The sequence below is a fragment of the Camellia sinensis genome, chromosome 7 (assembly GCF_055761805.1).
Source record: "Camellia sinensis isolate YWXY chromosome 7, ASM5576180v1, whole genome shotgun sequence".
Lineage (NCBI taxonomy): Eukaryota > Viridiplantae > Streptophyta > Magnoliopsida > Ericales > Theaceae > Camellia > Camellia sinensis.
In genome coordinates this window covers 71,591,156-71,658,465 of record NC_138967.1, presented here as the reverse complement: position 1 = coordinate 71,658,465, position 67,310 = coordinate 71,591,156, and the positions used below count along the sequence as shown (strand labels likewise).

The 67,310-nt window shown below is 40.2% G+C and overlaps 1 protein-coding gene across 1 annotated transcript; it reads right to left on the bottom strand.

The window, feature by feature from the left end:
* Positions 1–27,690: 27,690 nt before the first annotated feature.
* Positions 27,691–29,674, bottom strand: LOC114285640 (uncharacterized). The gene is made up of 2 exons (XM_082878199.1): positions 28,731–29,674; positions 27,691–28,649 (listed from the first exon to the last, which is right to left on the bottom strand). The coding sequence occupies exons 1-2, from the start codon at positions 29,208–29,210 to the stop codon at positions 27,804–27,806; spliced, it is 1,326 nt and encodes a 441-aa protein (XP_082734325.1). The 5' UTR covers positions 29,211–29,674; the 3' UTR covers positions 27,691–27,803.
* Positions 29,675–67,310: the final 37,636 nt, after the last annotated feature.

Here is a 67,310-nt window from a genome sequence, read left to right as displayed (position 1 = left end):
AGATAACCATGGTTGTGTTTGAGAGGAAATATCATGAATGTAATAAATATTAGGGTAAATTACACAGACCTCCTCTCTAGTTTTGTATATAATTATAGAAATCTCTGCTAAGGTTTAAAAAATTACACTAATCTCTATCACCCTTTTTTTTTTTGGGGGGGGGGGGGAATAAATCTACAACACTGCTACAGACCCCCACTGGGGGTCGACCCCCAGTGACGTGGCGCAACGCCATTCGCCAGTTTTTTTTTTCTTTCTTTCTCTCCTACCAATCACCCACAGCCACGTGGGCTGGGGGTCACTGAGGGTCGCCCCGTACTGGGGGTCCCCCGCATTTTCCATAAATCTAACCTCTGTTACTTGTGAAAATAATATACATTTTAATCCACCGTTAGGCATCTATTGGCAATTCTGTCAAACAATGCTAATGTCACCTTGCTTAGCCTCCGTTTGGAAAGTGAGTTGGCTTTTTGGCTTTTTGATCTTTTTGACTTTTTTTGACTATTTTAGCCTGGGTTAAAAAGTTTAGTTTGGGAAGTACTTTTTGATTTTTGGCTTTTCTGACTTTTTTTGTGAGAGAATAGAGTAATGATTATGGGTTTGATGTGATGTTTTGTTTGTTATGGCTAAAATAGTCGATTTTATCTTTTGTGGCTATTTTAGCCACAAACCAACTTGCCAAACAACACTCGTAAATACCAAAAATGCCCCATCTATTTTCTATACACAAAAACCAAATATGTATGAATCTATGTGTATTTCAATTATATCACTCACATTCTAGGATGATGAACACTTAATGGAAAACTATATTCATACAAAACATATCACAATAATAAAATGTAATAATATTATTTTTATAAATAAAATTTACCTTTATGGTTGTTTAGTTTTAAAGTGAAATGTCCATATTAAAAGGAGACCCATCCTCTCTCCCCCATGGTGTAGAAAAGGAGATCCATCTCCCTTGGTTTTGGTACAGAATTTTTGCTCTCATATAGTCATGTATTCTTCCTGTATGAGAGAGTGTTGTCATTGTCGATTTGCCAAAACTAACAGAAGGTGCTTCTGCATTAGTCGGTCTAAACTGCGTATCTTAGGAGACAAAAGTCGACATACCTCCAACACTCACGGTGAGATAACTAATCTATTTTCAAGAGACTGTGGTATCACACAAGTTTCGGTTTGCACTTCTTTACCATTTTATTGTATTGTGTATTTCTGTTCAATATTATTGTAAGTTCCAACATATTTTCTTAGTCTGTAATTTAATTTGATTAGTCGTAAATCTATTTATTTTAGTTAATTAAATTAATTTGTATAACAAATTTAAAACAGATTATATATATTTCCCATGAAAGTGGCCAAATAAATTTATACGATAGATTAAATGTATTTTACTCTCGCGGGGTTTTTTCGTAGAAGTTGTACACTCTTTTGCTTTCTTGAATTCGATTGCTCTTTGTACACTGTGTCCGAGGCATGCTTAGAACAATATCTTACAAAATAATAATAATTATGTGCCCAATTTTATTTTATTTTTTTTTGTTCCATATTAGTCTTGATTAGAATAGTAATCAAATATTTATATGAGCATGTTACTATTATAAGAATTCCTGTATTGTGTAATTTAATTATGCATACTGCTGTGTTGTTTTCTATGTGTTTCAATAATGCATTCCATGAGATTTATTTTATTAAAAACTAAAGCCAACAACATTTGCTGCTACCATGTTCTGGAAAGGCCACTGTTTTATCATATAAAACCAAGGCTTGTATTCTAATTTTGTCTCCTAATAGTGCTTCCTGTGTAGTTTAATTTTGTGAGTCTAGGTTTTTATTTCTTACCATAATTTGTATGGTTCTTTATTTTATAATTTCATAACATAATTTACATGTTCAAAAATTTCTAGATTTTAATTTTTATTACATGCTTATTGTTTCTACAGTTATGTGTATGATCTTATTTACATGCTATTGCTACAAACATTCACATGTGTATTACATGATTATTGTGTTTATATAAATTCATATGTAACTCTTGCATATTAATTTAATTTAAGGTTTTGGAGTTATTAATTTTTTGTAACTTGTCTATATTTATTTGCATATTTATTGTGTAATAATTTTATATATATGACTCATGGGTATTAATTTTTAATTCAATGCTTCGAGTTATAGGTTTATTTTGTAACTCTTGCCTATTCATATTTTAATTTAATTGTGAAGTTATAAATTTTAATTGTGTCTCTATTAATTTACATGTTCATTGTGAATTAAATTTATATATAACTCTTGACTATTAACTTTTAATTTAATTCCTAGAGTTATAGATTCATTTTTGTAACTCATCTAGTATTTTAATTGATTAGTTAATTTTATTATTAAATAGTTTGCTAGGAGGTTTCTTGTAATTTATTATATTTACAATTTCTTTAGATTGTTTGGTGTGTATTTTCTTGTGTTTTTCTGCTAACTCTCTTTACAAGAATACCTGTATGCAAGGGAATGGGGAAAAAAAAATATAGAAGTCGAAATGAATAGGATTTGGGATTGCAATAAAAATTTGGACTACTAACATTTTTGATTGAACAAAAATACCTAAGCGAGGAAAAGTGTTTAGAAAATAATAATCCTATTTGGATTGGTCTATATTGGTTTATATTTTTGAAGCAAGTTTGTTTGCTTGTATTGCTAGAAGCATTTTATTCGGTTATCATTGTTGTTAGCAATTTTATTTTAATTGCTTGTAAATTTGGAACTTGGTTTGTTTTAACCTAATTTATCCCTTGGAAAACTTAATTCTAAAAATTGTTTCTCATGCACTAAGAGTCAACATGCTCTTGAACGTTTTGTCAAAAGGTTAACTGAGTTTTAAGTGGGACCGATATGACCCCTCTAGCCTTCCTGGGAACATTCTTGACCATGTTCGATTCTAGGTTAAGTGGTTAAGTGGTTAAGTGGTGAGACTAGTTTTGAATTAAATTTCCAACTGTGGTATTTTCTAGTGTTAAGTTTAATTTTTGGAAACACAGAAAGTGAAATTCTGTTGTACTTTTCAAAAATGACAACTATCACCGATGCTGTTAATGTTGGTGGGGATCAGATCCTGGGGCAACTGGCACCCCTATTGCTGTGACCTCTATGGTCAACCCGATTGCTCTGACCTCTGTGGTCAACCCTGTTGTTGCTCCTACTGTTCCTGGAGGCTCACTCAACCATCACGAGCACCCGAAGAAGTTCGCGGAAGTAAATTTCAAGAGGTGGCAGCAGAAGATGCTATTCTACCTAACTACTCTAAACCTTGCGAGGTTTTTGAGTGAAGAACCACCAGTCGTGGAAGAGAATGAGCAAGACAAACAGAAGCTCATGGCTCTAGATATTTGGAAGCAGTCAGACTTCCTCTATCGGAACTACATTCTGAATGACTTGGTAGATTCACTTTTCAACATGTTTTATGCTAAGAAGTCAGCAAAGGAGCTGTAAGATGCTTTGAACACGAAGTACAATATCGAGGATGCTAGGGCAAAGAAATTTGTCATTGGTCGATTTCTGGACTTTAAGATGGTGGACTCAAAAACCGTCATCAGTTAAGTCCAAGAGTTCCAAATAATTCTACACGAGATTCATACAGAGGGAATGTTCCTAAGTGAATCATTCTAGGCAGCAGCGCTGATTGAGAAGCTGCCTAACGGCTGGAAAGACTTCAAGAATTACTCAAAGCATTAACGAAAGGAGATGACAGTCAAAGAGCTCTTTGTCAGGCTCCGGATTGAGGAAAACAACAGGAGGAAATGAGGCAATACCTCCATTATGAAAGCAAATGTGGTTGAGCATTGCCAGTCCTCGGGAGTAAAGAAAAGCCACCGACAAGCAAAAGCTCAAAGCTGGAGGCAAGAGATAGTGTCTCCAAAAAACCGGTATACAAGTCGCAGGAACTTACTTTTAGGTTCAATGGAAAGTGCTTCAACTATGGAAGCGATGGGCATCGGGCGGTTAATTGCCGCAAGAAGAAGAAGCCTTACAACAAATACCCTCCACAAAACAAGAGCCACGCACAAATGGATGAAATGGAGGATCAATCACAAGATGTAGACGACATGCATTTGGCAACTGTCGTCTCCAAAGTGAACATGGTGGGGTCCAACCCGAAGGAATGGTGGGTGGACACTAGGGCCACTCGCCACATCTATGCAGAGAAAAAGATATTCACAATCTTCGAACCAGTTTCAAACGGTGAGAAGTTGTTCATGGGGAATTTTGCCACCTCAATTGTTGAGAGTAAAGGCAAGGTGGTCCTAAAGATGACTTCAGGAAAAGAGCTGACTCTGAACGATGTCCTATTTGTGCAGGACATTCGTAAGAACCTTGTCTCTGGGTCGCTCTTAAACAAGCACGATCTCCGCATGATATTTGAGTCTGATAAGGTCATGTTGACCAAGAGCGGAGTCTATGTCGGGAAGGGATATATGTCAAGTGATATGTTCAAGCTAAATGTAATGATTATTATCCCAAAACTTAATGAGAAAGCTCATTCTTCTGCTTATATGCTTGAGTCCCTAAATTTATGGCATAGTAGACTGGGTCATGTAAATTTTGACTCTTTGCCTAGATTAGTCAAGTTAGATCACATACCATCTTTTAAAATTAATCCAAATCACAAGTGCGAAACTTGTGTAGAAGCAAGATTGACAAGGACTTCTTTTTATTCTGTTGAAAGAAGTAGCAAGCCTTTGGATTTAGTGCATAGTGGTGTGTGTGACTTGAAAGTCGTACAATCACGTGGTGGCAACAAATACTTCATCACTTTTGTTGATGATTGTATTAAATACTGTTATGTGTATTTGCTTAAAAGTAAAGATGAGGCAATTGAAAATTTTATTCTTTTCAAGAATGAAGTTGAAAATCAGTTAAGCCGAAAGATCAAGGCAATAAGAAGTGATCATGGTTGTGAGTATGAATCCCCGTTTGCTAAGATTTGTGCTTAATTTGGGATTATTCACCAAACCACAATGTCTTAGTCCCCTCAGTCAAATGGTGTTGCTGTGCGGAAGCATAGAACATTAAAAGAAATGATGAATGCAATATTAATAAGTTTTGGGTTGCCACAGAACTTGTGCAAGGAAGCAATTCCCTCCGCAAATTACATTCTAAATAGAATCCCTCGGAAGAAAGTAGACAAGACTCCATATGAATTATGGCAAGGCCGCAAGCCTTTTTATAATTTCCTACAAATGTAGGGATGTCTTGCAAAAATGGCAATACATACACCAAACAGGTTAGGATAGGTCCGAAAATCGTAGATTGTATATTCATTAGTTATACACAGAATAGTAGTGAATATAGGTTTCTTGTGCACAAGTCTGATATTTCAGATATCCACAAGAATACCATAATGGAGTCAGGGAATACGTCTTTTGAAGACGTATTTCCTTGTTGAACCCGAGGAGAGAATCAAGGTTCTAAGAAAGAACTTGAAGATGATCTGGTAGATGATCAAGATGAGAAAGTAGATGAGCCAAGAAAGAACAAGAGGGCTAGGACTGCCAAGTCTTTTGACCCGAACTTCTTGACTTATATGTTAGAGGGAGAACCTCGAACTTTTCATAAAGCTGTGACTTCACCTGGAAAGAAGCAATTACGAGTAAAATTGACTCCATCTTACAGAACCACACTTGGGAGTTAGTTGATCTACCTCCAGGCAATAAGGCCTTGGGGAGTAAGTGGATCTTTAGAAGAAAGATGAAAGGTAATGGGTCAATTGATAAATATAAAGCTAGGCTAATTATCAAATGATACAAGCAGCGAGAAGGCCTGAATTACTTTGATACGTATTCACTTGTGACAATGATAACATCCATCCTCGTGGTGATTGCAATAGTAGCGTTACGTGGTCTGGAGATACATCAGATGGATGTAAAGATAGTTTTCTTAAATAGAGATTTTGATGAAGAAATCTACATGGAACAACCCAAGGGGTTTTCAGCTCCAGGGCAAAATAAGAAAGTCTGTAAGCTTGTCAAGTCATTATATGGTTTGAAGTAGCTCTTAAGCAATGGCATGAGAAATTTGACACCGCTATGTTGTCAAATGGATTTAGAATCAATGAGTGTAACAAGTGCGTATATATTAAAGACATTAACACAGGTTACGTTATTTTGTGTCTATATGTAGATGACATACTCATTGTTGGTAGTAATGATGAAATAATTAGAACTACCAAGAGATTGTTAAACTCTAAGTTTGACATGAAAGATATGGGCCTTGCAGATGTCATTCGGGGTATTAAGATTACCAAAACATCTAGTGGTATTGTACTTTCTCAGTCTCACTATGTTGAGAAAATATTTAAGAAATTTGATAAATCAGATACAAGTGTATCTAGGACACCAATAGACGTGAGTCTACATTTGACGAAGAATAATGGTGAGAGTGTTTCTCAGCTAGAATATTATCAGATCATTAGAAGTTTGCTGTATCTGATGAGTTGTACAAGGCCAGATATAGCCTACTCTGTTAATAGGCTTAATAAATACACGAGCAATCCGAATGCCACTCATTGGAGGGGCATTATGCCGATGTTAGGTTGTCTACGCTACACCCGGGATTATGGACTACATCATACTAGATACCTAGCGGTACTAGAAGGGTATAGTGACGCTAATTGGATATCTGATATAAAGGACTAAAAATCCACTAGTGGTTATGTTTTTACCCTCGGAGGGGCAGCCGTGTCTTGGAAATCTTCCAAACAAACGTGTATATCGAAATCAACGATAGAATCTGAGTTTATTGCTTTGGATAAAGCAACAGAAGAAGCTAAATGGCTTCACCAGTTCGTTAAGGATATTCCATGTTGGCTGAGGCCTGTGCCTGCTATTTGTATTCATTGTAATAGCCAATCGGCGATTGGACGGGCATAGAGCTATATGTCTAATGGAAAGTCTAGACATATCCGTCGTAGACATAATTTCATATGACAACTACTCTCTGATAGAGTTGTCTCTCTAGACTATGTAAAGTCTAAGGACAACATTACAGATCCACTAACCAAAGGGTTAACTGGAGAGTTAGTAGAAACGTCGTTAAAAGGAATGAGGTTAAAGCCTTTAGTGATGTTACCAGAACGGAAAGCCGAACCTAGTTAACTGGAGATCCTAAGATCTAGGTTTAAAGGGACAACCTAATTTTGTGTAATGGGTGAGTTAATGAAGAGGTAAATCCTATTGCCCATTTCTTTGTACAGTGATATCCTGTGAGGATGAAAGGTTAAGCTAATGATTTTAATGACCTAAGTGATACAAATAATCAACCATGGTATAATGAGATACCTTATATAGGTCACCTATGTGAGTGCCAAATGGGCTGTTTCTTTAAGAATTAATAAAGTTGAATTCTTTAAAATCACCCACTAAACCAGCCTAGTGTTCCAGGGCCATACTGGACACACCAATGAGAACAAGAACAATGGTTAGACTAACTCTTGTGTGAGGTTTATTGTCTCGGTTTACACAAACTGCAGAATAGTTCAAGGCATTGCGTTCACTGGTCAGCCAGTAAATCTAATAGGCTTTCACTACGAACGGTTCAAGGCCAATAGCTACCTTTTCTGATGCAGGGTTAGTGTGTGTGCTCTCTCTCGAAGTCTTTGTTATAAACGTTGTCCGTTTTCTTATTCAGTCAATTTTTATTAATGTGGGGGATTGTTGGAAAAAATGGTTTTATAGTAACTTTAATGTGAAATTAAAGTAAGTCTCAACCATTAGTTAAAGTGGGATTAAATCGGTTTAGATTCTTTGTAACAAGGTCTTACACCACAAAACGAATGAGTGAGAAATTGTCTCATAAAGATGACCTCATGAATGAGGTATTGAGAATTATGCATAACTATCAATCACACATTAATTGTAGAGGAAAACTTTGATGGTATTTAAACCTCAAGATTTTGATAAAGGCATAAGCCTTGTGGGGCATCCAAATTTTTCAAAGGAAGGGAGTTATGGATACTTCAAGGATGGGCTTGGGTCAAAACTATGGTCCAAGTTGGTTATGAAAAAATTGCCACACGCGCGAATGCGAAGGCCCCCCGCCCACCCTCCTAGACCAAGCCCAAGTCCGAGGCTGTGGTCCATGATCCATGGGTCGTGGATCTTGGATCTTGGGCTTGAGGCTTGCTAGAATGGGTTAGGTTTGGGCTAGGCCGGATTGGTGGTCCACCAACCTAATCTTTTTGGGTAAAGTCTGCTGCAAATATACACACTTGTGTATACAAAATATATATCTCAGATATTATTGTCCCATCAGTTTTGGTCCATTACTCCAGCAGTTTTTGCAAAAGTAATGGGCATTGGTTGCTAGCCTTCATGGGCATTCGTTACTAGCCTTCATTGTTGGAGGCTCATTCTCTCTCCTCTGCGGTGTATAAAAAGAGACCCATCTCCCTTGGTTTTGGTATAGAATTTTTTTTTTCATATAGTCAAGTCAGTCCCATCCTATAATATATTTTTCTTGTGTAAGAGAGTGCTGCCATTGTCGGTTAGCCAAGGCTAACAGAAGGTGTTTCTGCGTTAGCCAGTCTAAACGGTCATATCCTGGAAGACAGAAGTCGACGTACCTCCAGCACCCACGATGAGGCGACTAATCTGTTTTAAAGAGACTGTGGTATCACGCAGGTTTCGGTTTGCTCTTCTTTGCCATTTTATTGTATTGTGTATTTCTGTTCAATATTATTGCAAGTTCTAACATATTTTCTTAGTCTGTAATTTAATGTGATTAATCATGAATCTATTTATTTTAGTTAATTACATTAATTTGTACAACAAATATGAAATAAATATGTGGGAGAGATGAAAAAGGTTGAGGGGTACTAGTGAAGAAAAGTTGATTTGAGTATAAGGGCATTTTAGTATTTTTATTATCATTTTTAACACTATTTGGAGAAAGTTAACAAAAGGGGAGAATTTTAACAATTATTTCAAAAGTAAGGAAGGTTTTTGCAATTACATTAAACCTCAAGGAGGTAAGTGTAATTTACCCTAAATATTATATTTCTACTAATTATTGATGTTGTGATGTGGTGTGTTGTGTTGTGTTACAGTGATCAAGTAATAAATTGCTACTCATTTATAAAGAATGTTGTGTGTTCAAGCCCTTTTGGAGCTTGGACATCGTAATGAAGAATGTTGGGTTGTTTGAACCGATAACGATTCAATTGTAAGTTTTATTGGTTTAGCAAAAATAAGTTGGTTTCCAGCCTAGTCTGAGTTTGTGGGCCTATTCAAATCGGAAATTAAACTGGTCAATGGGTCAACTATTTGAATTAGTAGGTATGGTATGATTATTAAAACATTGCTTGAACACACCATATCAAAACCACCATTAATCAACCACCTACTAGATCACAACCATTCATCTTCAACACTACTATCAATTTCATCACATGCAATCAAAACAAATAGCTTGTCCCCTCTTTCCCCCTCCCCTCTTTTTTCCATCATCACATGTTCCTCCCTAAATGCTCATCTCTTTCACTATCATTCACCATCTACCATCACATGTTCATCTTTTTTCTCTGTCCTCCTCTCTCGCTTCCGCTTCCTCTTCCTCTCTATTTTCCCTTCCAATAACAACTCCCCAAATTGAATTGACTTCAGGAGACAAGTTTATATCTAGTCAACTATGTCAATCTTCTAGTGTCATCTTCACTTCTTTTGAAGGCTACCTCTTGGTTAGTGCCACAATTCCCCAATTTCCTCTGCCATTGACTTCAATCTCTATAAATGCCCTTTACTTTAATTGATGAATCTGATTTTATTATTATTATATATTTTTTATTGAATTTGAGTATGCAATTTTTTTTATTGTTCAATAGTAATTAGGGCAAATTGATTGATGGCGGCTTGGGGTGGAATTGATGGCTTTGTTTTGACTTTGGGTGATGTTGCAATAGTGACTTTGGTAAGGGGAAAGAGGTTGGACATAACAGGACAGGAGTGCGGTAAGCTAGGTGTGATGGGATATTAGTAGGTAGGGGCTAGGGTTGGGTAAGCGTTAGGGTTTTCATTTATTTTTTAAACAACAATGATAGAGAGCTTTAATTAGGGAACGCTAATTAGAGCTCTAATGATGTGGTAGCCCAACAAAAAAAAAAAAAAACAAAGACACACACACATCACATTATAAATGAGACCCACTTGTTTAGAGCTCCCTTAGAACTCAAGAATTAAAGCTCTAAAACATTTTTTTTTTAAATATATTTGCTTACCAGTTTTGCAAATTTTTAATTTTATGTTATTTCATACCCTAAGTACATATATCTATTTTATTAGATTAATCTATGAATTTTGTGAAGGTAAAACGGTAATTTTGGTAATTTGTGATATAAGGGTAATTTGACCTTTAAGGGTAAAATACTAATTTTGTACTTAATAATTTAGCTTAATTCAAACTTATATCAAATAAATTGTAGTTTAAATTATAATTATTTAAAATATGGCAATTATTATTTAATTACTTTTACTGTATTTATATAAAAATTAGGATAAATTACACTTGTGACCCCCGTAGTTTGATTCAAATTTAATTTTGATATTTATTGTTTCAAATTAAATAATTTGATCCTTCCGTTAAAATTAGAGATTAATTAGAAATTTGTTAATTATATAGATAGAAAAAAATGATGTCATCATATCTTTTACATATCTTTTACACTAAGATATATATATTTTACATTGTTTATCTTCTTCTTTTTTTAGGTGGATAACGTTGTTTATTTTTATATCTTTACACTATTTACATTAGTTGTATTTCTTTTAATGACCTTGCTAAAAACAAAATCGATGCAAGTATTCTTAAACTTTAGGGTTTGTTGTAACTTCAAACCTAAAAGCAAGTTAATGTAATAAATAAACCAATTTAATTGAAATTCGAATATTTTTTCATCTGTAGTTGACTTTGTCAAAATTGTCGTCTTTGCCAAATCATTAAATCAGACGATTATTGCTCCGTAGCTCGAAAGGAGTGGCTCGAAAATGGCCCAAAAATCATTATTTTCTCTCTCCTTCCTATCTCTTTGCTCTGCTGTCATTTCCTCTCCTCTCTTGTACCGTCTATAAGCGAAAAACACTCTCTCTGTTCCATCATCCCTCTTATTCCCCACATATGTGTTCCCTCATTCCTCTCATTCCCCACATCTCTGTCATCCCTCTCATCTCTGTGAAACCTTCTAATCGCTCACTAATAGAGGAGAACGATGGACTGAGAACGACAGACTGATTTGGAGAGCTGTCAATGGGTTTCTCTGGTTCCTAATTAGCTGAATGAGGTATGAGGGGGTTAGAAGCCTTGATCATACTATGTTCATGGTTCCAAATTTATTTAGCCTGCAGCTGAAACAAACAGGATGCCATATATGAACTATATCCACAAAAATGATAAAAACAACTTTCCTATGCTACTAAATACTAATTGGGTAGTAAAGTGTGTTCAATCCAACTATCTAAAAAACAACATCTCTCTCTCTCTCTCTCTCTCTCTCTCTCTCTCTTAACAATTATTCATTCCAAGAATAAATACGAAGGCTATAACCCAAACACTCTACCTAAAAGTGCTTCATCATTATTCAGTTTCCATATTGGCAATTCTTCAAACACCTACCATGTAAGCTCAGATTTGGGTTTTATTTTCTAATCCATACATACATATATACATGGGTATGCGTATATATATATATATATATTGTCAGTGTTTGTGTGTGAATTTGTGTTTGTATGTGTGTTATAGATATTCGCCTGTTGGCAAGGGGATTCTTGCTGCAAGTTTAACATAATATGATTGACTTAGCCACTGCAAACAATTACATAAGAATATGGCAGCTGCGAACGCTTGTTTGATCTTCATGCCAGAGTGAGCGAGCTAGTGCAGCAGGCAGCTATATGCTTCAAACCAACTCTGACTGGTGTGCATCGCTTCTTTTTTTATCAATAATTTTCTAACTCGTGCAACTTGAAGTATGTAGTAGTAACTTTTGAATAAAACTTGTTAGATCTGATTCAAACCAACTCCTCTCTCTACTCTCTAAACACTTTAGTCGGCTCTAATGGGTCTCCTCTCTCTCTCTCTACTCTGTTCTTTGCCTTTCTTTTTTATTTCAAATGAAATGTGTGGGTGAAAACAAAGATGGCTCTACAAAGAAAAGAAATGAGGGTGTACAGAGAATTCGGGCAATTTGAGCCTCTGTGATTTTCGAGCTACGAATCGCAACTGGTCATTTTTCTTACCATTTCTTTTACCTATCATTATGACTACATTCTATAATTTTTTATCATTAAATTATACATGAACATATTCTTATTGAGTGATGATATATAAACATAAATTTCATATAAAATTTTCAAATAAAATGATATAGTTTAATGGTAACCTTTCACTTGAAAATAAAACACCCATAAACATGATCTATATTTTTTAGGTGTATCTAAAAAATAAAAAAATAAAAAAATGCTTAAAATATTTTTAAAATTCAGTAAAAAAAAAAAACACATGAAAAATTAAAAAATAAACTCAATTTTTTGTGTGAGCTAAACTAAAAAAGATGGCTGTTATTTTTCTTGAAATGACATGAATAAAATATCGGTATTATTTTATTATTTTACATGTGTAAAGACTAAGGGGAAAATATGTCATTTAATTTGATAGGGTGATAAGTATAATTTTTTAAATATGAAAAGAGAATTTGTATTAAACATAAATTTTAAGGCTGTTAGTGTAATTTACCCATAATATATTTGAATAGGCCCTCAATTGTAATGTCTGATTTCAGTTGCAATTCGTAGCTCGAAAGTCATAGAGGCTCAAATGGCCCGAATTCTCTGTACACCCTTATTTCTTTTCTTTGTACAACCATCTCTGTTTTCACCCATACATTTCATTTGAAATAAAAAAGAAAAAAAAAGAACAGAGTAGAGTAGAGAGAGAAAGGAGACCCATTAGAGCCGATTGAAGTGTTCAGAGAGTAGAGAGAGGAGTTGGTTTGAAGCAGATCTAACAAGTTTTATTCAAAAGTTACTGCTATATACTTCATGTTGCACGAGTTAGAAAATTATTGATAAAAAAAGAAGCGATGCATACCAGTCAGAGTTGGTTTGAAGCATATAACTGCTTGCTGCACTAGCTCGCTCACTCTGGCATAAAGATCAAGCAAGCGTTCTCAGCTGCCATATTCTTGTGTAATTGTTTGCAGTGGCTAAGTCAATCCTATTATATTAAACTTGCAGCAAGAATCTCCTTGCCAACAGGCGAATATCTATAGCACACATACAAACACAAATTCGCACACAAACACCGACGACATATATATACGCATACCCATGTATATATATGTATGTATGTATTAGAAAATAAAACCCAAATCTGAGCTTACATGGTAGGTGTTTGAAGAATTGCCAATATGGAAATTGAGTAATGATGAAGCACTTTTAGGTAGAGTGTTTGGGTTATAGCCTTTGTATATATTCTTGGAATGAATAATTGTGTATATATATATATATATATAGAGAGAGAGAGAGAGAGAGAGATACGTTGTTTTTTAGATAGTTGGATTGAACACACTTTACTACCCAATTAGTATTTAGTAGCATAGGAAAGTTGTTTTTATCATTTTTGTGGATATAGTTCATATATGGCATCCTGTTTGTTTCAGCTGCAGGCTAAGTTTGGCATCCTTTGAAAAAGTCACTATCCTATTTAAGTTACATCATCTTATTTAAGTCACATCGCCTCTCTACCGCATCACTTCAAACCCAACTCATATTTCATAAAAAGTCAAATTTGGAACCATGAACATAATATGATCAAGGCTTCTAACACCTCACACCTCATTTAGCTAATTAGGAACCAGAGAAACCCATTGATAGCTCTCCAAATCATTCTATCGTTCTCAGTCCATCGTTCTCCTCTATCAGCGAGCGATCGGAAGGCTTCACAGAGGTGAGAGGGATGACAGAGATGTGGGGAATAAGAGGAATAAGGGAACACATATGTGGGGAATGAGAGGGATGACAGAACAGAGAGTGTTTTTCGCTTATAGACAGTACAAGAGAGGAGAGGAAACGATAGTAGAACAAAGAGATAGGAATGAGAGAGAAAATAATGCTTTTCGGGCCATTTTCGAGCCACTCCTTTCGAGCTACGAAGCAATAATCGAAAAATGACAAGATGGCCATTTAAAAAAATGGTGAATTACACTAACGGTCCCTGTAGTTTGGGCCTTGTGTTATTTTGATCCCTGACTTTTTAATTGTGACACATTTGACTCTGAATTTTGAATCTTATTCCAAATAAGAATAATTGAAGATATCATTGCTTAATTTCAAGGACAAAGTCGTTAATTTGATAAAATAAAACTAATTTGACAAAAAATAAATGTCAATTTTTTTTAAAAAAAATTTTAAAAACTATTTCTACCCACTAAAGATATAATTATGTAAAATTGATAAATTTTTTAATCATTTATTTTTTAATTTTTTTTACCAAATTAATTTTTATTATGTGTTTGGATGATAATTAGGTAATGGATAGTTGTTTTTATTTTCATTAAATTAATTTCTATTTTTTCAAAAGTCAACTATAGCAACAACTTTCATATCATTATTAAATCAATCCCTTAAATCAAAAAATCTAAAACCAAAAACATTTCATATATTAAACATATCAATCACACATTAAAAGTCTCACAACCACCCATTACATGATCATTATTCAAATACATAATAAAAATTAATTTGGTAAAAAAAATAATATCTACAAGATTTTATCTTTGGTGGGTAAATATTTTTTAAAATATTTTTTTAACATTTATTTTTATCAAATTAATCTATACTTTATTAAATTGACGACTTTACCCTTAAAAGTGAGCAATGATATCTTCAATTGTCTTTATTTGAAACAAGATTTAAAATTTAAGATCAAATGTGTCACAATTAAAAAGTCAGGAACCAAAGTGACACTAGCCTCAAACTATAGAGACTATGAGTGTAATTCGCACTTTAAAAAATTTTAGGACATAACATCAACAATCCAAAGGATAAGTTGTAATGAGATTACAAACCTCAGGAAGAGAAACGTAATTTTTCAAATATGAAATGAAAATCTGTATTAAACAGAAACCGCAGAAGATGTCAATGTAATTTACCCATATATTATTATTACAGCATTGGGCCCATATGCTATTAAGCAGAAATCCAAGATTGAACTCAATTTTTTAGAAATATCAATTCATAAACTTGGCAGCCATATTAATGACATTTTTCCATTTCTATATACATATAATATTATTAAGATCCTTACATAACTCCCATTCCCATTCATATACTACTTACTACATTTTTTCCAAAATCAGAATACGTACAATACTCAATACTCATATACCCAAGTCAACTAGAAACCCAGGTTGATTTTCAACTACAACTACACTATCAGATCTTATGATTAAAAATAATTTGATTATTTTTTTCCTACCCGAGATTCAATCCATGCGCATTCTTGCCGGACAATTGTCATAAAAATTAGCTTCTGCACTGCATACTCTTGTCTAAAAATCCTCTGCACGAAAAATAGATCCTGCTTTTGGAGAAGTGGAGAGCCAGCTTCATTGCTCAACCAATGGCGATGAGTCACGCGAATTTTGGTGAAGTGGTCTTGATGGGGGCCCAGATATCTGCACCATTGCTGCTAGCAACTCCGGTAGTACATGAAATTGGCACGAGACATAAGCCTTTGCTTCGAAGGGTGTGTGGTCCAGCTTCCTTGAAAATGAAAATACAAAAACCCACGCACAATTCAGTCATAAAACTCGGCCAATTACTCTAAAAGACCGTTCACACTAGTATAATTCCAGGTTTCTTTCTATTTATTTGTTATTATTATTATTTAAAATGGAAATGTGATGATTAAAATCAAAGCAATCTGACCAGTGAATGCTCACCTGCATCTTAGGTGTGGGGGTGCTCGGGAGGTATGGAGCACTCAACACCTGAAAACCAAGCAATTGGTTCAAAATCCAAATTGTCACCAAAGTATTCAGATATAAGAAAATGAATACATATAGTTGCACATCACTCATCTTATCATAAAGTTCAATTTAGAAAAGAAAATCCGAACTTTGAATTCTAGCTATGCTCTGGTCACATCCTAAAAGTTCAAATGCATCAACAACAATAACAATCTATACTTGAGATTCCTGGTACATGCAGCCCACCAGAAGCTAAACACGAACTCAAATAGGTGAAGAAATTGCCACTCATGGGATTGGATTTATCACAAAATAAATAAGTAAATAGCATATTCCAAATTATAAACCAAAGATGATCTATCGGTAGTGGACAGTTCTAAGCCAAGTTTTCAACCCAAAAACAAAAAAATCTACAGATTATGTACTTGCTTTAAACATTTATGGAAAAAAAAGTTGGTTTTCGAAGAAAAAACTGAAGCATAGTTTGCACATTTTTCAAAACAATCTGCTAATGCTTCACAACAATCAAATCGTAGCCACTCATAATATAACACAGAAAATTAGCAGTTTAGAACTTCATAGTATCTTAACCAATGACAGGGATACACTATTGGCTAGACAGGCCGTACACAAAAAGAAAAAGCATTCATCATACAAAAGAAGACTGACTTATAACTGAACAAATTTTTGCCCCCCAAAAAAATTTTATTTTCAACATTTAGATCTGAAATGCACCTGTTGCAAGCGAGAGACTAAAGATGACCAATATCCAAAAGTCCCCTTCCAGGCAACTACGTATATTGTACTAGTAATTAGTTGGATAATTTCAAACTAGAGTACTTTGCACGCCCAAAATTTCAGTAATTTGCACTCTCAAAATTCATCTTCTTGGGTTTCCTCTGGATGCGAGAATAGCCATTCCATAGCCAGCTCCACGCTATTTGATCCAACCTGACCCAAAGCTTCTTCTGCTCTGGACCTAGAAAACCCCATCTCGACAATTGTCGCAATAGTTGATTCATTTGGAGGAGGACCAGCTGTACGGGGCCCACTGTTGCTAGAAATGTTTTTAACTTCAACCCCAGAATAAATGTGCTGGATTATAGAAACAACCGTGGCAATAAAATCATAGCTGCAATCAGTAAACTGAAGATGAGTCCAAACAGGTAGGACTGTTTTAAGAACCATGGACTGGAGAATCTTTACAAATGTCTCAGCATCCCGCGGAAATGGAGTATCCCCATTTATTAGAGGTTCCACATAAGTACAATCCTAAACTGACGTGAGCAGCCAATCAATGTCAAATGGATTAAATCAGCAAAGAGAATGCGTTCGGCATAGCCAACAGCCCAATCAGGCAGTTGGCAAGAAAGTATTATCAATATCAACCATCAAGTAACACCACCAATCTATATGCAAAATGTTCAACTACTTCCACCATGCATAGAGCTCAATGAGTAAGTGTCTCATTAACCAGTGTCTAGTTTTTAAAGCCGATAGAGATGCCAACATTTCGATTCTAGTCAATTTGAGCTATACCACACCAAAATTAAATGTCAATCCTTTTTAGTCCAGGTTTAATAACGAAGGGACCAGAATTCACCATATAAACAACCCCTTACCTTCAAGGTGCCGATTGATTACTGTGGGCAGTCATAGGCAGCGTGGGCAAACTGCAGGCCCACTAGGAATTATGGTAGTTACAGAGATGGCATAGAACCACTAAGGCTGGAAAAGTAGAGAGTTGGGGCAGCCTTAGTAGACACAGAGGGAATAGCAGCGAGGGTGGAGTCTCACAGCAGTGAAAATAAATGGGATGGAATTGTATTGTGTATATCAATGGAAAGACTAACCTCCTTTTATAGGCCGACCATGGGGAAAACCTTGATAATGGAATGTCGGATGTGCTTACCAATTATGTAGATGGAGCATTGCATCATGGTTCCACATGAAAGCATCTCTCCCTTGTTGCCCTCGACTAGTTAGAACCCACCACGGAGTGGTGAGCCAAGCAACTCTAACAATGCACCCCAACTCTAGCCGACAATTCACAAGTCCCTAGTGATCCCGTTAATGGGTCATATCATAGGTATGCTCGGGGCATCTTCATGACACCAACCCCCAAACCCTTGAGGGGCCTTTATGCTAACAATATAGCATCAGGATACAAATCTAGAGAATTATAAAGATGCCTAGCTTGAGGATAGGTAATTTCCACTTGGACAAGCTAAGGAAGAGGGTCGAGCCAGGTCTAGTAGATGCTTCATAGGGAATCACAGGAGAAGAGAACAAGATATAAGGGGACACATGCGCCTAGTGGAGAATCACCCGGCCAAGACAGGAGGATACCAAACATTTTGCTATCTAGCAGAGACTCATTGGCCTGGTCAAACATAGGCCTCCTTGTGGAAGGGCCTCATTGCCTAAGTAAGCAGGTGCAAGTATAGGCACGGGTTGAGGAGGTGGGGTAGTTAAGCCCCAAGAGTCCTTTGGTAGGATAGGAAAGCCTCCATCACGTATTGTATAGTGGTGAGCTAGCCAAGGCTTTCAACTATAGAGCAGAGTTGATCAAGCCCTACCTGCAGAGTAGCTGAGGTTGCGAGAATTTCTCCTTCTAGGGGAGAACTTTGAAGATGCCTGGCTCACAGGTAGATAATTCTGCTCAAAGCAGATGGAGAAGGTAAAGTCTTCTCTTGGAGACGTTCCTTGGAGAACCATTAGAAAAAAGAATGAGGCAAAGGGGAGTGGGTAATAGAAATCGCTTGAAGAGAATTTGAGCAGGTGATGGACATTGAGCTAGCATGAGACCACCAGAGGGGGAAAAGGAGAAAGGCAAGGCAACATTAGATAGAGAGATAGTGGCAATGGAGAGTGTTCACATGTTTTCCAAAAAAGATATCTGATTTGCTTCTTGTTCTGCAAGCATGGGGATGACTCATTTTATAGGCATGTTGAACCATAGAACACAGTTCACCCTAGATATGTGGTTCAACCTCCATGGTTCAATAATTCAAAAATTTCAACCACCCACTGCTTTGGTTGTCTTACGAAGACAACAATGGGTAGGTATTATAAGCATGGGAAATTGTATCATAAGATCTATAGAGATAAATATGATACGTTGTTGAAGATATCACATATCTTAGTCAAAGCCCCTCTCTCTCTAAGGCTAATCAAGATCGGACCACCTTAACGATCCCTTGACTCTTGCCTCTAGGCCACAATCCTCCATTGCTACCGAGTTTATGCCTTAGGCCCAACTCCTAGCCTATGTAACATTAAAGGTTGATTGGCATCTCCAGGGATAGGTTGAGAAGCTAAGACCTTGAGAACAATGCGTCGAGATGACATAGCTTCACCACGTGACAAAGATTTCTACCTACAAGGGGAATATGCATTGGTAGAGAATAACGCAGCTGAGTCGAGGGGGTATTTAGAAAGTCACTCTTGAGCAGATAATCATTGGCCTCATCAAGTAATGCTCTAGCCACAACTCATAGATACCTTAGGATGCCCTATGCCCTGCGTGAGCAATGATACAATTGAAGGCAGTTGTGGGTTCTTTCCTTGGTGCTAAGACTCAAGTTTAAGGTTCCAATAGTAAGAGATTGCCATGCTAACCATCCTTGGTGTTGTATCTTCACCCGCTTCAGCAAGGCTCATGACCCCATCATTCACTACGGAGATGACATAGCGTCATTACTGCTCGCCATGCAGAGATTCATGTGTGCATAAATGATGGTGTGTGGTATGTGGTGCTAATGAGACTTGCCTCGCGGTAGTAGCCCAATATAAATACCCACAATTACCTAGTAGTCACATTTTGAAGTCTTCTAGGTATGTCTTGAATACCAAATGAATATAAACTCACAATCGTGTAAAATGCCTAAAATAAGAAGAAAAATGAAATGCACAATAAGCCATGTAATGACAATTTGAACTTACTAACCTTCTCTGGGATTATAGAAGCATACTTTGTCACAGACAAAAGTGTTGCTTGTTTTTTCTGTGGCTTTTTAGCTGGGGCTAGATTCAACACTGGACTCTACAACTTCAGCAGCATGAGAAAAGGCATCAGATGAAGCCTTCGTTTTAAGAAAAAGTTCCTCATTTAAGTTTAAAGTAACTTCTCCACTCGTAATGTCCACATTTTTAATAACTACACCTGTTTCCCTGCAGCCAAAAGAATTGAACACAATAAGCTCAATTGAAAAACCTAGCACTATTAACCACACAGTTAAACGACTCTTTCTTTCTTCGTTTTTTGTTCGTTAGTTGTTAATTTACTTTTGGGAGGAGGAGGGTAGATGAACATGTGGGGATATATTTTCTGAATACCAACACGTGGCATGGTGACGCCGACGTGTCAGCCAAGGAGCCACGTGTCGTGGTAGTTAGGCCGAGATGATCTCGGAGTTGCCGAGGTTATCTCCGAAGATATCGGAATCCGAGATGATCTCGGAGTTGCCGAGGTTATCTCCGAAGATATCGGAATCCGAGATAAGCGAATAAGGGACAAGAATCCTAAGACGAAGAGGGGACTTAACCAAGATAAGGATAAAACTCTTAGGGAGTTTATCTTTATCTCTTAGGAAGTCCAAAGTAAGCACTGAATTGGAGTTCATAGAAGTCATACTTCTAGTAAGACTTGGATTGAATATATTATAAAAGAGAGGCACCCCCGTGGGTCTAAGGTATGCAATTTATGTTTTGAGTATTAAGTTTAGCACTTGATTATTTTTGAGAGATATACTGACTTGATCGTCGGAGTGCCCCCGAGTGGAAGAACCACCGCCGGAGCCTTTTCTTTCTGTTACAGGTTGCTGAAGCCATCTATTCTGCCTGTGCTCTCCAGTTGATCACTAAGCAGGCAGTGTGGTCAGATTTTCACCCACACAATTTGGCGCCGTCTGTGGGAACGAAGGAAGAATAGATGGCCAGTAACGGACAGCAGGAAAAAATTGGGGATGACGCTCCCGCCGGGAGTGGCAGACCAATTGACCTTGACATTGAAGGAGACAACCACAATACAGAAGCCCGTGACTAGGGTCACAGAGAGAAAGACGTCATCCAGGAGGGCGACACGTCAAAAAGGACAAACCAAGGAAAGTACTACAATGAAGATAACCTCCAGGTGTGGAGGGACAGGTGCCTACGGAGGGATGAGGAAGTGAAAGAATTGGCGAACAAGTTGGCAGACCTTCAGTCAGTCGTCAACTTCATGATGCAGAATAATGTTATGCAGCCACCATACCTGCTGCAAGATACGCCGATCTAGCAACCAACACCCAGAAGGGCAGAAGAAAAACAATCCCCGAGGTCCCTCAGCATACCAGGAGCGGAAGGCATTCTCACCGGCCTTCCAGGGAAGTCGGATGAGAAGAGCTGAGGCAAGAAGAGTCCCGAAGGACGCACCACATGAAGAATCCAGAGCCCAAAGAACATCGGCATGTTCAAGGGCAAGCACTCTGCTTTGACACAACCCATGGAGAAAGATCCAAACGGGCCCACCACGAGGCCGAAAGCAGTGTACCAAAAAGACTAAAATCCAAAGACAGCCGAGCTCCAGGGAGGAGCAAAGAAGACCTGAGGGACTACCTCAGAAGGAGGCAGCAGAATGTTGAAGCCGAGGTAAACTCCCCAGTAAAGCCGAAGACAGCCTTCTCGGTGGAACTGGACAAATTCGAACCACCAAAGAGATTCAGTATGCCGAGGTTTCAAATTTATGATGGTAAGTCAGATCCAAACTTTCATGTTGGACTATACCTGAATTCAATGGCGTTATATAGCGGGAACGAGCCGTTGCTCTGCAAAGTATTCCCCTCATCCTTTGGGGAAATTGCATCTGATTGGTTCCATAAATTACCAAAGGGAAGCGTAAAGACATGGGAAGGCCTGGCCAAGATGTTTGTGGCCAGGTTCGTGACCAACAAGCTGCAACCCCTGAGGGTTGATGCTTTGATGGCTCTAAGAATCACCAAGGAAGAAGGCCTTAGGGCCTATGCGAAGAGGTACTACGAGGTGTTCAACCGAATACCCGAATGCAACCAAGAGGTAGCGGTCGTGTCTTTCAAGAACGGCCTGAAAGATGACTGCCCACTACGGAAGTCTTTGGCAAAAACATTGCCAAAAAGCATGGAAGAACTCATGGCAAGAATTGAGAAGTACGCCAGAGCCGAAGAAGATACATCGGGAAACAAAGAGGTAAAGCAAGAAAAGGGAAACGGCTCGCCGAAGCGAGGCCGAGGCAACAATGGGCCGACCAAACAAGAAACAGAGTTGAGAAGTAAACAGGCGGTAACGACGGTATTCCGAATCCCAATCCATAAAGTCTTAGATCAAATTCGAAACCAACCTTATTTCAGGGCTCCGGCAAGAGCACCAGGGGAATTCATGGGAAGGAACGTTGGTAGACGTTGTGCCTACCACAATGAAGAAGGGCACCCAACTCAAGGTTGCAGAGTCTTGAAAGCACACTTAGAGGACCTGGTGAGACAAGGCCTTCTGAGGGACCTGGTCGACGAAGCCAGGACAAGGGAAGAACAGGCAAGGTTGCCTCAAGCACCAGCAGCGCCGCCTCCCCCAGCACAACTACCACAAGCAGGAGGACCGAGGGTGGTTAATGTGATCCACTCAAGGGTCAATGAAAACGAAGTCAGAGGGGAGACCCAGAGGGTAAGACATTTACAGCATGTCTACCAAGTCGGGGAGAAGAGACATCGGCCAGAAGAATGCCAAGGGCCGATGATAGCCTTTACTGAAGCCGACCTGGAATTGGTCCAACATCCGCATAATGATGCCTTGGTAGTATCCCTCCAGGTTGAGGAGTGCCAAGTGAAACGCATCCTAATAGATCAAGGCAGCTCTTGTGACATCATGTATGTCAGATGTTACAAGGAGCTGGGCCATCACCCTGATGACTTAGAACAATCCAACGGCCCGATGGTTGGCTTTAATGGAACGCCGACATGGCCACTGGGCACAACAAGCTTGGAAGTACAAGCCGGCACTAAGAAGATCAAGACGGAATTTCTGGTAATTGACACGCCCTCACCATACAACATCATCTTGGGAAGGCCGTGGTTGCATGCAATGGGGGCAGTTCCCTCAACATTGCATCAACTACTACGGTTCCCAACAGAGCATGGGATTGAAGAAGTCAGAGGAGATCAACTGCAAGCAAAAAATTGCTCCATGACAGCAATGAAGTCCACCTGTAGTATACGGGAGCCAAGGAAAGCAGAAGTTGAAGATAAGGACATGGAGGTCCTAGAAGACGTCGGGAAAGAACCAGCCGAAAAGAGTGAAGAGGCGCTAAAAAAGTTTTCGTCCAAGAGGGCGACGAAGAGCGCTTCTTTCTTCTCGGCTCAGGCTTAGCTAGAGAAGAAGAGAGAGAACTGAAAGATTTTTTGAGGGCAAACATAGAGGTGTTCGCCTGGACACCTTACGAAATGCCTGGCATTGACCCCGAGGTCACTTGCCACAGACTGAATGTCGACAGGTCGGCAAAACCTGTGATTCAACGAGCCAGAAGACCGACGTTAATGCACGTCGAAGCAGTAGAAGAAGAGATAGACAGACTCCTGGAGGCCAGGGCCATCCGAGAAGTTCAATACCCAACATGGTTGTCCAACACAGTAGTAGTAAAAAAGAAGAATGGCAAATGGAGGGTTTGTGTAGACTTTACCAGCCTCAACAAAGCCTGCCCCAAAGACAGCTTTCCTCTGCCCAAGATCGACCAACTGGTAGATGCTACTTCAGGACATGAAAGGATGAGTTTTCTAGATGCATACAGAGGGTACCACCAGATTGCCATGTACCCTCCAGACGAGGAGAAGACCGCGTTCATCACCCCTAAAGGCCTGTACTGTTACAAGGTAATGCCTTTTGGGTTGAAAAACGCAGGAGCAACCTATCAGAGGTTAGTGACAAAGATGTTTAAGCACCTGATTGGCAAAACAGTAGAAGTCTACATCGACGACATGGTCGTGAAGACCAAGGAATCAAAGGGTCATCTTGCCGACCTAAAAGAGGTCTTCGACATACTCAAAAGATATCGGCTCCGACTCAACGCCTCGAAGTGCGGCCTTGGAGTTGGATCAGGTAAATTTTTGGGGTATCTGGTAACAAGAAAGGGCATTGAGGCCAGCCCAGACCAAATCCAGGCCATCCTGGAACTACAGAGCCCGACATCAGCAAAGCAAGTTCAAATGCTTACTGGAAGGGCCGCAGCCCTAAACAGATTCATCAGCAGAAGCTCAGATAAGTGTAGACCCTTCTTCAACCTGGTGAAAAAAGCCACAGACTTCCTATGGACAGAAGAATGTGAAGCCGCCTTAACCGACCTAAAAAAGTACTTGACCACAACTCCGGTTCTTTCCAACCCAGTACCAGGGGAGGAACTGTTTTTGTACTTAGCAGTCTCAGAACACGCAATCAGTGCAGTGCTAATCCGAGAGGAAAAAAGGGAGCAAAAGGCTGTTTATTATGTAAGTAAAACTTTGGCCAACGCAGAAACAAGATACCTACCACTGGAAAAATTAATGCTGGCCTTAGTAATGGCTTCAAAGAAGTTGAACCATTACTTTCAGGCACACAAGATTGTGGTCCTAACAGAGCACCCACTGAAATCCTTGTTGCAACAAGGAGACTTAACAGGAAGGATAGCAAAATGGGCAGTAACCCTGGGCCAGTTTGACCTGGAGTTCAGGCCGAGAACAGCAATAAAGGGTCAAGTTTTGGCCGACTTCGTCGCAGAACTCACACCTGAAACCATCGCACATCGGGCTCCGTCGAGCCAAGATGAGCATTGTCCCAACAAGCAAAAAGAATCCCAGCCAAAGACAAAAAAGCAAGAGAAGGAGAAGCTCAGACCCTGCGGCATTTACATCGGCGATTCATTCAGACTATTCGTCAATGGAAGTTCAAACCGCCAGGGAGCAGGGGCAGGAGTACTGCTGATATCTCCAGATGGAGAAATAGTAGAACAGTCCATCCGTTTGGGGTTCAAAGCCTCAAACAATGAGGCAGAATATGAAGCATTAATTGCAGGGCTAAAGCTGGCAGCAGCAGCAGAAGCAGATGAGGTAATTGTTTTTTGTGATTCACAACTCATTGTTAACCAGTCAACAGGAGAATTTGCAGCCAGGGACGAAAGAATGTCGGCATATGCAAAGGAAGTCATCAGATTGGCAGCCCTATTTCAGAACTGCAAATTACTCCAAGTTAGCCGAGATGACAACACCTACGCCGACGCGTTGGCTAACCTGGCCAGTTCAATTCAAACTGGAAAAACAAGGACAATTATGATCGACTACATGTCGGCCCCGAGCATAGATAAACAGAGCACCGAACAAGAAGCAATGTGCGTGGACTTGGGACCAAGCTGGATGGATGCAATCATTGCATTCCTAAAAGAGGGGAAGCTGCCAGAAGACCATAAGGAAGCACATAAAATCAGACTGAAGTCGGCCAGATTCAGTCTAACAGCAAAAGGCCATCTCTACAGGAGGTCCTTCACTGGGCCGCTTTTAAGGTGCGTACACCCTTTGCAGGTTGAAGATTTTCTTTACGAAATTCATGAAGGAATTTGTGGGAGCCATGCTGGGGGCAGATCATTAGCCCACAGGGCCATTACCCAGGGGTATTGGTGGCCCTACATGCAAAAGGATGCCGAAGCCTATGTGAAGAAGTGTGAACAATGCCAAAGGTTTGCACCTTTGATACATCAGCCAGCTGCTGACCTGAACCCAGTATCCAGCCCTTGGCCGTTTGCCCAATGGGGCATGGATCTGGTTGGACAACTTCCCCAGGCAACTGGGCAGAGAAAATACTTGCTCGTAGCAACAGACTACTTTACAAAATGGATAGAGGCAGAACCTCTTGCCAAAATCCGAGATGTAGACGTCAAGAATTTTATATGGAGAAACATTATCACCAGATTTGGGATTCCAAGAGCAATAGTTGCCGACAACGGAACACAGTTTGACAGCAAACTCATCAAGAACTTTTGTGCAAAATTCAAAATCAAGAATTATTTCTCAACACCAAGTTTTCTTCAAAGCAATAGGCAAGCAGAGGCATCCAACAAAGTAATTCTGGATGGAATAAAGAAGAGGCTGCAGGCAGCAAAAGGAAAGTGGGTAGACGAGTTGCCCAACGTACTTTGGGCATATCGGACTACGCCGAGAAGATCAACAGGAGAATCCCCCTTTGCCATGGCTTATGGCACAAAAGCAGTTATCCCATTGGAGATCGGCATCCCAGGGATCAGAACCCAGGGAGTAGAGAATGGCACCAATGACATACTCTTAGCCCGAGATCTGGATTTGTTGGAAGAACGAAGAGAGAAAGCTGCAATTCAGCTTGCAGTATACCAGCAACAGCTTGCCAGAGCTTACAACAAGAAGGTCAATCCAAGAGATTTTCAAGTCGGCGACCTAGTCCTGAGAAAAGTCGTCGGGAACAAGAAGGATCCCAGGGAAGGCAAGCTTGGCCCAAACTGGGAAGGACCCTACAGAATTACTTCAGTATTAGGTAATGGAGCTTATCGGCTTGAGGACAATGAGGGCAAAGCATTGCCCAGACCTTGGAATACTTGTAATTTGAAATTTTTCTATCATTAGATGTGCATCATTTTTTGGCCGATATCATCAATAAAGTCTTTTCAGAATTCTTTCAACACATATGATTGATAAAGTTATGCATTGATGTTTATTGAAGACATAATTAATGTGAACCCAAGTCAAACTCAGGTTCACGTTGGGGGCAAAGAAAAGGCAGAGATTATTCCTTATCTTCACTTGTTGAAATTTGTAGCAATTTACAAGTTGAAGTTAAGCCGAGATTATTCCTTAATTCACTTGTTGAAATTTGTAGCAATTTACAAGTTGGAATTAAACTGATTCCTTATCTTCACTTGTTGAAATTTGTAGCAATTTACAAGTTGAAGTTAAGCCGAGATTATTCCTTAATTCACTTGTTGAAATTTGTAGCAATTTACAAGTTGGAATTAAGCTGATTCCTTATCTTCACTTGTTGAAATTTGTAGCAATTTACAAGTTGAAGTTAAGCCGAGATTATTCCTTAATTCACTTGTTGAAATTTGTAGCAATTTACAAGTTGGAATTAAGCTGATTCCTTATCTTCACTTGTTGAAATTTGTAACAATTTACAAGTTGAAGTTAAGCCGAGGTTATTGCTTAAGTTCTCATAGCAATATATGGGTTGCTTAACCCTAAGGAAGATGCTTAACACTTGTTGAAATTTGTAGCAATTTACAAGTTTATGATCACCCGCTGAGGTATACAGAAATTTACAGGTTGAAGTAAAGGCTAAGTATATTGTTTAAACACTTGTTGAAATTTGTAGCAATTTACAAATAGGTTAGACCGAGATCACTGTTTAATACTTGTTGAAACTTGAAGAAGAAGCTTGCAAAATTTACATTAAGTAGTATATGTTTTATACTTGTTAAAATTTATGAAAGGTTTGCAGGTCAGTATCTTGCCGAAGTAAAAGTTTTGTAGTTATACCCGAGGTATGTAACCCCGAGAAGATTGCACAAAGGAAGCAAAATGAAAAAACATGCAAAAATTTCTAAGAATAGAACTATGCAGAAGCAATCAACAGAACATCACAAGACTAAAAACATCCATAGAAAGAACAGTTACAGTTACATATTGAAAAAGCTACGTCAGCCATAAGAAGGAGTTTTGCATTGTCCAGAAATTAAAAGAAAGTACAAAGTGCAAAGTGCAGAAAAAGAAGGAAAAAGTACAAAAGACATTTTAAATCAAGACTCTTCAGTATTAGCAGCTGCAGGGATTGGGACCTCGGACGATTCTGGTGGAACCTCCTCGGCAACCTTTTCTGCTTCAATCTCAGCATCAATCTCAGCCAGCGTATTGTCCAGATTTCTTTCAGCCAAAAGAAGGTCGGATGATAGTTGCCTGATGACAATTTCCTTGGGTGCCTCCCCAACCTCATCACCCTCCTCATCCAAGGTTAAATCCATCACTTGCTCAGCAGGAGGAGGGGACTTAGCTTCAGCAGCATCCTTGGGTTTTCTCACCAAGGCCTCATCATCATTGTTTTCTTCATCCCCATCCTTGGCATCAGCCTCAAGCTCTGACTCGTCTTCAACCTGATTTGGAGGAGGAAATGGTAAAGGAATGGCATCGGCATTACGAAAGGGCGAGTCAACAGGAAGATCAAGTTTTCTTATCAGGGACATCCAACCAAGGGAAAATCCCCTGTTGCATGCCTGTCTGACTTGAAGTTTATAATCCTCTGTGACGTCGGCCATACCCTGGGCATAGGCCTTTTCATCAGCCTCTTTGACTTCAGCCTCCTTGGTGGCCAAAGCCTGCTGGAGCTCCTTCTCAGCCTGGGCCTTTTTTACTTCGGCCTCGTTCTTCTCAGCTTCAGCTACTTTTCGGATAGCCTCAGCAGACTCCGCTTTCTCTTCGGCCATCTGCTGGGCCTTAGTAGCCGCCTCGGCCTGATCCTCCAGTTTTTTCATCCTTGATTCAAGAGATTTGATCTCTTTCTTCTGGGAAGATGCTTCTCTCTTCAAATCAACCAATCTTTGCCGATTTTCAAAAGATTGCATTGAAAATGAATGGGCGTGCTGAATGGCCTGAAGAAAAACAGAAGTGTTAGAAAATATTCTCAGTAAGAAACAGAAGGAAAAATCACAAGTGCAAACAGGAACACTTACTTGAACGGAGTGTTGGAGCATGAGAGCGTAATTCTCATACTCACTGAGCTCAGCATTTCGTCCCAAATCCTTCGGAAGGAGAAGAGCAGTGCTGAGGGCGACACCAACGTTCATATCGTCGGCACTTTCACTGGCCATAATAGGCCTATCCTCCAGAGTTAGTTCAGGGGCCCATGGAACGTCGGGCTTCTTGGACGCCGAGGTCGTCGCAGACGATGACCTCGGCTTTTTTGATTGTGTAGACCCTGAGGGTTGGGCCTCAGCAGACCTCTTGGTAGAAGCAGAGGTTGATTTTTTGCTTTCTGCCAGCCGAGAAATAGGCAAAGCATCCTCAACCTCGGTGTCAGTAGCCTTGGCCTTGGGCTGAGCCTTTTTTACTCTCTTCGGCTTTGGTGGGGGCATCGCATGCGTTGGTATAGCATCAGCGTCGGTTGGAAGGTCGGCAAGAAGATCTTGAACGACAGGCCTTGGACGAACCATCTCGGCAGTCTTTACAAGTCTTCGTCGACGTTTACGTTCTGGAATTGGTATTAAGTAGGGGGCCGAAGTGGATGGAAGATCGGCTGGGTCAGAGGTGGATCCTTGATCTGTTCGGGATGAAGACACGGTTACAGTTGTGGCAGTAGGTGGAGAAAGACTCTTTTTCTTCCTTTTTGGAACGTCGGGTAAAGTGGATTTATATGTCGGAATGAAGTTCAGCAACAGGGGAGCCTTGCGCTTATGGATTGGAAGACCGAGAAGCTTCTTTAAGTCTTTTCCAGGGAAAAAGGATTGACGGAAGTTTTTTGGTGGTTGATGAAGATCTGCAGGACAAGCAAACAGACTTTAGAAACAGACAAAATTTTAAAAACTTAAATAAAAACAACTAAGCGTTGGCACTGGGCTCTTACCCTTGCCCTCTTTAACTGTTCGAGGAAGAGGGTAGAGGTGGACATCTTCGTCTGGGCCAAATTCCCAATTTCCCGAAGCAATAACAAAGTCATCCCCAGCCCCCTTGTTGGAGTCTGGGAGGTCGGCTACAATTTTGAACTCGGTGGACCTCGGCTTAAGGTAATAAACAAAGCCCCTTTCCTTCAGGTTGAGGGGACACATTGTATAACAGTACTGAAGGTTGGCCAGGGTGATCCTAAGATTCTCCTGCCTAGCTAAAGCTATAATACCGTTAATCACCCTGTAGGAGTTGATAGTAAGTTGCATGGGGTTCAGCTTGTAGAAATGAAGAACTTCACGAAACAAGGGATTAAGTGGAAGCCGAAGTCCACATTCAGTAAAGGCTACTATAGGAAAGGGCATCGTATGGTCTGTGGGCATGATGGTATCATCATCCCCAGCTAGCTTAAGGTGAACATTGGCTGGGATAGAGAATTCCTGCCTAAAGTATTCGAGTTTTGTTGGGGTATTTACCCTATGCCTCCACATACCCATTACGTCGACTTAAACAAAAGAAGAATGTGTTTCAGAAGATGGGCGTTTAAAGAAGGGTTGCAAGAACCTCGGCAAAGACCTAGGAAAGGACTGACAAGGCTTGTTTCAGTTTTCCCTGAAAAATTAAAGATTCTACATACAACTCCCAAGCCAAAGAACTATAAAGATCAAAATCGAAGGCACAGATCTGGAACAGATACGAAAAAAAAAAAAAAAAAAACAAGAAAACGATGACGCTTCAGAATCAAAGAACAGAGGTATGGTTCTTAGAAACGAAAGAAATACAGAAGTGAAAAAATCAAGAACAGTGGCAAGAAAAGTGGTGAAATAGTGCAAGTGTTCAAGATGTAGCCACGATTCAAGATACAAACAAATCCAAGGCTTTGAACAAAAGCAATAATGACAACAGGCAGACGAAAGCACATAAAGAGAACTAAGAGTGAAAGGAACAGAATCTTACCAGAACAAATGAAGCCGGGGCAATATTCGCCGAGATCAGAAATCGGTTGCGACAGCAAAGAAAGCTTCGCAAGAATGGAAGATTAAAGACAGTTTCAGAAGAGAGATTGAAGCAATGGCAAATTCAAAGAAAAAAGAGCTTTCGGAGAGAGAAAGAGCAAGAAATCAGAATGAAAAAGTGAAGAAAGAAAGAGGCAAAGAAAAGTTTTGTCAAAAACTTGAAACGGCGGCAAAAATAGGGCATTTATTACGCCTGGAGCACCGGATATGTCAGACGGCGCAGACGGATGAAAAGACAGCCTTAAGGCGCGTCGCAGGAACGGGCCAATAAAAATAAAGCATTTGAAGGGAACGGTTAGAAGTGCATGACAGCTCATGCGCGTGGGAGAGTACGTTCGAAACCTTGTTCTCCGAAGAGAACACATCGGCTGGAAGTGAATTATCTCGGCTAAACAGCTTTTGAGCCATTACTCAGAAAAGAAATGTCGAAATATCGATATAGGTTCCATCACCTCAGAATGCCGAGGTAATAGAACCTAGGGGGCAGTTGTGGGGATATATTTTCTGAATACCAACACGTGGCATGGTGACGCCGACGTGTCAGCCAAGGAGCCACGTGTCGTGGTAGTTAGGCCGAGATGATCTCGGAGTTGCCGAGGTTATCTCCGAAGATATCGGAATCCGAGATAAGCGAATAAGGGACAAGAATCCTAAGACGAAGAGGGGACTTAACCAAGATAAGGATAAAGCTCTTAGGGAGTTTATCTTTATCTCTTAAGAAGTCCAAAGTAAGCACTGAATTGGAGTTCATAGAAGTCATACTTCTAGTAGGACTTGGATTGAATATATTATAAAAGAGAGGCACCCCCGTGGGTCTAAGGTATGCAATTTATGTTTTGAGTATTAAGTTTAACACTTGATTATCTTTGAGAGATATACTGACTTGATCGTCGGAGTGCCCCCGGGTGGAAGAACTACCGCCGGAGCCTTTTCTTTCTGTTACAGGTTGCTGAAGCCATCTATTCTGCCTGTGCTCTCCAGTTGATCACTAAGCAGGCAGTGTGGTCAGATTTTCACCCACGCAGAACATAATTTCAAAATAATACAATTTTAATAGCCAACAGAAAGAAAACTACAAAGAAGATACAATTCCAGCCCAATGATAAAATGTGGTCATGTTCATCAATTGACAAGCTACGCTCTAGAGTTGAGACTTTCAAATCCAGGAAGATGCCCCAAAAGTACGGGTCTATGCCTACTTCCACAAAAAAACATTTTCTTTCCTTTGATGCCAATATGTTATAAAGACAAATAACTCCATTGTTATGTTTCCGCATGAAAGTGGAATACAATAATCATGTGAGAATTATCATCTTTTACAAATAAACAAAGATAAAGCATGACTTCAATCAGACACTACCAAACCCAGATTTCAAGCAAACACATAGATTCACAATTTCAGTGAAAACCATTCAATCTGAATGGATAGATCACCTTCGTAGTTCCATTCTAATATTTTGATAAGTAAAATTAATCTATTATGGGGCACAAGAGACGCGACCGATGTACACACAACTATATGCCAAATATAACCCTTTACAACTATATTCTTCTATCAATCAACAATGTACAGATGGCTCCACCAAAACTGAATCTACAAATGGCTCCACCAAAACTGAATCTACAAATGGCTCCACCAACTCTACCCTTTTTCCAAATAGCAGTTCTCAATAGTTCACTAACTAGTGTAAGAATAATAAACGCAATAAAAGTCAAAACGAATAGTCTTCCACATCATTTGTCACTTCATCTCCCAATTTATATTAGAAAACTATCTTACAGCATATAATCATTCTCCACACCCATCTGCTAAATTAAAGCTCCTCAAGCATTTTAATTTAGAATTTTGTTTTTGGATAAATTGTCAGGCATATTAATTAATACCAGCAGCCATATCAAATTGGTCATGCCTTTAACACATAAAGAACCCCCCAAAAAAATTTCGCCACATTCAAAAGGGAATATACGTGGCCTATCAAGAGAAGATAGCTCAAGGTTAAAATTAGGTGGCAAGGAACGAACTAGCCCACAACACCACCCTAAAAGATGGCTTTGTACCAAACCCCAATTTTTCTAGTACACCATTACTTAGTTCACACACAATTTTGACACTAGATTTTTTTTGCTCATTTCATATCACATAAGCCCCATAATACCATCATCTTCGACATTCAAACCCTAACCTAACCTTAACCAATCAGCCACCACTTACCTGCAACTCAGTAGAGATCCCTTTTTTTGTGAGAAAATATAATTTTTATAGTAATTAATTGAGAATTAATTATTCCTTATCACTTGAAATGAATTGGGACTTAAGATGAAAACAGTTCAAGGCATGGCTTTTAAACACAACCATTACGTAACCGTTGTGGTGGTTACCACCATCCGTTACGGCTGTTGTAGCAGTGTGATAAAAATTCATCACTGTAACGGCCGCCACAGTTATGTAAATGCCATAATGGCCGTTACATTGCCACTACAATAGTGTTATGACAGTTGTGCTTCTATTTTTTATAAATATTGTATTTAAGGCTATTTTCTCTTTTTAATTTTCTAGTTGTTAAAATCACACAAAAATACACATAGAATTTAAGTAAAAATCTTAGCTCTACATGTTTTAAATATCCAATCTTCAAGTTCTACATGACTTGAGTTGCTATCAAGATTAAATGAGCTTATTTCTCTCTTTTACTTTTCAAACTTTCATTACTTTTTATTTTTTATTTTTACTATGGACAAGCTTTTATTAATTTCACTTAATTCTTAGAATATTAACTTATATCTATTTCCTCTTATGCTAAATTTATTGAACAAAATTTGGATTTCATGTTATGTACTTTTATATTATTATGTCGACATTTTGCATTTTGAACTTATTTTATCGGACTATTATTTTTAATATTAAACAAACTTCATTTTTTTTTCCTTATCAAGTTAGAAGTTATCCATAAGTATAATTAGTAAGCAAATAAAATTAAATAAATCCAACAATAGGAAAAATCTCCATAGCGACTTAAAACTAATAAAAAATAGTATATATATTGGATCATGTTTAAAAACTTTAAATAAATAAAAAAACATACAAAAATCATTTGATCGTCACTAAATGTGATTCTAAAATAAAAGCATGCGTATCAGTATCATTTGCACTACCATCCCTCAAACGAAATTCATTAGAGACTTTCATAACATGCTCTCATATAAAATTCAACCAATACTATAAAATCGCCATAAACTATCCAACCTAGAGTTTTTCACTATCTATATAAATAGAGCCCCTTATTTCCATCTTCGGCATTTACATACAAATTATTTGAAATAGGACTCTACTCACTTTCTTGTTAAAATGTATTCCAAGGCTTCTACGAGAAGAACAATTGTCGAGAAACCTTACAAACACACAACCAATGAGAATATAAGCTTTAAACAGGTCCATAACTCTGCTTCCAAAGACATCATAAAATTATTCTCATGCCTCCAACTACTAACTATTTGTAACACTTAGAATTGAAATCTCCCTCTTCAAAGTATAAACTTCTAAATAGGACTCTACTCACTTTCTTGTTAAAATGTATTCCAAGGCTTCTGCGAGAAGAACAATTGTCAAGAAACCTTAAAATCACACCACCAATGAGATTATCAGCTTTAAATAGTTCCATAACTCTGCTTCCAAAGACATCATAAAATTCTTCTCATGCCTCCCGCTGGTAACTATTTGTAGCATTTAGAATTGAAATCTCCCTCTTCAAAGTATAAACTTCTACTCCTATTCCATTCCATTTGAAAAGAAGATTATTGAAGTCATTCTTGAAATTGTTCTTTCTCACCCTAAGGGTGCTCCACAAAGGACCATTCTAATTTGATAGTTGCCCCTACAATTTATAAATGTTTAGCTTTCTCGTTAAGTATGGATGTTGTCCAACGAGAGATTAGTTTAAAATATCATCCTTAAAAATTATTACTTTCATGCATGGATAGAATTCAATAATTGGGTTTTCCTGCAAATGCAGAAATCAAGTACCGTGCAATTCTAAATCATCTACCTAACAACTTAGGTGGAAAAAAAATACAAATAAAAAACAAAAATAAAAATAAAAAAAGAGAAGAAAATTCCTGAGTTCTAATTTCCACAAAAATTTGGAAAGAAAAGAAAACCTACCTATCATGACCAAAATTCAGATGAAAGAGTTAACTCTTCACAGTAGAAAGGAGCAGATGTCTTTTCCATCAAGGCAGAGGACACGTGGCTAGTTGAAGTGTATCCACCGTGGTTAAAGTTGGATGACCGGCCATAACTAACCCGTGGATCACCCAAGTGAACAACAATAGGCAAAAGGAATAGCTTAACAAACAGAGTCGGCTTGGATCCACCATCTTTAGATATATCCACTCTTAGTTCCTTAACTTCAATAGTAGCTCTGGGCATCTGCAACATTTTATAGAATAATAAGAAAGTACACAAAGCATTACAGCATGAAAATAAGACCACTAACAAGAAAAGAATGCAAAAGGCATCTATTATAACGAATGAAGAAAGAAGTTGGTCCACGCCGGCCATTTGTTTGAGTTTGAGGGGACATCGGTGGAGGTGATTCGGCGTCGCAGTCTGTCCAGTTTAGGAATTTCTTTCTCTAGTCTCTTGATTGATTCCATTATTTGGTATCCAAACTCAATTTGATCCTTTGTTCCTATCTCAGGAACCGATTACATGGATTGGAAGTGAAATCACTCAAATTTGCATGACCAAAGCTGATCCCTAATCTATGAATTGATCTCATCTACCAACCTTGAATCTCAATCGCAAGTTTCCTGTGTATTTTTTTTAAGCAACATAAAACTTGATTGAAATGTATTGAAGTCTTCAAGAGTTGAACTGCAACTGCAATTATTACTTCCAGTGTTTGATCTCTTCGATTCATCAACGGAAGTCATGATCATGTTTAGAGGATCTTCGAAGCTTCATGAAGCCTTGTTACTCTGAATTGAAGTCAATCGAATCTACTCTAGGTTGAGTTGCCACGCAAACTTAATCCTAATGGACTAGCTTTCGAACTAAGGCTTCTGGATTATTTCAAAATCAGGAATCTCATCGCTGGATTCAGCAGCTTTGCGGAGCTTTATGTTTGCAATATTTCCTTCAGCCCGAATCAAAGTTGCCCTAAGCAATTGAGGAGCTTCGTGATTTGCAAAGTTTTGTGATTTTCAATTGTGTCAGTTCATTCAATCAACTCGAGTAGTTCTTTTACCTGGTCAACTTTGTTCCACGAGTACAAAGAGGTTGCAACAACACACTGAATCAGGTGGAGTAAACCACAACTGAGGACAGGAATCAACAAAAAGACCAACATAACAGGAAAAGAACATCAAAAGAAAACACTTCATCAACAGCAGTTACCTTCACAACCAATTCATTTATAGAAACGGACAAAAATCTTGCCATGTTAGCCACAACCATCCACTTTCCTCTGCCTGAAGAGCGTGACCTTCGAGATCTACTTTTTTGTGTGCTTTTACCTGAAGGTCTCATTACAACTTCTAAATCACATATTAACACCTGCAGTTTTGGGTCCTTAGAAATAAAACCAACCCCAAGTTTAACCAATGACTGCCGTAAGCGGACTCTGATTTCACCAACAGATACAGATTCAACAGCACCCTGTGAAATGTCAAAGTCATAACAACATGAACAAACATAATATTATAGATGCACTCTGTCATCAGATAAAACATTCCATTAACTCTTTTCTTATACAAGTATGATGTTTAATAAAACTCAAGCAAAAGCCAAATAGTTATATCTTCAACTAATTATATCCTTTTAAAACCAAAATTGCTTTCAGCCTTGCTAAAGGGAACCTTTTATAAATAAAAATCAAAAACCAAGAATAATATGAAAGGAAAAAACAAAAAAAAGTTGACATAGATGGAAAGCTTGTACAATAAAATAAAAACTCACTGCTACCAACGAGAACAGAGCTATCAAAATATTCTCACGGTCACCGTTCATACCATTTTAAAAGCCATCCAAAGAAAAAAAAATTGCCAAGACATAAACTCAACTCAACAAGCCTATGTCCCAATTACTTGGGGCCGGCTGCATGGATCCATTTCCTCCAGTTGATTCCCAAATTAATTAGAGAGACATGATAGCCAAAAAATTAATAAAGAATACAGCTTCAAAAGTGTTATGATGAGAAAGAATTCGCAGTGAACAGTTAGACAGTCAATTTTTATTGGATATATGATTTTCCAATATAAGCACAATGAAAATCATGGCCTATAATTCTTTTCCCCAATGGTGTCTATAGGACTGCCAATGCTTGCAGTCAAAAAAATGATATGATAAGTTGATAACCCTGGAGAACAGAATGACCTTTCTTTTCAAACATGGAATTAACTTGCCCTTTATATAGTTATGTAAATAAGTTTTTGGTCCAAAATTGGTGACACGATACACTAGAGAGGGCAGCCTCCATCACACCCATACACCACCAACCTTCAAAAGGCAAGGTTCGGCTCTAGGTCTCTAGTACAACTACCTAAAAAATTTATAAGTAAAGCAGCTGAAACTAGCACCTTTAAGTGGTAACTCCTTCCATGCTTCCTTCTAATGTTCCCTCTTCGACTTTCCTCTACAGTCAATTTAATTAAAGATTTGATGCAGCCCATAAGAAGCTCAAAAAGAATAGGCTCAAAATTCAAATATGAGATAAATCACAGAAATCGCAAAATCTACATTACATGCAAAAATAGTACCTAGAATTACTTCTGCAAAATATATATATATATATATATATATAAGATCGTTAGGTCATGCAGGCTCTCCGTAACAATTATGACCCATCCCTTTAGCCAACTTAGCTCTTAATACAAGATCATTCAAGTCAAGTTTTATTGTTGTTGGAATAGGTGAATTCTTATAGATGCATCCCCAAGGGAACCGGACATGATAATCTTTGTCTAACCTCATAATCATTCCTACAAAAATTATAAAATAAAGCAACAATCACTGAAAACTACATTCAATTATAAAGGGTATCAATTGAAAGCAACACATAAGCATAGATTCTCCAATGCTTACTCCAGCTCAAACAATAAAAGGAACCCGACAACTATGCAAAATAAGAACCTTTTTGAACTTGACAACGACATCTATTAAACATTTCCATCTGCCAACCCGAAATCCAACAGACGCTCCCATAATCCAGCTTAGGATCCAAGCTGACAACCTGGATGCAAACCTGAAACGAGATGTATAATAAGTGATATGAAATCAAAATAAAACCAAATGAACTCACAACTCTTGCACTGAATGCCCCTGATGATGATGATGATGCTGATGATGATGAATATGAATATGAATATGAATATGAATATGGCAAAAACAACTATAAAAACAAGTAATGTTTAACCATGCATCAATGATGGTAAAATCAAAAGCATCCACCAATAAAACAGAGAATGATTAATGACGATCAATAAAATAAATCCATTATTGTGAAAGAATTCATCTCAACAGATGAATGCAGCATTAATACATATAAGATAAAATCAGATGATAAAAAATGACTATGAAATGTGGATATGGACACATTTTGAGTGGCAAAAAGGAAATAGGAGGTGCAACATGACAGCCTTGAAGTGCATGTACGTATGTGTCTACTTTTTCCTACTTGTACATGATTTTATTTTCATAATAGTTTTTAGTAGGTTCATAAATAGTTGAGATCAAAGCCACTCATTATATCTATGTCAACTAAAAATGTCGACCACAAAGTGAGAGAATGTTCTAATATGGGGGGCGGTGACTAATAAAGCCATTAGGGGTTTGGTCTTGTAAAGATTACAATTCAGATGAGGTGTTATTTAAAGGAAATCAACAATAATGCATCAAATTAAATTGAAATAGATCTAGGGCTCCCCATTCGTTCAACAATTTAAGGGTGGTGGGAACTTTTAGGGCTGGAAGACTTGACATGCAATAGCTCTCTCCCATCTGCAGCATGACATACTCAGTCACCTTCTCCTTCCTCTTCTGTCCTAGAAAAAGGATCTAGGATTACAAGTCCAATAATGCTACACAAACTAAACAAATATACACCAACAAACATACAAAACAAGACACAATAATACATGCATGTGTGGCTTCACCACTTGACATGGAGCCCACCTAACATTGTGTCTAGTTGGTACATTTGTTATTATTATTCCTAACATTATTGCTAACAAGTCAGATGGCATGACAAGACAAAGAGTCTATGTCAGACACTTCAATGGCACTTCTCATAAACTACCATCATGACCTTTGTACCGAATTTTTTAACAAGAAATTTTCGGCATTCTAGGAAATGTGGCTCAGCCTAAATGTGTCTTAAAACATCTATGATACAAGAGTAGTTCCTCTAACGCCAAAAAGGAGGAACATCCACCTGAGCTCCACCAATAAGTGGTGTCACTGTCACATGACTAAAAAATATTCTCTACTAGGATTAAATTTGTCTTTTTTTTTTTTTTTTTTTTTGTAGTAGTTGAATCTTCGTTAGTCTAATAAACTTTTGTTTAGTAGGATTTAGAAAATTCATTTTTTTTTAGTAGGGAAGGTAATATGCTTTTTTTATAAGTACAGCTTTGTCAAAACAACTAGTTAAGTTCATTAATAGTATTTCTCTACAAATCTTGCCCTTTCAGTTGTGATATTCCCTTGATTTTTACTAGGTGAGATACCTAGAAGGAATTCAGTGATATGCTATGGCTCATCTGTCATTCTTCTTTTATTCCTCTTTCCTCTTCTAAATTTTGACATTCAATGCTACTATACTGTGCATAATATTAAACTACAAGCAACCCTTGTTCCTTAAACCCTAATTCCAATTACCTACTAAACATCCATAAACCCTTGATACATCTCTCGACTCGACAAGGAAAATCCAACAAAGACAACTCTTTTGGTTTTTGGTTCAAAGCAATCATAAACCTTAAAAAACTCTGACCTATATATCTCACCTTTACACCAAGTTTACCTTACAATCATAAACCTACATGGTTAAATCCCCAAACCACAGTGTTTAGTTAATTGTATAAGTCTTGCCCAGCATCAATCTCTAAAAGAACATTTTATATATATGATATGACCAACACAAAGTAAAGAAGTAAAGCAAGCTATACAAACTTCAATGTGTGTGTGTGTGTTGGGGTGGGGGGGGATGGGACATACAATGAGAAAAAAACAGTTGTTGTATCCATTATATACATGACATTTCTGGAGCTTTGCTATTATAATTGTATTTGTATCCTGGTTTTTTAAGGATTTGTCATGTTATTATATCCATGTCATGTCATGTTGGGTCCTGCATCCATGTTTATGCTACATCTCCAAAAATATAAAACAACATGCTCCACGAGTCCCCAACCACCACATAGTGCATAAGAAAATGATTTGTGATTCCCATGCCTCATATTTTTCTAACTAAATGAAAATAAGAATTGACCAATGTTGTGGTCTAAATGAAGGGGACATTTTTGTCATCACTCCTGGTCTTCAGATGCTTCTCCAAGCAAATTACTTTCTCATCCATCTCCTACGAAAGAATAATAAGCTTTGCTAAAACATTAATCCCCTATGACCTTCCATCTTCAAACATCATCTCTAACCCTGCAAAATTGTGCCCCATAAAGATGCTTTAAATAAAATTTAAAATAAAAAGTAAAAACACTCTCATCTAATACCTCTAATTCCCAGTTTTGCACTGCCCTGATGATCATAACTCCCACACCACTTCCAAATTAGTGAAATCAGAAACAGAAGCATATTATTCACCATGATAATAAATAGATCCAAGAAGCCTCCAACAATTGAACGTCCCCACATCACACATCATATTCCAAAATCTATCTCTCCAAGATCTCCAACTACCTTTCGACCACAAATCCCACACTAAGAAAATCCTACCTACCATTCCAAACTCCTTTCAATAAACCCACACATGCATAGTTCTATGTCCAAATTTATATTTCTATTTTTATTTCATAGATAAATTTTATGTATAAATTTCCACAAGTCCTAGAGTCTTGTTTGTTTCAGAATTATTTTAGGTTTTCATACCTATTTGGATGCTAAAACTTCTAACCACTAGATTAAGTGTCTTCTAATGCGAGTAATAATTGGGAAAAACGTCTCCCTATCTCTATCAAAATTATGGAAGAACTTTAATGTCTCCCTATCTCTACTACCACCCCCAACCAGGTGATCTCTACCCGTAAGCCTCGTTTGAGAACCCTCCATTTTAGCCAAAAAGTCAAAAAGTTACTAAATTAGCCAAAAAGCCAACAACTCATACCAAAAAGTCAAAGATTCTCTTTTCTCTCTAATTTTTGCACATCTTTTCGTCAAAAGCCAAAAAGTCATCCCAAACATACTAGTTTTTTTTAGCTCATATTTTAGCTAAATAGCAAAAAAGTTACTAAATTAGCATGTTCCCAAACGAGGCCTTAGTCTTCTCTTGTTCAACTTTCTCCTATACAACATTTTTTCACCCTCCCTCTTAGTATTCTTCTTCTCTTTCCCCTTTTCCATTCAGTCTCCCTTTCTCCTTTGTCATTTTTACTTCGAAGAACCCTAGTGGAGGTTAAATCAACAAGAATGTTCAATATCACAAATTATTTTCAAACATAAAATAGCATCCCCCAACCATTGGGAAAAAAATTATCAACAACCATAATATCTATTTTCTCAATTCTTCGTAACTGATCCTTTCAATTGGTTAGAATCCATTACTTGAACTGTCTCTAACTTCCCACTAGAACCTAGCTCCAACTCAACAAAGTGATGTGAGCTAAATGTAACCATACACCACTTCAAAACACAAAATTCAACAGAGAATCAGCTCCAAACACAATTTACAAATGCATGATCAACGGCACAGCAGTTAACCAACAAACATAGGATCTATCACAAATCTCTCTGTATCTATCTCCATTTTACATAAATGTATAGATAAAAAGCTGAATTTGATGACTTACATGAACACAAGCCATAGAATGATCGAGGCGAGTAGGAAACCAAACAAGAAGTTGACTGGTGAAGCCGCCATTTGGACTAAAAATGGCGTCGATCTCTTGGACTTGGTGTTCTAGAATCGAATCATCATCCAAAACTGATAATTCAAGTGAAACGCATTCTCTGCACATAACTTCATAAGGGAAAACAAAGCCCTAGAATTTCGATTCCTTGATCATGGAGGATCGGTGGAGTTTCTCGTGAAACTCAATTGCAACAATGGAAGTCTTCGAGGAGCAGAGATCGAGAGTGTGTTGTGTGTGTATAGGAGAGAGAGTCTGATGGAGTGATTTTTTTTTTTTTGATACATCGGAAGTAAAACAGAAACAAGGAGGCTAAGCTCTCTCCCTCCCTAACTAAAGCAAATCTGCAGCCAGCAGCTCCCTAATCTCAGCAGGGGGTTCATGGACTACAAGGATATCTTCCGGTTGTTCCGCTCCCAGCTTTGCAAGAGCATCCGCACAAAGGTTGCCTTCACGATAGACATGTTGGGCAGTGCACTGGCAGCCATTAAAGATGATTCTTGCGTCTTCCACCAGACCGCGGTAGGGGTGTTTCTCAGCAGGTCCTTCGACTAGCAGCTTCACAACTTCTTGGGCATCGGTCTCCACTATCACGTTGGTGAAGCCTTTTTGGAGAACGATTGTGAGGCCTTTATACACTGCCCATAACTCCGTTTCAAGACTAGTGCAGCTTTCCATCCTGCCATAGTAGCCACATATCCAAGCTCCCCTCTCATCCCGGATGAGGCCTCCAAATCCATTAGGACCCCTACCCCATTTGCTCCCATCGGTGCTCAGCTTCAGGGTACCTGTAGGAGGAAAGGACCATTTAATGAGTCTAAATGGAGTTCTAGGATTAATAATAGACATGCTAAATGCAAGATCAATTTCGGTGGAGTAGTCGAGGATGAACTTTAAACTTTCAAACGGGGTAACCAGTTTGCTTTCAAAACTTTTAAGGTTCCTATTTTTCCAGATTTTCCACAGTGTAACCAAGAATACAGTGCTCCAAGCGGATTTAGCACCAAATTTGGCCTTTGATTTGGAGTTGGAGAACAACCAATTCCTCCAAGGTTCATCAAGCATTTGTAGGTACCAATGCTGATTCTGGACAGCAGTCCAAACTTCCTTGGCTTTGTGGCATGCACGAAAAAGATGGTTTAGATCTTCATTCTCACTGCAAAAAGGGCAACAGGAATTATCTGATAATCCTCTTTTCAGTCTCATACTATTAGGAAGAAGCTTCCCATGTAGGATGGTCCACAAAAACCCTATCAATTTTTGTGGGAATTTCTTTTTCCATAGCCACTGCCAATCAGCCTCTTTTCCATCATAAACAGACGCAATGTCAAAGGCACTGGAAATAGAAAATGTTCCATATGGGGACCCTTCCATACTGGATGGTCCAAGTTGGAACAATATTTAGGGGTTGCTCTTTGAAAATAGAAGCAGCCACCAATGGAGAAAAGAGTTAATGAGAGCAACATCTCAATCACCTTCCATGTCAGTGAGCAACATCTCAATCACCTTCCATGTCAGTGATATCTTTTACCTTCTGAATAGAAAGATTGGGGGATTGGGAGAAGAAGAAGATGATATTGAGGGCATGACTTCCTCAATAGGTTCTTCCCTCACACCACCAATCTTTCCAAATATCAACATTAGTGCCATCACCAATGGACCATTTAACACCTCTTTTCAGGATACTTCTAGAATTCAGCATTCCTCTCGACACATGAGAGGATTTACTTTTCTCCTTACAATTCATAAAAGAAGTGCCTTTCAAATATTTAGCTTTTAAAACCTCAGTCCACGTAGCTCCCTCATTTGAAATAACTTTCCATCCCAACTTAGCAAGAAGAGCTAAATTATGCTCTCTAGCCTTCCTAATGCCAAGACCACCATGTTTCTTATTTTTGCACACCTTAATCCAATTAACAAGATGAATTTTCCTTTTCTCTAGGGTATCACCCCAAAGAAAATTTCTATTCAGCTTGTCAATATCATAGCACACTCGTTTGGGTAACTCCATAGTTTGCATGGAGTAAGAAGGTACAGCAAAGGTGACAGATTGAACAAGAGTCGCTCTTCCTGCCATAGAGAGGGTATTCATTTTCCAACCAGCCAATTTAGACTGGAGTTTTTCAAAGATATAGTTAAAATGATGCCTGGTCAACCTCTTATTCAAAAAGGGGGACACCCAAGTACTTACCCAAATCATTAGTGTAGACACTCTATTTTTGACCGACCTTAAGACTCAGACGTCACCAACTGAGCGCTCGATGATGTTGCATATTGTGCTCGTTCTGAGGTTGCAAAGTCTCGGCTGAGAGCCTTGCCTCCGGGCTTCGGAACCTTTTCGTGCCTTGCCTCGGTTTGCGAACCAGGTCCTGTTTTCTCTGTTTTCTCTTCCTGAAGGGAGGGAGAGGTCTCGTAGACCATCTCTCAGTGGCCGTAGGCTACGTTTTGTGGTCGTAGGCCATTTTTCCCGTTTGGAGACCAATTTTCGGAGCCGTCGGCCGTGTGCCTCGGTTCGGGACCGCTTAACTACCTCTGTTTGCTCCAATTTTTGGCACACACCTTGTTTCCTCTCCTTAGAGGGACACTGTGGCCCGGGAGACCACCTTCGTGGTCGCACGCCATTTTCGATGCTTAACAGTCAGTTTTCAGGGCCCCCGGCTGCGCGTTTTGGCCCCCGAACCCTCGTTTTGCATCGGTTAGGGTTCATTTTTGGCATGGACCCTAGTTTCATTGTTAGGAAGGTGGTACAAGGGTGGGAGACCACCTTTTCTTCTTGGAAACCAGCTTTCTCCTTGGAGACTGTCACGACCCAAACCCGGCCCTATGGGTTTAGCACCGTAACCGGCCAGTAATCCGAGATTACTGAAGGCCTGCTTAACAGTAATACAGTAAAACAGAGTACAGGGCCTGGCGGAAGCCAATACAGTAATTAAACAATGCCCAATGAGCTGTGACAGTCTGTATGCCAAAAAGATTTTTCATGCATTCATACATATACAAACAGTACGGAACAATATGTACAATATTGACATCCATTCAAACTAGGGACTCAACCCTACAGAACAGTACAGAAAACATTCCGTCTGTACAAAACAGTACGGTCTATACAAAATTTACAGTCACGCAGTACAGGAACCTAATCCCTTTATAACAGTACCGTAGTCTAAACAGTATGGAGACAGACGGGGGAAAACAAACAAAACACCCCCAAGCCAAAGCATGGCAACTCGGAACCTCGCAGTGAGGCACAAAGGCTGGCTTGACAAAACTGGAGTAGCCCTAACGCCTCTAGCTGCGGTCTGGTGCCTGTACACCTACATATATATATGAGCAGTGAGCTAAAGCCCAGTGAATAACATAAAGCGTAAAGGGGTTTAGAATGAATGTCCTTACAGTAATGAAAACAGTTCAATTCAATCAGTATTTCGGTCGTTCAGTACAGTAAACAGTCATATGTGGTACATCCATTAGCATAACAGTACAGTAGGTCTTGAAAGACCGAACAGTAATGATGGCCATCAGTCAGTAAACAGTAGTGGTTCCACGAGGGAACCGACAGAGATCTCTGTAACAGTAACAGTAAACAGTAGGTACTAAGGATGCCACAGTACAGTTCAGAAATAAAGGACATACATTCATTCAGTAATACCAGTAATCAGTTCAGAAAACAGTACAGTTCAGTTGTTCAGAAAATAATCATTTGTGAACATATCTTTACACAATCGTTACTCACAGAGTTTGGGCTACAGTAGGCTAGAGCGTGTCTCCCCAGTTGCCAACCCTACACAGTTCACAGGTTGAACACACTAAGCTACACAGTTGGGAAATATCATAACTTAATCCCTAATTTGCCTTGGTGTGTTCTACAACGATATCCTCATCTAAATGTCTTAAACTAGGCCTAAGAATGCCTAGGATGGGATGAGGATGCAAAAATACACTTAGAAAACATTTCGCAAACTTTGCTGAAAATAGGGGCTTCGCTCGAGCGTAAGTCCAAAATCAAAGGCTTCGCTCGAGCAAGGAATCCTTCGCTCGAGCGGTCTGCAAAACAGTAAAAGTACTGGATGCTGAGATTTTACGCGCGATGGTCGCTCGATGGTCGCTCGAGCGGAGCCCTGGACAAGGGTTCTCGCTCGAGCGGGGAATCCTTCGCTCGAGCGAGGAAGCCAAATCTGGAATTTCCAGATCTGCCTCCCAAGCTCAAACCAAGCATTCAACCACTCCAAACTCGACCTCTTGGGCCCAAATTCTGGAAAACATCATTAAATTCAATGTATAACAAGTTTCAAAGCTCAATTTATGAATTCAAGCCCCAAAGGTGAGTCAATTAAAACCACATTCAAACCCATTTTCAAGAATAACATTCAAACATGTCATGCATGAGTTTCAAACCAAATTAAATCTTCAAAGCTTGTTCAAATGGACTCATTTCTTCAAGAACATGATGAATTCATGGGGTATGACCAAAAGATGGACATGCATGTAACCTTTTGCCATGAAAACAACTCAAATCTCTACATTACAAACATGCATGCATGAAATGAGTTCCAAATCAACACAATGAACCAATTCTAGACTTGAATCACTAGAGGCTCAAGAATCTAACATGAATGAGCTCAAACACATTACAAAGAGGGGTTGAGTTCCTTACCTAGAGCTTTAGTTACAAGGTGTGGAAGTTAAATTTGCAACCTATGTTCCAATTCCTTCAATTTCCAAGCAATTCACAAGGTAGAACTCAATTTCTCTCCCTCTCCCTCTCTTGGTCGGTTAAGCACAAGAAAATGGCTGAGCAAATGTGTTTTGATTCAAGTATAAGGCTCAAGTGTGTGTATATGAGATAGTGGCAAAATGGTAAATATGGCAAACTCTTTAATTGGCATATTTTTAATCTAATTTAATCATACCTAATCAGTTTTCAGATAAATATACCATAAAATCACATTAATTATGAGGGTCACGGAACATCAATCGGTTTCTAATTCGGTCGCCGATAAGGCCTTCAATTAGCAGTTTAAACATATAAACATGAACAGATAATCAGACAATCAAACAGATAGAATGCAATTAACTAACATATACTCAGTCAATTCAGTTTCAATTTCAGTCAGTCAGTTCAGTATTTCATTCAGTTCGATTATCAGTCAGTTATCAGTTCCGTTTAGCAGTAATCGGTGAGTCATTAATCAGTAAACAGTATGAGGGTTGTTACAGTCTCCCCTCCTTATAAAGAGTTTAGTCCTCTAAACTCGAGTTACCTTCATTCTGGAAGAAAACAGGATTCAATGGAAACAGTTCAGGATATCGTTTGGCCATGTCATCTTCCCTTTCCCAAGTGGCGTACACGCCACCGTGGTTTTGCCAGTCAACTTTCACTAACGGGATCTCTTTGTTCCTCAGTTTCTTGATTCGTCGGTTTACAATCTGTATAGGCCGTTCCTCGTAAGTGTAGTCATCTCCCAACACTATCCGAGTAGACTCAATCACATGGAAGGGATCCCGAAGGTAATCTCTTAACATAGAAATGTGGAAGACGTTATGCATATGCTCCATTTCAGGAGGGAGCGCAACTTGATACGCCACCGGATTGATTTTCTCAATGATCTCATATGGTCCGACGTATCTCGGTGCTAACTTGCCTTTGACTCCAAAACGAGTCTGGCCTTTCATTGGTGTCACTTTCACAAAAACGTGATCACCCACTTCATACTCTCTGTCCCGTCTTCTGACATCTGCATAACTTTTCTGTCTACTCTGTGCAGTTTTCAGTCTTTGCTGTATCAGTTTCACTTTTTCAGTTGTTTCATACACAATCTCGGGCCCAAGCAAAGGCCCATCTCCGACTTCTGCCCAGCAAATCGGAGATCTACATTTTCTGCCATACAATGCCTCGAAAGGCGCCATACCAATACTCGAATGGTAGCTATTGTTGTAGGCGAATTCAACTAATGGCAGATGACTTTCCCAGTCTCCCTGAAAATCAAGGACACACATTCTCAGTAAATCCTCCAGAGTTTGGATGGTCCTTTCTGATTGGCCATCTGTCTGAGGATAATAGGCACTACTCAGTCTCAGTTCAGTACCCAATGCAGTCTGTAGGCTTTGCCAAAACCTCGATGTAAACTTCGAATCCCTGTCAGAAATAATAGACACAGGCACTCCATGCAGTCTTACAATTTCATCAATATAGATGACAGCCAATTTGTCCGCATTATAGATTGTCTTGACAGGTAAGAAGTGAGCAGATTTGGTTAGTCTATCAACAATAACCCAAATTGAATCCATACCTTTTCTGGAGCGAGGTAATCCAACGATAAAATCCATCGTGATATGCTCCCATTTCCACTCTGGTATGGGTAGGGGTTGCAATAGTCCGGCAGGTCGTTGATGTTCAGCTTTGACCTGTTGGCAATGAAGACATTTGGATACAAAATCAGCAATTTCTTTCTTCATTCCCGGCCACCAGAAATTCTGTTTCAGATCTTGGTACATTTTCGTATTCCCCGGATGGATAGACAATTTCGAATTGTGGCCTTCTTGCAGAACTCTTCTTTTCAGTTCAGTATCATTTGGTACACACAGTCTTTCTTGAAATTTCAGTACATTATTCTCAAATTTGAATCCCGGTCTCGGTTTAGATTCTCTTTCTTCGATGATCTTCTTCAAGAAGTCATCCAGTTGCTGTTTCTCTTTAATTTCTTCAATCAGTGCTGGTTGGGCAGAGATAGCAGCTAAGGTTCCACCTTGTTCTCTCAGAACAATTTCAATTTCAAATTTTTCAAGGTCACAAAGCAACTCTTTCTGTCCGGTGAGCAAACATGCTAAGTTTCCAATCGATTTCCGGCTCAATGCATCGGCAACGGTATTGGCTTTTCCCGGATGGTACAATATCTGTAGGTCATAGTCTTTAATCAGTTCCAGCCATCTCCGCTGTCTCATGTTCAGTTCTTTCTGTGTGAAGAAATATTTCAAACTCTTGTGGTCGGTATATACTTCACATGTTACCCCATACAGGTAGTGACGCCAGATTTTCAGTGCAAATACTACTGCAGCAAGTTCCAGATCATGGGTCGGGTAGTTCTTTTCATGTGGCCTCAACTGTCGGGAAGCATAAGCAATAACTCTCTCATTCTGCATTAAAACACACCCCAGACCCTTATGAGAAGCATCACTAAATACAGTATAACCATCCGTACCTGAGGGTAAAGTCAAAACTGGTGCAGTCACAAGTCGAGTTTTCAACTCCTGGAAAGCAGATTCTCTTTGGTCAGTCCAGTCAAATGATGTCCCCTTTTGTGTTAACTGTGTCAGTGGTAGGGCAATTTTGGAGAAATCTTTGACAAATCTTCTGTAATATCCAGCCAATCCCAAAAAACTTCGGACTTCAGTCACATTTGTTGGTCTAGGCCAGTTCACTACAGCTTCAATTTTCTGCGGATCAACAGAAATTCCATCTTTGCTAACAACATGCCCCAAAAACATAACATGGTCAAGCCAGAATTCACATTTAGACAGTTTAGCATACAGTTTCTGTTCTCTTAAGGTTTGCAGGGCAAGTCTCAGATGATGTTCATGCTGTTCTATACTTTTGGAGTAAATCAATATGTCATCGATAAATACAACAATAAAGTCATCAAGGTATGGTTTAAAAATTCTGTTCATGAGGTCCATAAAAGCAGCTGGTGCGTTCGTGACTCCAAAAGGCATAACTAGAAATTCATAATGTCCATACCTTGTTCTAAAAGCAGTTTTATCAATGTCTTCCGGTTTAACCTTCAACTGATGGTATCCGGATCTGAGATCAATCTTGGAAAATACTTTAGCACCCTGTAACTGATCAAACAGGTCATCAATACGCGGTAATGGGTATTTGTTCTTTACAGTTACCTTATTCAGTTCACGGTAGTCAATGCATAGTCTCAGTGAGCCATCTTTCTTCTTTACAAACAAAACTGGTGCACCCCACGGTGAGGTACTCGGTCTGATGAACTTTTTGTCTAGCAGTTCTTGCAGTTGCACTTTTAGTTCTTTCAATTCAGTTGGAGCCATTCGGTATGGAGCTTTAGAAACTGGTTGTGTTCCGGGAATCACATCAATGGTAAATTCAATCTCCCTGTCGGTCAAATCCCCTGGCAGTTTATCTGGAAAAACATCTGGAAATTCACTGACTATAGGAATACAGTTCACGTTAGCATTATCATCAGTAGATACAGTCAATACAGAGCATAGATATCCCTTACACCCCTTTCTAATTAATTTAACAGCCTTCACTGACGAAATCAAATACGGAGGAGGTACTACTCCACTCCCATTAAACACAAATTCAGGCAAACCGGGTGGACGGAAAACAACTTGCTTGGTCACACAGTCAATAGTGGCATGATATTTTTGTAACCAATCCATCCCCAATATTACGTCAAAATGATCAATGTTCAATGGCAGTAAATCAATAAACAGATGCATATCCCCAACAATGATTTCACATGCGGGGTACATATAAGCACATGTCATAGATCCCCCTATGGGTGATGATACGGCTAGCAGATAGTTCATAGGTTCTAAGGGTCTATTCAATTTCCGTGAAAAAGCATGCGATACATAAGAATGTGTAGACCCCGAATCAATCAATACATATGCATTTTGCATACAGATAGAGAGGATACCTGACACAACGGTCTCGGTATTCTGCACATCTCCCGGTACTAGTGCGAACACTCGGCCTTGCCTCACAGGCTCTTTCCCGGTAGCTTTAGGGTTAGGCTTTGGTGGAGCATTTGATGCTGCGCCGCTGGCTGCAGCTTTGCTATTGCCTTGAGGAGCAGAAGGGCAATCTTTAACCATGTGGCCCACCTTGCCACACCTGTAACAGGCTCCATATATTCTGTAGCAGACCCCCTTGTGCTTCTTGCCACACTCAGGACAGGGTGGTATGAATCCACTCCCTTGACTGGGGCTAGTTGTCGTCCCCGTATTCTGTTTCTTGTTGGCCGGGTTGTACTTGCCTTTCTTGAATTTGAAACCCTGCCTTTTTCCATGCCATTCAGTTGTTGGTGTTTCAGATTGTTTCACTGCTGCAATGTTCGACTCGGCCATCAATGCCCGATCGAGAACACCCACAAAAGTCGGTAGTTTCAAGACATTTATTCGATCAAGGATCGCAACATTAAGGCCACCTTCGAATTTCCTGGCCTTCTTATATTCAGTATCCACCATATGCGGTGCATAACGGGCAAGTTCAGTGAATTTTGTTTCATATTCTGCAACGGACATTGTGTCCTGCTTCAGTTGTTCAAACTCAGTTACTTTCCTATCCCTAACACACTGAGGGAAATACTTTTCAAAGAAGGACTCCTTGAACTGAGCCCAAGTCATAACAGTATTTGTATCACGGATTAACATCCACCACCTTCTAGCCTCTTCTTGTAGGGTGAAGGTAGCTAACAGTACTTTGTTCGCTTCAGAGCACGGAAACACTTCAAATAGTTTTTCTGTTTCAAGCACCCAAGCTTCAGCCTTTAACGGTTCGAGGCCTCCCTGAAAGGATGGCGGTTTCATCTTGCTGAATTTATGGGTGAGAGCAATAATATCCCCATCATCCACATTCGCATTAGGCTCCGGCTGTACCGGAGGAGGAGGAGGAGGTGGGGGCTGTTGGTTCTGTTGTTGTTCCAGTCTAGCAGTTATCAGTTCTATCATTCTTTCCATTCTTTCCATTCTTGCCTCGGTAGACGAGGATTCAGGTTCATTTGCATTGTCCATTTCACTATAAGCAGTTATAACAGTTTTAAACATAAGCAGTCATTTGTTTACCAGTTTAACACATTAGCAGATATTCAGTCATAACGTAACCACACACTTAACATGCTCATGAGATGCCCTAATAACTTTTCTAGGACACCCTATAGCTCATTTGGACACGTGTGTGCGGTATAACTCGTGGTTAAGTATCGCTCTGATACCACTCTGTCACGACCCAAACCCGGCCCTATGGGTTTAGCACCGTAACCGGCCAGTAATCCGAGATTACTGAAGGCCTGCTTAACAGTAATACAGTAAAACAGAGTACATGGCCTGGCGGAAGCCAATACAGTAATTAAACAATGCCCAATGAGCTGTGACAGTCTGTATGCCAAAAAGATTTTTCATGCATTCATACATATACAAACAGTACGGAACAATATGTACAATATTGACATCCATTCAAACTAGGGACTCAACCCTACAGAACAGTACAGAAAACATTCCGTCTGTACAAAACAGTACGGTCTATACAAAATTTACAGTCACGCAGTACAGGAACCTAATCCCTTTATAACAGTACCGTAGTCTAAACAGTATGGAGACAGACGGGGGAAAACAAACAAAACACCCCCAAGCCAAAGCATGGCAACTCGGAACCTCGCAGTGAGGCACAAAGGCTGGCTTGACAAAACTGGAGTAGCCCTAACGCCTCTAGCTGCGGTCTGGTGCCTGTACACCTACATATATATATGAGCAGTGAGCTAAAGCCCAGTGAATAACATAAAGCGTAAAGGGGTTTAGAATGAATGTCCTTACAGTAATGAAAACAGTTCAATTCAATCAGTATTTCGGTCGTTCAGTACAGTAAACAGTCATATGTGGTACATCCATTAGCATAACAGTACAGTAGGTCTTGAAAGACCGAACAGTAATGATGGCCATCAGTCAGTAAACAGTAGTGGTTCCACGAGGGAACCGACAGAGATCTCTGTAACAGTAACAGTAAACAGTAGGTACTAAGGATGCCACAGTACAGTTCAGAAATAAAGGACATACATTCATTCAGTAATACCAGTAATCAGTTCAGAAAACAGTACAGTTCAGTTGTTCAGAAAATAATCATTTGTGAACATATCTTTACACAATCGTTACTCACAGAGTTTGGGCTACAGTAGGCTAGAGCGTGTCTCCCCAGTTGCCAACCCTACACAGTTCACAGGTTGAACACACTAAGCTACACAGTTGGGAAATATCATAACTTAATCCCTAATTTGCCTTGGTGTGTTCTACAACGATATCCTCATCTAAATGTCTTAAACTAGGCCTAAGAATGCCTAGGATGGGATGAGGATGCAAAAATACACTTAGAAAACATTTCGCAAACTTTGCTGAAAATAGGGGCTTCGCTCGAGCGAGACTTTCTCCGCTCGAGCGTAAGTCCAAAATCAAAGGCTTCGCTCGAGCAAGGAATCCTTCGCTCGAGCGGTCTGCAAAACAGTAAAAGTACTGGATGCTGAGATTTTACGCGCGATGGTCGCTCGATGGTCGCTCGAGCGGAGCCCTGGACAAGGGTTCTCGCTCGAGCGGGGAATCCTTCGCTCGAGCGAGGAAGCCAAATCTGGAATTTCCAGATCTGCCTCCCAAGCTCAAACCAAGCATTCAACCACTCCAAACTCGACCTCTTGGGCCCAAATTCTGGAAAACATCATTAAATTCAATGTATAACAAGTTTCAAAGCTCAATTTATGAATTCAAGCCCCAAAGGTGAGTCAATTAAAACCATATTCAAACCCATTTTCAAGAATAACATTCAAACATGTCATGCATGAGTTTCAAACCAAATTAAATCTTCAAAGCTTGTTCAAATGGACTCATTTCTTCAAGAACATGATGAATTCATGGGGTATGACCAAAAGATGGACATGCATGTAACCTTTTGCCATGAAAACAACTCAAATCTCTACATTACAAACATGCATGCATGAAATGAGTTCCAAATCAACACAATGAACCAATTCTAGACTTGAATCACTAGAGGCTCAAGAATCTAACATGAATGAGCTCAAACACATTACAAAGAGGGGTTGAGTTCCTTACCTAGAGCTTTAGTTACAAGGTGTGGAAGTTAAATTTGCAACCTATGTTCCAATTCCTTCAATTTCCAAGCAATTCACAAGGTAGAACTCAATTTCTCTCCCTCTCCCTCTCTTGGTCGGTTAAGCACAAGAAAATGGCTGAGCAAATGTGTTTTGATTCAAGTATAAGGCTCAAGTGTGTGTATATGAGATAGTGGCAAAATGGTAAATATGGCAAACTCTTTAATTGGCTTATTTTTAATCTAATTTAATCATACCTAATCAGTTTTCAGATAAATATACCATAAAATCACATTAATTATGAGGGTCACGGAACATCAATCGGTTTCTAATTCGGTCGCCGATAAGGCCTTCAATTAGCAGTTTAAACATATAAACATGAACAGATAATCAGACAATCAAACAGATAGAATGCAATTAACTAATATATACTCAGTCAATTCAGTTTCAATTTCAGTCAGTCAGTTCAGTATTTCATTCAGTTCGATTATCAGTCAGTTATCAGTTCCGTTTAGCAGTAATCGGTGAGTCATTAATCAGTAAACAGTATGAGGGTTGTTACAGAGACCACTTTTCTCTCTCCTCCAGCCGATTTTCTTGACAGAAAGCTGGTTTTCCTCACTTTTGGGCCATAATTTCTGGTCTCCCATACCACCATTGTGTTGTACTCATCTGGGAGGCCATCAATATGGATAGGCCGACCAGCTTTTCTTCCTGACCCTTTTGAACCTTGCTAGAAAGCTAGTGTTCCTCTCTCTTGGGCCACAATTTCTAGTCTCCCACCATACAGCTGTGTTGTACTCATCTGGGAGGTCACCTTTCTGGTATGGCCGACCAGCATTTCACATTGAACCTTTTGAACCCTGGTCAGCCGACCAGGGCAAGTGGTCGGCCGACCACTTGAACTGGTCGGCCAACCATCCCCTTTTTGGCCTTCTTGAGTGCAACACAGTTGTGCCAGCTGTGAAGCATTTGACCATTCCTCCGAGATTTGACCCTCTTGTTTGTCTTCTTAAGGAAGCTTTGGCCTTTTTTACTTAGCTTCTAGGAGAAGCTTGACCCCTTTGGTCTAACTTCCTCAAGAAGCTTGACCCTTTTGGTTAGCTTTTTTTAGAAGCCTGCACCCTTTACTTGAGGCTTTTCCAAGAAACCTTGGCCCTTTATCTTCTATAGGAGAGGCTTTCCTCTCCATTTGCAAGGGTTGAAAAATTTTGGCTAAGGCATATACATACACCTCTCTCTATCTCTCTACATCCAAGCTCTAAAGCTCCATTGTTCTTGCACCATTGCACTACACCTCCTATCCTAACACCTCCACCATCACTCTAAGCACCTTGGAGCTGGTTTTCAGAGGTTGAAGGCTTACTGTTTTGGTCCAGAAGCTGCTGGCTCTTTTGACTACAAGGGTAACTCTCATTTTCTCCCTTTTTAGCATTGTTTTGCTTCATATCTTAGCCTAGTTTGCAAGCATATTTGGGATTTGTCATAAACTAAAAAAAGTCTTATTTTGAGCTCCTCTTGAATTTTGTTTAAGGTCATTTTTCTGCTGGGGGTCATCTACCCCTTTGCATGCTTGTTTTCACCTTGTTTTGAGCCATGCATCTAGGCCTTTGAAATGAGCTTCGTTTGGCCTTCTAGCCACTGAAATCCAGTGGATTTTCAGTGGCTAGCATACTATTTTGAGCCCCAAAATCAGAGAGGGGTGACCCTCTCACCCCTTGTTTTGTTTACTAGCATTGTTGGCTTCACAAAGGAGCCCATATTTTCACACTTCTTGAGCATGTTTTAGGCCATTTTTGATGAGTTTTAGGACTTGCATGAACTCTGTCCAGAGTTGTTTTTGCCATATTAGGTGTCCCTTTTGCATGTGTAGAGTAACCCTCTTCATGGCCTTTCAAAAGAGCCTTCATTTGCATGCTTCCTAGCCTCATTTCAGGCCCTTTTCAGTGAGTTTTAGGGCCCTCATAACCTCTTTCCAGAGGTGGCTTTTCCATTTTGTATGTCCATTATACATGGTAGAATAACCCTCTTATTGGCCTTTCAAAGGGACATATCATTCTTGCATGCATTGACTGAGTTTCAGTGGGTTTTTGGTCATATTTTGGCATGGCATACTTCTGTTTTTAGTTGGTTTGGTGACCTCTCATGTGCTTCTGTAACAGCGCCCGCGTGGCCTCATGCTACAGTTCGGACTCGATTTGTGTCACGGTTCTTAATCTGAACCAAAGAGTCCAAATCTGGCAAATCGTTTTGAGAAACAGATTTTTGAAAAAGTAGTGCCAAACATGGACTGCTTTGCCAGATACAGAGTCGCCACCTAAATATTTTTTTATGGGAGAATTTAGGAAACCCTGACTCGGTGCCGAAGGCCACATGTCCGTCATCACCGGAGTTGTCTCGGCTCGGGAGCTTGGGTACGATCGGGGAAGGTCAACTATGAGCACCCCCTTTCGCCCGGTCCGAAGACCGGCCTCTACTAACCGTGATATCCGTTTTTGAAAACTTTATGTGTTCTTAAACCAATTGTTAGCCTAGAATTACTATGTTATGCGCGCAGCAAACAAGTATAGACCAAATCGCCCAAATTGGAACAAAACATTTCATGTTTGTTTTGAAAATGGTTTGCTACTCGCAAGTAGGCTAAAATGCAGATTTTGCCACCCTCAAGTGGGCTTTTAGAAAAGATGATTTTGCCACTATCTAGTGGGCTTAAAACTCACAGTTTTAATGCATTATTCCAATTTAGGTAATTCAACCTCCATCCACAGGCATTCAAGCAGTTATATCACATAAGCAGCTAGCCTCATGGTAATCATACTGTCATGGCAACACTCACACGCATGCGATATGCTAAAGCATAAAAGCTTACCTAGTACTCCGTGCCAAAATAATAAACTAGTTAGCAAACATGCATGTCCTAGTTCATGTTAGATTGACTAATGCAACACATACGGGATGCAATTGAAGTAGGCTCGGCTAACCTAAGCATGGCATGTGAGATGCAATCAATTGATGCACGTATTCAATTTTGAAATTAAAGTACAAATGCAGTTAGCATGATGTTCCGAGCCTAATGCATGTCAACAAATGCATGAATGCACGCATGCATAGCATAAGGTATGCTAAAATAAATGTGCCCTAATCTACCATCATAAGCAGGTAAATAAAAGGGAGAACGAAGTGGGGGTTGGAAGACATGCACACACACACCCACACTTATTACAAGTTTGCCCTCGCTCGGAGGGACCAAATAAATATTACAAATTAATTAACTACGCGAGCTAATTAAATATTACAAATTAATTAACAAATTAATTATTCTAAGAAAACAGTAAACTGCCTCGGGAAGCGCGCCGCCATGCGTAGGCTGCCTCTGTTTTCTTTCCTGTGCTCCTCTGGAGGCTGCCAAAATTTCAGGACTGCTTCCTTGGATGCTGGGAGACACCACCGGCTGGGTGAAATTGCCACCGGCACTGAGATGTTGCCACCGGCACAAAATTGAAGCTGTCGGCAGAGAAAAGATTGCCGGCCGGCACCTTACACTGCCGGTCGGCAGAGTATTCCTGCAGAACCTGCAACCCACAGCAACAGAGGACAAGGCAAAGCATGGCAGCACATTTCAAGGCATATATGCACCAACCATGTCTCTTATCGTTGTAATGACTCAAAGGGACATGTGCCTCGATTCTCGGACCACCAATCACGCATTTCCATGCATGATGGCCCAAAGAACTAAGTATGCAACTTTGATTTCAAATGCAATGCAAACCAAATAAACATACAAGGAGGCCTAACCTCTATCATACTCATCTCAAGAGGCAAGGTGATGCATGCAAGATGCAATGCAACTTAGGCATACGAGTTAAGGATGCAACATGCCGATACAAGCAAACATGCAAGATGAGCATGCAAATAAGCAAAGGATGGTCTTAAACATGAATTAGGCAGCTCTAGTTAGGCCCAAAACAGTGGCCATAATATGAAAATGAAGTGCCTCGAAACGCGTGCACACGGGCACGCAAACCGAGGCAATGGCATATGCAATGCAATGGCTAAAACGGCATATAGAATGCAACATGGACTTATACTAACATGAGAGAGCCTCAGCCACACTCACATGAGAGGCCGGTTGATGAAAATGAAGTGCCTCGAAATGCGTGCACACGGGCACGCAAACCGAGGCAATGACATACGCAATGCAAATGACATGGAAACATGATATGGGCTTATACCAATATGAGTGAGCCTCAGCCACACTCACATAGGATGCCGTCGGATAAAAATGAAGTGCCTCGAAATGCGCGCACACGGGCATGCAAACCGAGGCGGTGGCAAAATGCAATGTAATGACATGGAAATGACAAATGGGCTTATACCAACATGAGTGAGCCTCAGCCACACTCACATAGGATGCCGTCGGATAAAAATGAAGTGCCTCGAAATGCGTGCACACGGGCACGCAAACCGAGGCGATGGCGGAATGCAATGTAATGACATGAAATGGATGGCAATCATTCTAACAGAATTCCAGCAACAAAATATGGGGGGAAAACAGTCCCTAAATGAAGCGAAATGATACCAAATGCAAGGAATTGTCCCGAAATGCAACATTAGGCACCCGAAATGGCCTATAGCTATGCCAAACATGCACAATATGGACATGCAATGCAAATACAGAAGCTAGACAGTCCCAAAAAAGGCACTTTCACAGTTATAAACATGGCCAAACAGCAAGCATAGGTATGGCAAAAATGGCATGCAAGAATAGGGGCCAAAAGAGGGGTAATGAAGCAAGTGATATAAGAAAAACCCAAACTGAAAAATTTCCTTCTACAACACTGAAGAGGGACCAAAAATATGAATATTTACAGTATATGGAAGACCTCAAATCAGTATAAAAACATGCTAAAAGTGTGATGCAAAATTAGGCTCAAAAGTGGCTACAACATGAAGTATACAAAATAATCACCAAACAGCCAAAGACCCTTGATAAAACATGTAGAATGGACCAAAATAAGCACTTTTACAGAACTGTAAAATGGCCAAAAACAAAAGCATGGTAGGCTAACTAAACATGCAAGAATGGGGAATAAAAGAAGGATATAACATGAAGTGACCTATGGAGGTCTCAAACCATGAAAGGACCTAAATGAAAAATGAAGAATGGACGAAAATAAGGACTTTTTCAGAACTGTAAAATGGCCAAAAACAAAAGCATGGTAGGCTTCCATTGCATGCAAGAATGGGGAAGAAAAGAGGAGTATAAAGGTAGGTACAACATGGAAGTCCCAAATGGTATTGAGCCTTTCTTCAATGTTGAAGAGGGGCTCAAAATAAGCCTAATATCAGTTTACAACATGCTGGAAAATAAATTTCTCATGGGTCAAAAATAGCATGCAAAACTATGACATACAAGAGGGTCAATGAAGAAAGTGTGAGCTACTGTCCTCAAACAACAAGAGGTCCTCAATCAAACATGAAGAGGACCTCAAAATATGATGAGTTACAGTTTGGGTCGGAGCCCAAAGATGCAAGAAACTATGGCTTAGATATGATGCAAGAATAGGCTAGAAAAGGGAAGAAGAGGACTCACCTTTGTAGACCAATGAACCAGCACCTCTTGGACCAAGTTTAGGTGCTCCTAAGCTCTGGAGAACAGCCTCAAGCTACTGGAATGGGCGTTGGATGCCTTGTGCTATGAGTTGATGAAGAAATGGCCCAAGAACAAGGGTGTTTGATCACTCTAACACACCCAAATGTAGAGAGAGAGGGAGATATAGAGAGAGAGGGTGATATATATGTTATATGTATGTATTAGGTCTGGTTTTTGTTGAAAATCTCTAACCTAAACAAAGGAGGAGGAGGGGTGCTTATATAAGGGAAGGAAAACACTTAACTTACAAGCTGAGTCAAGGGAAAGGGGTCAAAGGGGTTCAAGGCTTATTAGAGAAGCTTGGACAGCTGGTAGGCTTCTTGAGGAAGCCAAGACAAGGGGTCAAGGCTTCCTCAAGAAGCCTTGAGCAAAGGGTGCAAGAAAAGGGGCCAAAGGGTGTGCAAAGGGTGCAAAATGGCCACATATATGCACGTGGAGTAGGGTCTGTGCATCCCAGCTGGCACAGCTGGCATGCACCATGCTTGGAGGGTGCAAATGGTGCAAACCGGCCAGAAAATTTGGTCGTCGGCCAAAATAAAGTGCCAGTCGGCATAACATTTTGCCGGTCGGCAAAATAGATTGCCAATAGATGATTCCAATGTCAAAAAATGGCCGGTGGGTATGCAAATTGAATCCCCGGAAGTTAAGTTTCCAATGGCGCAAACCTTGCATTAAAATTCGTTTTGTGCAAAAAGTTATGCCCTTTTTCGTGAAGCCGCGCAGATTCGATCCAACCGGGATGATGCCCGACTTCAACTGATCATATCTCCCCCACCCGGACTTGGCTCTAGGAGATTCTTGAGTGAAAAATGAAGCCCCGGAAGTAAGCTTTCCGATGGTGGTGGCCCCATAGCTAAACTCCAAGTGTACAGACAGATAAGCCCGATTTAGCGAGGGCTGCTCGACTCGCTTCTACCCGGATTCATGCCGAACTTCTCCCAAACTAGTTTTCTCCTCTCCTTTCCTCTTTTCTTCAACTCCAAAACCCTAAACAAAGTGTTTTGAAAGATTTGCCTCTCTTCTAGCCGAAGAAACTGATTCTTTGCCCTGCACATCTCTCAACACCGAGCAAACCATCAGTAGTGCCCAAGTCTTAAGGGCGGTCAAAAATGGGGTGTCTACAGTTGCCCCTCTTTGACAGAACTCGAAAGTCATAACAATGACGGGAGTGAATGTCAAAGCCCAGAGACGACCCATTTTTGACAAGGCCGAAGACTTGGACAAACAAACAAAATACCGATAAATAAATGGTTGTGCCCACAGGCTGCCTACGTATCCCTTTGCAAGGAATCAAACCAGCGTAGTTCAGGGGCAGGATGCAAATGATATGCAGGAAGACTTTGATAATTGGACTTATACGCCACGCGAAGCCAGTTTGTACTCAAAACAATGCAATGTACTAACAAGTACAAGTGAGGTGCGCAAGATAGCGCGATAGGATGCATGCAAGATGCAAGTGAGGTGCACAAAATAGTGCGATGCGCAGAACAGCGCGAACAACTTTGAAATGCACAAAACAGTGCGATGCGCAAAACGGCGCGAACGAATTTTGAAATGCACAAAAATATTACGATGCGCAGAACAGCGCGAACAACTTTGAAATGCACAAAAATAGTGCGATGCGCAGAACAGCGCGAACAATACAATGAAATGCACAAAAATAGTGCGATGCGCAGAACAGCGCGAACAACTTTGAAATGCACAAAACAGTGCGATGCGCAGAACAGCGCGAACAATACAATGAAATGCACAAAAATAGTGCGATGCGCAGAACAGCGCGAACAACTTTGAAATGCACAAAACAGTGCGATGCGCAGAACAGCGCGAACAATACAATGAAATGCACAAAAATAGTGCGATGCGCAGAACAGCGCGAACAACTTTGAAATGCACAAAACAGTGCGATGCGCAGAACAGCGCGAACAACTTTGAAATGCACAAAACAGTGCGATGGATTGAAATGCACAAAACAGTGCGATGCACAAAACAGCGCGAACGATTTTGAAATGCACAAGATAGTGCGATACGCTAAACAGCGCGATTGATTTTGAAATGCACAGGATAGTGCGATACGCTAAACAGCGCGATTGATTTTGAAATGCACAAAATAGTGCGAGTGAGATACAACCACAAGATGCACAAGACAGTGCTAGTGAGATACAAAGTGTAAGTGCACAAGATAGTGCGAGTGAATGCATGTTCTATGCAAATGAGGTGCATTTTCTATGCAAGTACGGAAGAGTGCATTTTCTATGCAAAAGATACGAGCATTTTCTATGCAAGAAACAGGAGCATATTCTATGCAATATTGAAAGCATATTCTATGCAGAATTGAAAGAAAACATATTCTATGCAATGGAAGAGCATCAAACATGTACTCTGGTGCCTCCGATTTACCTTTCGGAGGACTTGGCAATACGCTCAGCTCAAAAGGGGACACCCCGTTTATGTTGGCAAGAGATAACATCTGTTGCTGCTTTAATTGCCATTCTGACTTGAAGCAGGCTTACACTTGGGGTCGAGATACACTCATACTCCAGAGAAATGGCGAGGTCTGGGAAGGTGCACCTGAAATGCAGTCTCGGATCTTGCCAAAGTTGGAACACCCTAAGATGCTCCAAATTTTCCTTTTTTTCTTTTGCTTTGCAGTGTGGAACCTACATAGCTTCAGATAGGTCCTTGTTCTACTGTTCACACTTATCGGGGGTGGACCCTGCAGTTTTATGAAAGAACAAATACTGTTTTGCACAAATGTAGAGAATGGCACAGCACTCTGAGCACAAGATGATTTTTTTGGAAATTGAGAAATGAGTTCTTAACCGGGTATTGAGCCGACGACTGGCCACAGCCAAAACGACTCGACAAGGGAAAAACAAAGGTAAACAACCTAAACACATCGAGTAACACTCGAAGCGACTCAAAACAAGAATCGAGACAGACAAAATAAAACACAAGACTCAAAATGTGCACATGGAGCCTATTTCCCTGGGTATTGTTTCCCACCCTTTCTCACTTGTGATTCTCACATCGCTCAGCCCTCAGGCTCTGTTTTTCTGAAAAAACCCTTTTTCTCACTTTTTCTCTCAGCGCACATCTCTCTATTCTTTAATCTCTCATTTTTCATCCCTCCCATGGTGGCTGATGAATAAACAGGAAGTTGCGGGTTCTTGCCCCAAGCATTCTGCTAGATTCTCTTCTTCTGCTCACAACGATGAACTTTCTCCCACAGAGGGGTTGCGATGCGGCTGTATGTGCAGCAGATCTGCTCTTACTGGGGAGTTTGGACGTGATTAGATCTGTCCAAACAAAGGAGTGGAATATCTTGATCCGTTCCCGTTCGTGCTTCGCACTTGGCTTGATACCTCGTTGCGTGGAGGATGTGAGAGCCTTCTGCCCTTTTGCGGTCAGCTTCAGTGGTGCCCTTTTCTGGCAGGTAGAGTGCCCTTCTTGGCAAGTATGTTGAAAATGGGGAAAAGACAGGAAGCCTGACTCAATTGTGCCCCTAGTTCATCATTTTGACCATTTTTTTATTTTGTTTTCTACGAAAATAATTTTGACCAATATGAGAGTTAGATTAACACACTTGTTCGATTTTTGATTTGAAAATCATGCAAGTCAGGCTATGAGCACTGAAAATTTTCCTTTTTTGGGTCCAAGAAATGGTCCAATTTTTGGAAAAGATGGAACAATTTTCGAGGAAATTAGTCAACCTCAGTAAAAATTCTCAAAAACTATTTTTACAAACGGCCAATGCTTAACAAGCACGGAACCCACTCTTGAGACGTACGACCTCGGATCTGGACAAAATTGCCCCCTTGCTCGAAGAGAGCTGCATGGCAACGGAAAGTTGCCCCTTGTTTGCACGGCACCGTAGCGCGTTGAATGGCAACGGAAAGTTGCCCCTTGTCTGAATGGCACCGTAGCGCATTGTAATCAGTCCTCAGAGCGATGATTGCAACCGAACTCCCGGATACAGAAAAGACAAAGATGACTAGAACCATCACATGGACACAGTTGAATTTGAAGTGTTTCAGGGCTGGACTTCAGAATGAAGTTGCCTACGTATCCCAAAGATGGGAATCAAGCCTTACGTAGTTCGGGGTTAAGGTACACTCGGGTATTTAACCTCTCCTTTTTAGGCTCTAACTTTTGCTAAGGCGCCCGATGCGGGTTTTCGACCTTGCGAGCTTTGTTTTTCTTTTCTTTTCAATTCTTTTCATTTCTTTTCTTTTCATTTCTTTTCATTTCATTTCTTTTTTTTTGATTTTCTTTTTTGTTCTTTTCTTTGCATTTCTTTTTTTCTTTTTTGTATTTTTCTCTTGCTCTAACTTTTGCCTGGGTCGCCCTTCCGGGTTTTCAGCCCAGCGAGCCTCTCAAAGGGTAAAAGTGTAACAAATCCATGCCAAATGGTTTTAGGGTTTTGAAGCCATCCGTATCCAGGAGAGTGGCTGTTGTATTGATTTACTGAAGGATCCATCTTCGGCTCTTCGAGCATATCTGACATTTTTGCACCTAGTTCCAGGGATACTTCTGATCTAGCTTTGCAAGCTTCTTTTGATGACATCTGATCTTCTTGGTCTGACTTCCCTGTCCCTAATTTATGGGCTGCTTCAAATCAGGCCACACAGGCTTCACATCGTAGTTGACCGTTGAACCTTCTGAATTCAAGTTCAAGGTTTGGGAGCGAAGGGGTTGAGTTTCGAGGCTGAGGGCGATCCTAGGCTGCACAATCTCAAGAGCGATTCCACACAGGTCTTCGCAGGACCGCGCAAAACATTTTTTGAAATTTTTTAAGAAAGCGACAAATCGCTCGCGCCGAAGACAGTGTAGAACCAATCTGGATCAAGCCAGGGTCCTTCTCAGTACTCACATTAACAAGCATGATCTCAATCATTAAGGGCTTAGCATGCCTCTCTTTCTCTCAAATGATCAAAATTTTGCAAATCCCGAGGAATTCCTTCCTCTTCGTTTTCACCGCAGTGTTCAAAAAAAAGTTTTGAAAAAAACTTAGGTCGATACAATGATTTCAAGGCACAGAAAAGGCAGGCGAAGAGCATTGTCATTCCATTCAATACTTCTGGCACAACTGGCACACGGCAGAAGCAAACACAAGAGTGTGAAAATCACTGCTGTTCATTCAAATCTGTTGGCACAACTGGCTCCAAGGCAGAAACAGACTCAAAAGGACAAACACAAAGCAAAATAGTGATATCCGAAGTAACACCCCTGGAATCACCCGACTTTAACAAAACAGGACTGACTCGATACAACAAGACAGACCCGACTGACTCAGTATGAAAAGACTGACTCAATACAAATTGAGAAGACTGACCCAATACCCAAGTCAGAAAACACAAAAACTAGCATTCGTAAAATGCTCGAAACAGTGCGTGCCAAACGCCACATCTGGAGTAAACTGAGTGCCGCCCACAGGTGGTTCATCCCCTGATCACATCACATTATCCCCCACAAGTTCACTGATCCAATGACGATAGAATTTTCTGAGTTGGTGCGACGATGACCTCATTGTCAATCAGATCTTGTATTTCGTGGCGAAGACGGAAATAACCATCAGTGACATGGCCGACTTGCTGATGAAAGGCACAGTACTTGGTCGGATCATGGGAGGAAGGAAGTCTATCTGGCAGTGGTCGCGGCTCCAAGGGTTTCAAATTCCCCTCTCTAATCAAGATCCTAAAGGCCGCTGATAGAGACATGTACAGTGGTGCGAACACCCTCTGGCCTCGAGGTGGATATTTTGAGGTTTGTGGAGTTTTGCTGGATGCACCAGCAAAGGGATTGGCACACGTTGACTGGGTTTGCTGATCATTTCCGAGCACGGGATTAGGGCTGAAAGGAACATTCCTCGCACAAAGGCCCTTCTCCTGGCTTGGCCCTTGATTCAGACTGCTCTCATTCTGAGTGGCGAAAGTGTCATCCACAGCTTTTGTAACAACTACGAGGACTTGCTCTTTGTTCAGTCCCTCAGCTTTCAAAGCCTCAATATCCCACCGAAGGTGTTCATGGGGGCCAATGCCTGCCCCTACCTTGCTCTTACCCGTCGCTTCCACTTTGTCAAGAGGTTGGCCTTCTTCCAATGCAACCCGTCCCAAAGTTGGGGAGCCTTTAGACATGAACTCCCTGGTACGTGATGTGGTTGATGATGGGGCCAAAACCCCAAAGGCTAGATCTGCCACAGTTCTCTGAAGATCTTCGATCATCTTCATCAGCTCAGAAGTAGTGGGTTCATGGGTTTGAGATAATTGGGGTTCAGATGCACCCATCATGCATAAGTTCATGCTTTCCGGGATAAACACCTCAGGCTTGGGTAGATGGGCCGGGGTGATGTACACGCTGGGGTCGTAAGGGACGGCCAGTGTGTGGATCAAATTGAGATGTGGATGAGGTACTTGGTCATCGGGGGCTGAAGGTGGAGCTATCGTCCGGTTGTCGATGAGATTTTGGACCTCATGACGAAGGCGGTAGCAACGGTCGGTGCCATGACCGCGCTGCTGATGGTACATACAGTACTTGGAGGGATTATGTCTGGCTGGAAGTGGGTTAGGCAGAGGTTGAGGATCGAGGGGTTTGAGATGCCCTCTTTCCATCAAGGCTTTTAGTGCGCTAGTCAGGCTCATATAGAGGGGAGTGAAAGTTCTGCCCTGAGCTCGGGCTGGACCGGCTGTTTGTAGGCTTGGTTTGGCAAAAGGGTTGGCTATGGCGACTGCATTGATCTTGGTGGGTTTGGGAATGACGCTACTACCAACATTGGTACTCCCTGCAATCGCCCTCCTTGTCGGTTCACTTGTTCTGGGAATGATTCCGCTGTTGAACGCATTCTCGACCTGAACCCCCAGTTCATGCAAACTTTTGAAAGTGAATAATGGAGCGACTATCAACTTTTGCAACATATCATGCTCGAGGTTTTGCACCATCATTTGCACTTGATCCCTCTCAGAAGGGCGATCTGTCATCTGTGCTGCCTTTGCCCTCCACCTTGCAACAAATTCCACAAAAGGCTCTGTTGGGTTCTGGCGGGTTGTTTCAAGCTCTTGCATGGTCATTTCAACTTGGGTATTGTAGGAATACTGATCAACAAAGGCCTCAGCCAATTCTTCCCAGTCTTGCTTCACTTTGTCCTCCAACTTAGTGTACCAAGTGGCTGCTACACCCGACAGGGTTCTTCCATATAGAGAGAGTTTCTGTGGCTTAGTCAGTCCCATCGGCTTTAGGACATCCAAGAAAAGTCGGATATGTACCATTGGATCTCCAGACCCGTCGAAACGGTCAATACATGGCATTTTGAATCTGTCTGGGAGCCGAATGGCAGCCTCGGTGTGCCCATCCTCAATGTCGGGAATGGAGTTAAGGCCCTGGGCCTTTTTGAATTGCTTCTCAAGGTTCGCAATCTTCACTGTAGTCGGGTTGAGCTCATTAACATGAAAGGGTCGAAGCCTCTCAGTAGGCTGCACCAGGGGTCTGAGCACCTGAGCTTGAGTCAACCTTTCCTGAGAATTCAGACACGGCAAATCTTCAACCGGCGGAAGTGGGTCAAAGTTTGGCTGGGGTTCCAAAGCTGGATGTGAGGCAGATACCCTAGGTGGGCGCTGCGTTTCAATACTGGTCTCAGCCTGCATGGCAGTTCCCTGATTTAACGCTGCTATCACGGCCACAAATTCTTCTGAACCCTGTGCCATCATGGCCTGCTGAGTCCGAACAAAGGTGATGTGGCTGGTGACTGTCGGATCAGATGAACCAATGAGCCCTGTTTGGCCCTTCTTTGCCTTGCCTCGGCAAAAGAACACTGGTTGCCCTTGAATTGAATTTCTGACCTAACAAAGTCTATCAACACTAGTCCAATGTGCCTGGGGGATATCGGAGCCTTCTGAAGCTATGGTTCCAGGACTACCTTGCAAAAGAGAAAACAGACAGCATCTCAGCTCGGATATAATCATAGTGGAATGACTGTGCTCAATACTGATCACTGTTCCCCAAATATCTGTCCCAAAATTGATACCCTCAGGTAAAACTGATTCCCCAAATACTGATGCCCACAGGCCTGAT

Excerpts from the sequence above, each read along its gene's own strand:
- LOC114285640 (XM_082878199.1), bottom strand. The coding sequence starts at position 29,210 with ATGGTTCGTCCAAGGCCTGTCGTTCAAGATCTTCTTGCCGACCTTCCA. Across the intron at positions 28,650-28,730 it reads TGCTCCAACACTCCGTTCAA|GCCATTCAGCACGCCCATTC; the intron begins GTAAGTGTTCCT and ends GTTTTTCTTCAG.